At 38.5% G+C, this 72,089-nt stretch overlaps 3 protein-coding genes across 13 annotated transcripts; 1 reads left to right on the top strand and 2 right to left on the bottom strand.

The window, feature by feature from the left end:
- Window positions 1–16,253: 16,253 nt before the first annotated feature.
- On the top strand, window positions 16,254–38,274 carry SLC2A12 (solute carrier family 2 member 12). Of its 2 annotated transcripts, XM_083353170.1 has the most exons (6): window positions 16,254–16,505; window positions 27,142–28,470; window positions 31,911–32,033; window positions 33,443–33,575; window positions 36,001–36,041; window positions 36,570–38,274. In XM_083353170.1, exons 1-6 carry the CDS (start codon window positions 16,400–16,402, stop codon window positions 36,599–36,601), a joined length of 1,764 nt encoding a protein of 587 aa, XP_083209296.1. In that variant the 5' UTR covers window positions 16,254–16,399; the 3' UTR covers window positions 36,602–38,274. The 2 variants fall into 2 exon arrangements, with proteins under 2 accessions (XP_083209296.1, XP_083209295.1); XM_083353169.1 differs by lacking the exon at window positions 36,001–36,041.
- A 3,027-nt stretch (window positions 38,275–41,301) lies between these two features.
- TBPL1 (TATA-box binding protein like 1) lies at window positions 41,302–50,983 on the bottom strand. Of its 10 annotated transcripts, none has more exons than XM_083374653.1 (8): window positions 50,741–50,973; window positions 46,854–47,040; window positions 46,121–46,203; window positions 45,946–46,009; window positions 44,279–44,382; window positions 44,057–44,151; window positions 42,651–42,697; window positions 41,302–42,559 (listed from the first exon to the last, which is right to left on the bottom strand). In XM_083374653.1, exons 2-8 carry the CDS (start codon window positions 46,986–46,988, stop codon window positions 42,548–42,550), a joined length of 540 nt encoding a protein of 179 aa, XP_083230779.1. In that variant the 5' UTR covers window positions 46,989–47,040; window positions 50,741–50,973; the 3' UTR covers window positions 41,302–42,547. The 10 variants fall into 10 exon arrangements, with proteins under 10 accessions (XP_083230779.1, XP_083230771.1, XP_083230773.1 ...); XM_083374645.1 differs by having other exon boundaries at window positions 42,651–42,694; XM_083374647.1 differs by lacking the exon at window positions 42,651–42,697 and adding an exon at window positions 47,512–47,574 and having other exon boundaries at window positions 50,816–50,973.
- Window positions 50,984–64,124: 13,141 nt separating this feature from the next.
- TCF21 (transcription factor 21) lies at window positions 64,125–67,023 on the bottom strand (the record flags this gene model as incomplete). The annotated part of the gene is made up of 2 exons (XM_083348859.1): window positions 64,125–64,214; window positions 66,568–67,023. 2 exons carry the CDS (start codon window positions 67,021–67,023, stop codon window positions 64,125–64,127), a joined length of 546 nt encoding a protein of 181 aa, XP_083204985.1.
- Window positions 67,024–72,089: the final 5,066 nt, after the last annotated feature.

Raw genomic sequence — 72,089 nt, 5'->3', positions numbered from 1 at the left:
AGGGAATAGAAGGGGAACTCATCAAATTTGCAGATGACACTAATAGCCAACACCACAGAAGACAAGCTCAAGATTCAAAAAGATCTTGACAAACTGAAACAATGGGCCCTATCCAACAAAATGAGTTTTAATGTGGAGAAAAGCAAAGTTTTACATTTAGGCAGGAAAAATCAAAGTACAGATTAGGTGAGACCTGGCTCAAAAACAGTAACTGTGAGAGGAACCTTGGAGTCCTAGTGGACAATCACTTGACTATGAGCCAGCAGTGTGCAGCATCAGCCAAAAATGCTAATAGAATCCTGGATTGTATAAACAGAGGCATAGGATCAAGATCTTGCAAAGTATTAGTACTGCTTTATAAAACCCTAGTAAGACTACACCTGGAATACTGCAGCCAATTTTGGTCACCATACTACAAAAAGATGTTGAGACCTTGGAAAAAGTTCAGAGAAGAGCAACTAAGATGATCAAAGGCCTGGAGACTAAAACATATGAAGAACGGATATAGGACTTGGGTTTGGCTAGCTAGTCTAAAGAAAAGAAGAAACAGGGGCGACATGATAGCAGTATTCCAGTATTTGAGGGGCTGCCACAAAGAAGAGGGCATCAAACTATTCTACAAAGCACCAGAGGGCAGGACAAGAATCAATGGTTGGAAACTGATCAAAGAGAGAAGCAACCTGGAATTAAGGAGAAACTTCCTAACAGTGAGGACAATTAACCAGTGTAACAGCTTGACTTCAGAAATTGTGGGCATCATTGGAGATTTTTAAGAAGAGACTGGACAGTCACTTGTCTGAAATGGTATAGGTTCTCCTGCTTGAGCAGGGGGCTGGACTAGAAGACCTCCAAGGTTCCTTCCTATTCTATTCTATTCTATTCTATTCTATTCTATTCTATTCTATTCTATTCTATTCTATTCTATTCTATTCTATTCTACAGTATTCTATTCTATTCTATTCTATTCTATTCTATTCTATTCTATTCTATTCTATTCTATTCTATTCTATTCTATTCTATTCTATTCTTTCCAACATGGAAATATTATAAATAGTATATAATTAAATTTGTAATGTGCTTTACATGTTTAAAATATTAAAAATGATAAAAATTGTAGCAAATGGTTTTAACATGAGTCTTGGTTGAAATATATTGCCTACTAGAAATGTATTGCATGCAGACAAAAATATTGTTTTGTTGACCTCTAGTGGAAGAAACATGAATATATTTATATTGTTCATGTTCATCCCTAATGAAAAACGCTGCTCTTTCTGCAAAAATTGTTTGTTTGTGATGGCTATTTACCAGCAGATTGTGTCTTAGCTATTGACAACTACATTGTCTCTACAAAGGTGCTGAAAATAAATCTTATGCATTTAGACATTATTTATATAAACTCAAAATTACATCTGAAAAGTCATTTTATATACATATAAGGACTCTCTTGGACCTGGTTATGTTTGCTCATGGGACTGTATCATTGTTGCCACTGTAGTATACCCAAGAGTGATGATGGATTTGTTCCTCGTTGAAGGCATTGCTGCTGTTCATGAGTATCTATTCACTCGCCTGGGGAAGTTAATGGGTGCTGTCCCTAAACGTCTTTGGACATGAGAGCAGCTGTATTTCAATACATCACACAAACTCTTGTTTCTTCCATATTATCATTTGTGGGTGCCAGGGATGAGTACAGGAAGCGGTTCCCCAAGAATTCATAAACACTGTTGTGAAAAAGGACCAAATAAAATTTTGAAGAGATCCAAGAAGAAAATCCAACACTTTGCTGACAATGAGTTCTGATTGTGTAAAATAAAACCACAAACAACCCTATTGAGATACAGAACAGATATTTTTCAGCCTGGGGCAGTGTTCAGGCCATAAATACCACTCACAGGATATGCAGAGTTATTCTCTTTGGGGAGGAAAATGGCAATTTGCGGGCTCACTTGAAATATATGCAAGGAGGGGATAACTTCATCAATAAAGGCTACAGTTCTACATATCTCCAAATTAATCCGCCGTCCATCAAATTATGCAACTTGGCCATGCAAGTAGAAGATCATCTGAAGTGAATATGAAAATCCATTCGAATTTACACTTTATTATATGACTGATTGCTCAGCACACACAAGGAGCTATTTATAGAGAGGATCAATCTCAAGTGGCAACTAGGTTGATCTTTCTTTTATTTTTAACAAGCTTAGATCTCACACCATGTGAAAGGAAACACATGAAAAGGGGGAGAATTTGTTTTAATGGACAATGGTGGTTAATTATAGTTACACTTACTTATAGCTATTGTTCTTTATCTTCTGTTTGGAAGTGTCTATTGAAGCCAGGTTGCAATTTACTAAACCTTCAGCTGATGCCTTCAGCTGTTTTTCAATCTGACAAGTATAGACTAGATAGACAATAATGGTCATTTCCATTACAAAGTGCTATGAAGGACTCACACAGTAAACAACAAAAACCCAGCATGACTTCAAAGACTAAAATGTTCTCCTACATGAAAAGATTCTCATTGGCAAATAGGTCTTTCATCAACAAAGAAGTTTCTAGATTTTGTGTTTCCTAGTTTGTGAAATAAATTAGAAAAAAAGGGGGAAAAACTGATATCCTGGAATACATACAAATCATTCAGTTTTAATTTATAAACTATGAGGCATGATCAAATCCTAAAAGTTGTTGCAGGCAATCAGCTACCCAAAGTTACATGATAGTGATAAGGGCTGCATAAAAATTTAATAAATAATAATAACCAAAGATGCAACAATTGTTGATAAGATAGACAAAAAAGACATGGATGTGGTAGTACCTAGACACAGCAGAACATAAAAGAAAGAACTGGAGAAAAATCACAAAATAAAAAGACCTGCAAATAGAAGTAGAACAACCATGACAAAAGAAAGCAAAGATAATGCTTGAAGTGAGTATTAAAATCCACTTGAATTTACACTTCACTATATGGATTCTAACTGCTTAGCACACATGAGCAGCTATTTATAGGGAGGATCAATCTCAAGTGATAACTAAGTTGATCTTTCCTTTATTTTTAACAAGCTTACATGTCACACCATGTGAAAGGAAACACAGGAGAAGAGAGAGAATTTGTCTTGGTGCAAACCCAAAGCAATTAGAATACCACTTGAACACGATCAACATTGACAAAATCATTATCAGTCAATTGCAAAAGGCAACAATTACTTGGAACTGCTTATGTTCTATGATGATGATACCTTTAACACAATCAAACAATAATGTCTGCCTATCCCAGGTCCTTGGGAATGACTTGGTAGGTGGATAAAAATGCCATATCCAATCTAAACATCCGGCTGACCGTGCAACAAACCACACTCATATTCCTTGTAGCCTGGGTTTTGATCCTTGCAATATATTTCACGGGCAAATGTCTTTACTGTGTTTGGTTGTACTGTACTGTTCTTGTTATTCTTACAGTAGTTTGTGGCTGAATTTTGTGCTGAATGCATTTACAAAAGACAGCTCTATACTGTTTAGCGTACCGGCATCTCGGGATATTCAGGATATTCCACCCCTCTTTATGGGGGGTGAGTTATTACCCCCCCCCCCCGTAGATAGGGCTCGCAACTTGGGAGTCCTCCTAGATTCACAGCTTTCCCTAGAAGACCATATAGTAGCTGTGACTAGGGGGGCCTTCGCCCAGGTTCGCCTGGTGCGCCAGTTGCGGCCCTATCTAGACTGGGATGCCCTACGTACGGTCACTCACGCGCTCGTGACCTCTCGTCTTGACTACTGCAACGTTCTCTACATGGGGCTACCCTTGAAGACCACTCAGAGGCTCCAACTGGTACAGAATGCAGCCGCGAGAGTTGTGTTGGGAGTTTCCCGACACTCCCATGTCACATCTCTGCTCCGCGAGCTGCATTGGCTTCCAGTTGTCTTCCGGGTGAGATTCAGGGTGTTAGTAATGACCTACAAAGCCCTACATGGCATGGGTCCAGAATACCTTGGGGAGCACCTGCGGCCGGCGTCAACTTCCCTCCGCCCAGTACGCTCCCACAGAGAGGGCCTCCTCAGGGTGCCACCGGTCAAAGAATGCCGACTGGTGGCCCCCAGGGGGAGGGCGTTCTCTGTGGGCGCGCCAGATTTATGGAACCATCTTCCGGTCGAGCTCCGGATGGCGCCTGATCTTCGCTGCTTCCGGCGCGATTTTAAAACCTACCTTTTTGAACAAGCTGGCCTGGCCTGATGGGATGGAGTTGGGTTTTATAAATTGATCTTAACTTTTTAATCTGTACTAATTTATTACGGGCATTGCTGTTTAATTACTTTTTAATTTTTGTATCTTGTTTTTATTATGTATTGCCCTGTTCACCGCCCTGAGTCCTTCGGGAGAAGGGCGGTATACAAATTAAATAAATAAATAAATAATATCTGGAGATGCCACTATTACATTCCAACGAATCCTACGTATATACCTGGACCTCTTGGGGCTACACCTAATTACAGTGAACATTTTAAAAATAATATACTTTTGTCAATATTTGCTGTAAGGAAATTCAATATAACCAGGTTAGAAACTGGGAGACTAAAAGTTCTGGTCCTGCCTTAAGTACAAAGAAAACTGAGTGTACTTGTACAGTCAGTCCCTCTCAACACTAGGAAGAAGACAAGGGCAAGTCAATTCTGAAATCTTGGCAAGAAAACTGCAGGGGCTAGTCCAGGCAGCCACCAAGAGTCAACAATGACTCAAAAGCACCAAACAACAACAACACCCAACCATCAGCTGTAATAGGCATTTGACATTGGTTTGGTGAGTACAGTATGAAATATATCAGGGTTTGTTTAGGAAGGGCTTGTCTTCTCATTGGAAATATATTGCTCATTGAGTTATATGTTTGCTTATCCTGAATACGTGTAGCCACATCTTCCCTCAACTGCCATTTGGTTGACTGTACAGTAGTGGCCAAAACTGTGGAAACCTTTTGGGAAAAGTGTACATTTAAGGTTTGATGGCTAATTACACCACTTTTTTTGGAGTAGTACCATAAAATTATATATCAATAGAAAGATAATTTAATCAAGAATGTAATGCAATAACTTTTATGAAGGATTTTCTATTAATAAATTTTAAATAAATTTTAAAATAATATTAAATAAATTTTCTAGTAATAAAATAAAGAAAAGTAAAACACATAGGAAAAAATGAGATATACAATAATGATCACCATAGAAAAAAATGAGATATACAAAAATGATCACCATGTCAGTTAATACTCAGTTGGGGAAACTTTAACATGAATTATGGCCTTACAACAGCTTTCCATGGAGTGAACTGTTATGTATATAGGGTGATCATATTAGCAGTGGCCACTGACACCACCAGGTGGCGCTATACTGCGACAGGATTGACTGGCTTGCGGACGGCAGGAAATTCAGTTAAAGGGATTGGCCTGGGGTATACCTGGCCAGGTATATAAGGGATCAGACAGTCCTTTGTTCCAGCCCAGTCTGACCACAATAAAGAACTGATATGCTGCACTCATCTGCCTGGCATCTTTCCATGCGGTCCACGCAGTCCAAAACCCACTACACAATATGAACCAAGTCCTTTAGTTATGCAGTAGTTATAATGTGAAACCGAGATTGAATGATTGCTTCTATTAACTGGGTTTTAATGCTGGGTCGCCTCTGACTAACAAGTTTCTTTAGTCGGCTCCATAGATTTTCAATTGGGTTATGGTCTGGTCTATTCCCAGGCCATTCCAGCAGTGGAATATCATTATCTTGAAACCACTTTTTGCACACAGCAGCAACATGACATGGAGCTAAATCCTGTTGAAATATGAATGCTTCATTGTGTTGGAAAAGATCATGTGTGGAAGGAGTCAGTTTGGGATCAAGTATTTCATTAATGTATTTTTGGCCATTTATAGTCCCATTAATCACACAAATTCTGCCCACACTTTTTGATGTCATACAACCTCAGATCATAACATTGATTGGGTGTTTCACGGTGCTGTTCCCTCTGTCATGGATATTTACATCACACGTTGCATCTGTAAAGCCAGAAACATTGTGGCTGATTACACGCACCCCTCATACACATCCAGATTGTGTAACAGTTTCTTCTTACAAGCCATTAGAATTCTCAACACGAAGAAACTGGAACTATAAATACTTGTATTTGTAGTTTTTTTACGTTTTTAGTTTAGAGTTATGTGTAGTTTGTGTTCTGTTCTTTTTTTGGTTCGTGTCGTCTGATGTAGCACCTTGGTCCTGGGGAAACGTTGTTTCGTTTCACTGGGTACTGTACTGTATATTGTTGAAATGACAATAAAGTCTACTACTACTACTACTACTACTACTACTACTATTACTACTACATGTAATGCAATCAGGATGCAAATCTTCTCCGATTCTTCTCCTTACGTATTTTATGCCATCACTACCAAACAGGGAGATTTTGGTCTCATCACTCCAAATAACACTGTCCCATTGTTCCTCTGTCCAGGTAACATGGGTTTTAGCCCAGTTTAGTCTTTTCAGCCTTTGTTTGAGAAATAAAAGTGGCTTTTTTCGTGGAATTCTAGATTTTAAGCCAAATTCCTGCAGTCTGCACCAAACAGTCCTTGCACTCAACTTTTCATTGCATTGCGCCATTTCATCTTGTATACACCCAGATGATTTTCTTCTGTCATGTAGGCACAGTCTCTTAATTCTTCTATCATCACTTACTGTTGTGACCTTTTCCTGCCTTTACCAGTGTGGTTTTATAGTGACTGAGTCACTCTTCAAAAACTTAGAAATCCCACCTTTGGTTAAGTTTCCACCAAGTACGGGAGAATGAAAATTTAAGAGACAAAATGGAAAGGGAGTTAAGCCTTGCCCAATATTACCAGATGCAGTTTGCTGTTAGAATTAGAGGTTTAAAAGAGAACATTAAGGAAGATTTAAAGCAGCTGGTTTCTGAGGCTTTTGAAGTGGTATTGAATCAGCCAGCATCTGAAATAAGAGCAGCTATGGATAAAGTGTTCCGTGTAAACTCATGGATTGCCAGACAGAGAAAGTTGCCTAGAGATGTGGTGGTTTACTTCACAAAAAGAGAAATCAGAGATGAAGTTATACAAGCTGCCTACGATGCTAAAGTTGTGATTGCTGATCAAGAAGTTTTGGTTTTAAAAGAGATCCCTCCAAAGATTTTGAGGAGAAGGAAGGACTTTACATTTCTTGTGCAAGAGCTCAAGCAACGAGACGTAAGGTTCAGATTGGAGATTCCAGACGGGCTGATGGTGATGTACGAAGGCAAAAGGTACCGGTTGATTACTGTGAAGCAAGCGCGTGATTTCTACCATACTGTTTTAAAAGCAACCCCATTAACACTTCTGGAAGCTGCAAAGGGATCTGGAGAAGGAGAAGGAGAACATCAAGAGGATGAAACAGAGGAAAATGGTGCTGGAGGAGATCAAGCTACAACCTCTTTGGATGATCCTAGAGAGCAAAGGGTAACGCGTGCTGCTTTAAAAAGAGCAAAGAAAATAAAAGAACAAGACCAGCAAAAGTCTTCAGAATCTTCACAACGTACTCATAGCCAAGCAGTGGGAGGAGCACGGCCTAAAGAAGATAGTCCTATCAAAGCAGTGCTTCAAGAGCTTTGGGAGGATATGCATGGCAACTAAATTTTTGACTTGGAACGTTAATGGACTAAATTCACCACAGAAGAGAAAGAAGGTTTTTCAATATTTAAAACAATTTAAGATAGATGTTATATGTTTGCATGAAACGCATATTAGGGCTATGGACCAAAAGTTTTTATTGAATTCAAGACTGGGTACGCACTTTGTTGCCTCTGCAATGAATAAGAAAAATGGAGTGGTTGTTTATATTAAAAGTGCCATAACAGCGGATTTAATTGAAGCAGATAAGCATGGAAGATATGTACTGATAGACTTGTTGCTAGAAGGCAAAAAGACGCTTTTAGTTGGACTGTATGCCCCTAATCAACAACAACAGGCTGACTTTTTTAGTTTACTTCATACAAAGCTTACCCAGTTGGATTATAAATCTTTTATTTTTATGGGGGACTGGAATGGTGTTATGGATGTACAGATGGATAAGGCTGGAGCTTTTAAGCGCATTCCAAGTCATGCTAGACTGCCTAAATCTTTTTTTGAAATGAAGGATGACTTGGAACTGCGAGATATCTGGCGCGAGAGACACTTGCAGGAAAAGGATTATACTTTTTATTCTGATAGACATCAATCTTTTTCGAGGATTGATTTTATTTTGGTGACTAATGACTTTTTTTTGAGGACTAAAAAGGTGAAGATTTGTGCAAGAACTATCTCTGATCATAGTCCAGTGTGGTTAGAGATTGATAAGGAGAAAAGAGACAGGCGCTCGTGGCGCGTAAATGAGAATTTGTTTAGAAATCAGAGAAATGTGGAAGAATGCAAACAGCGGATGAAGGATTTTTTTGAGACTAATATGAACAAAGGTACTTCTATGGATATGGTGTGGGATGCTAGCAAGGCATACATGAGAGGGGTGTTGATATATATGAACAACAAACATAGACGTGCTGTGGAAGCTAGGAGGAAAGAACTGGAGAATGAAATAAAGGAAAAAGAAAAGGCTTTGATTTTGAACTGAGAGGATGTGAAGACTAAGGAGGCTATTAAATTGTTAAGAGGACAATTTGATAAATTAATGGCTGACCAAGTGGCAACCAATATGCGGTTTGCCAGGCATAATACTTTTTGTAACGCTAACAAACCAGGTAGATGGTTAGCTTATAGATTGAGGAAAAAACAAAGGGCTTCTAATATAGACAAGATTGAGCATAAAGGAAGGGTTGTGTTTCAACAGGACCTTATCAAGGACGCTTTTGTGGATTTTTATTCTAAATTATATGCTAAAGAGAAAATTAATGAAAAAGATATTGATATATATTTGGAAAATGCTAGCATCCCGGTTCTTACGCAAGAACAAAAAGAAGGGATTAATCAATTGATCACAGAAGAAGAAATTTTTACAGCAATTAAGGAATTGAAGGTGGATAAAGCACCAGGTACGGATGGCTTGACTGCGGCCTATTATAAAAATTTACAACTAGAAATGATAAAACCGTTAAAGGAACTGTTCCAGACAATCCAGAGGGGGGGAAAGGTGCCACCGTCTTGGAGAACAGCTTTTATCTCTTTGATTCCGAAGGAAGACCAAGATGCTACTCAAGTTAAAAATTATAGACCGATATCGCTTTTAAACACAGATTATAAGATATTTGCTAAGGTTTTGGCTAATAGACTGATGAGGGTTCTGCAACAGGTGATTCATGGGGATCAAACAGGGTTTATTAGTGGTAGGCAAATGAAAAATAATGTGAGGCATATAGTTGATGTGTTAGAGTTTTTGGAAAGGAACAACCAGATTGCTGCGGTGCTAATCTTTTTAGATGCTGAAAAAGCTTTTGATCAATTGAACTGGAAATTTTTGTTGAAAGTTTTAGATAAAATGGATTTTGGGGAAAATTTTTTACAACCGATTAGGGCATTATATCAAAAACAAACTGCCCGAATTATAGTTAATAATAGCTTGACAGAAGCATGTAATATTGAGAAGGGCACAAGGCAAGGGTGTCCGTTATCGCCCTTGTTATTTGTGTTAACATTAGAGATATTATTGGTTAAAATTCGGAATTCGGAAAAAATTAAGGGGATTCAAATTGGAGATCAGGACTACAGATTGAGAGCATTCGCAGACGATCTGGTTGTTACAGTGACCCAGCCAGAGAACTCTGTTGCGGACCTGATGGAGATAATAACACAATATGGGAAGGTTTCTGGATTTAAGGTTAATGTACAAAAAACAAAAATTTTGGCCAAAAATATGACAACACCGCAAAAGGCCCTTTTAGAAGGATTAACTGGATTTGAGATTGTTAAAAGGGTTAAATATTTGGGGGTGATTTTGTCGCCCTCTAATATAAAGCTATATAAAAATAATTATGAAAAATTATGGGGGAAAATTCAAAAAGAATTGGAGAGTTGGAAAAAATTGCAATTGTCTTTGTTGGGACGGATTGCAGCAGTAAAAATGAATGTCCTGCCTAAATTTTTATTTTTATTTCAAATGATACCGATTCTTAAGAAAGATTCTAATCTGGAGGAATGGCAGCGAGGTATCAATAAATTTGTGTGGGCAGGGAAAAAACCACGAGTTAAACTTAAGATTATGCAGGATACTCGTGAGAGAGGTGGCCTTAAATTGCCTAATTTTAAATTATATTATGAAGCTGCTGCATTAGTAGGAATAAGTGACTGGATTAATTTGACGCAAGGGAGGTTATTAAATCTTGAGGGCCATGATTTGTTGTTTGGCTGGCATGCATATTTGTTGTATGATAAGAAGGTAGACAACGTGTTTAGGGTGCATATTTTAAGACAGGCATTGCTGAGAGTTTGGAAGAAGTACAGACATAAGTTAAGTTGCAAGATACCATTGTGGGCAATTCCAAAACACGCAATAGAAAATATACATGCTGGCTTCAAACATGATCTGACTACGTACAAGGAGATTCTCAGTTTGGAAAGAAACGTTTGGTGTTTGAAATCATATAGCCTCTTGCGAGAAGAGAAGGTTGTTCAAAATTGGTTTCAATATACTCAGTTACGGGCCAGGTGGAAAGAAGACCAGAAAAATGGATTTACAATGACTGATGAAAATTTGATAAAGCAAATTAGGAATCAGGGACCAGCACATATCAAACGGATATATCTTGCATTGATAGAGATTGATTCAGAAACAGAGCTTGTTAAGGATTGTATGATAAAATGGGCCCAAAATATCCAGGAAGTCATCACAATGGACACGTGGGAAAAGATTTGGGTGAGGAACGTAAAATTTACACAAGCTCAAAATTTAAGAGAGAATTTTTACAAAATGTTTTATAGATGGCATTTAGATCCTAAAAAGCTTGCAAGTATGTGTCCGAATTATCAGCCTAAATGTTGGAGGTGTGGTGATGAAGACGCAACATATTTTCACATATGGTGGACTTGTAAAAAGGTTAAGGCTTTTTGGATAAAAGTCTGGTGGAACATGCAGAAGATTTTTAAACAGAGGTTAAAGTTTTGTCCGCAATTTTTTTTGTTGGGAATAATTACAGATGCCACAGTTGTGGACACCAAGTTGATGTTGAATTTAATTACGGCGGCAAGACTTTTGATAGGCCAATACTGGAAGAAAGAGGAATTGCCGACCATAGAGGAGTGGACTTTAAAGGTTTCCGACCTGGCAGAGATGGCGAAGATTTCGGCCTATTTGAAAGATCATTCGCAAGAACGCTATATTATGGAATGGAGAAAATGGAGTATAGGGTTAACAAGTATAGGGTTAACAAGTATAGGGTTAAGAAGTTTTATGTAGCATTTGAATAAGTCTTCTTTCGTTTTTTTTTCTTTTCTTATCTTAGTTTCTTTTTATACATATTTAATATTATTATTATTTGTTTTATCTTATATAAGCTAGAGAGTGATGGATTTTAGAGTTTATAATTGTTAGTATATGATTGCTTATGATTGCTTTTTATATATATACCTTGTATTTAGCTCTGGGAAGCGGGGGGGGGGGGGGAGGGGGGGAGGGGGGGAGGTAGGGAGGGGGGAGGAGGGAGGGGGAAGGGGGGATTCTTAAAGGAAAACTGTATTTTAAAACTTTTCAATAAAAAAAAACTTAGAAATCCCACCTTTGGTTAAGTTTCCACCAATTTTTCTTCTAATTTCTTTATAACTGTAGCCTTGTTCACTTAATAATACTATTTTACATCACTTTCTGGTCGACCAGTCAACTCTTTGCACCATTAATTTTATTACATTTTACAAGCTCACTAAATGAAAGAACATAAAAAACCCCAACCAACTTGATAGCGATCACATAACACACTGACAAATGTCGTCCTCTCAGCTTCAATACATTATATCAATAACTGAATCTTACTGTGATCTGATTGGCTCATTGCCAAAACAAGATGACACCTGATTGGCTCTCTAAACATTCATGCTCATTGGCTACAATCAGATGAAGGAAAGCTACCTGATATCAACCTAAGCAAGTTGTGCTTCCTTTTTCTGGTTATTTGGCTATAACGTTCATACAATACAGATAATTGAACAAACTTTGTTGCAATACATTCTTGATTAAATTATCTTTCCATTGTTTGGTACTACTCCAAACAAAAGTGGTGTTATTAGCCATCAAACCTCAAATGTACACTTTTCCCAAAAGGTTTCCACAATTTTGGCCACTACTGTAAGTACTTAATGAACGTTTGAAGTTCTATGACATCTTCTAAGAATTTCTCTGTTGAAAATTTCGAAGTTCCATATGTGTCCTCTCTTTATTGTCATTTATTTGTTGCAACTTGAATACCTTGAATACTTTCCAGTTACCTTAAAGCAGGGGTCTTCAAACTTGGCTCTTTTATGACTTCTGGACTTCAACTCCCAGAATTCCTCAGCCAGCATGCTTGGCTGAGAAATACTGGGAGTTGAAGTCCAGAAGTCATAAAAGGGCCAAGTTTGAAGACCCCTGCCTTAAAACCTTGACAACAAAGGGACAATACAGATAATATTTGACTTACAACCATTGTTTAACGACTGTCCGAAGTTACAACAGCACTGAAAAAAGTGACTTAGGACCAAGTGCTTATGAAAAAAGCAGTTATGACTGTTGCAGTATCCCCATGGTCATATGATCAATATTTGGGTGCTTAGCAACTGCCATGTATCTATGACAGTTGCAACATCTCAGGTTTATGTAATTACTATTTGCATCGCCCCAGCCAACTTCTGAAAAACAAAGTCAATGGGGGAAGCCAGATTCACTTAATAACTGCATTATTCCCTTAACAACTGCAGCAATTCACTTAACTGCTGAGTCAAGAAAGGTCATAAAATTGGGAACAATTCACTTAACAATTGATTTGCTTAGCAATGGAAATTCTGGTCTCAATTAGTTATAAATCAAGGATTACCTGTAATGATAACTTCCTTTTTTCATTCAGTGCAACATTAGCCCTTCAATAATGACTTTCTTTTTCTGTTTTTCTCTGCAGTACAGAAAGTATTGATTTGAAGAAAAAAAATATTACAGGCCCCACTGTTGTGATGGGGAAAATATTTCATCCAGAAAGTTGCAAAAAATGTTTGCTGAGGATAGAAGTTATAGATGAGCCTTTCCTTTGAATCACTCTTTAAAAGATAATAGAAAATGAGACCATATGGGAACATAGAATTAAAATTCTTTGTATCAAAAGCTTCTCATTTGTCTATAGAGGTTGTCATTCATCCTGGCCATGATTGTTCCAAAGGTGCTTTTATTTAAAGGCAACTGGAGTTTCTGTTTTTTTCTTTAAGATGGTTTCACTTCTCATCCAAGAAGCTTCTTCAGTTCTTACTATGTGACAGAACACAGATTATTAGCACCAAGGTACTTTCAACAACCATCAGACTGTTGACTGGCTGTTTGCAGAGAGTATAAATCCCTTCCATGCCCCACAAATTAGTTAGAACTGAAGAAGCTTCTTGGATGTCTTAAAGAAAAACCAGAAAGTACAGTTGCCTTCAAAATAAAAGCATCTTTGAAGCTTCTCATTTGCTTTGGGTTTTCCTCACTTGCCTATTGATTTTAGTACTCTTGCCATTCACCAGAAGATTATTATTATAAACTCCACTGCAGATGACACCAAATGGATCTGGGATTATAATCTCTCATGCTTAAACGTTAAACTAAATGAAGCCTAGTATATTCTTGACAGGAGCACTGGCGGGATGTTTATGTCAAAAAGTCAAGGCAGTGACAAGGAGTGGTGTGTTCAAATCCCCATCTCTTTTTATATGCATTGTGCATGTGGTGTGTGAAAAGTCACAGAGTTTCAACCACACAATCGTGGCCCTCATCTTGACTTTTTTCACATTTACAGACAACCCCACCTTGTGATTTCCACTATTCTCAAAGCTAGCAGAGTGCATGTATTGAAATTTAGACTAATTAAAAAAGCAACACGTAAAGCCATGATCAACATTCACAGTATTACCGCCAGAGAAATTTAATACTTAAATATTACTGGCGGGATGACGTGTTGCACTGAGGCAGTCTGGTTTTGCTTTGTGCAATGTAATCAACCACAGGGGCTTATAGTTTTATAGTTATGTCTGAACCCAAACAATTGTGGGTTGTTCAGGAAATAATGCTACTTATATTCACCTCACAATGTTTTATTTATTTATTAAATTTATTTTAAGGTAATGCTACATTTTGTATTTTCGGCAGGACAGCTGAATCTAAAATCATTATACACACCCACATCCTACTGTTGCCTCTGCAAAACATATTTGTAACGGATTTACATTTTTACGGAAATAATCCACTTTTGAGCTGGCTGTAAGCATCCCCATTTTCTTCTCAGATGTTGGGGGTTCTGCTTCCTCGTTTCTTTTTATTGAAAAAAGGGGGAGAAAAGCAGCCAGACCAACAGTCATTGGATTTGCCTTAGAATGATGACTCTTCCCCTCATTTCTTTCATTGCTCAGAATGGTTAAAAAAAAAAAAAAGTATAAAACTGATGGTCCTTTGCAAGGACGGTACCCTGTGTGCTCGTTTGGCTTGTTTGTGTAGGCCCTGCAAGTACTTCAGCTCTTAAAACACACAGAAAGACACCGGGGTGGGGGAGTAAAAGGGAGCGGAGGAGGGGGGGGATTGTAAAATACTCATCGTGGAGAAACAGCTTAGAACAGGGGTCTTCAAACTTGGCCCTTTTGTAACTTGTGGACTTCAACTCCCAGAATTCCTCAGCCAGACACGCTGGCTGAGGAATTCTGGGAGTTGAAGTCCACAAGTCACAAAAGGGCCAAGTTTGAAGACCCCGGCTTTAAAGGGATATTACACAGGATGTGTCTGGCTGAGGAATTGTGGGAGTTGAAGTCCACAAGTCATAAAAGGGCCAAGTTTGAAGACCCCGGCTTTAAAGGGATGTTACACAGGACAATGTGTCTGGCTGAGGAATTCTGGGAGTTGAAGTCCACAAGTCATAAAAGGGCCAAGTTTGAAGACCCCGGCTTTAAAGGGATGTTACACAGGACAATGTGTCTGGCTGAGGAATTGTGGGAGTTGAAGTCCACAAGTCATAAAAGGGCCAAGTTTGAAGACCCCGGCTTTAAAGGGATGTTACACAGGACAACGTGTCTGGCTGAGGAATTCTGGGAGTTGAAGTCCACAAGTCATAAAAGGGCCAAGTTTGAAGACCCCGGCTTTAAAGGGATGTTACACAGGACAACGTGTCTGGCTGAGGAATTCTGGGAGTTGAAGTCCACAAGTCATAAAAGGGCCAAGTTTGAAGACCCCGGCTTTAAAGGGATGTTACACAGGACAACGTGTCTGGCTGAGGAATTCTGGGAGTTGAAGTCCACAAGTCACAAAAGGGCCAAGTTTGAAGACCCCGGCTTTAAAGGGATGTTACACAGGACAACGTGTCTGGCTGAGGAATTCTGGGAGTTGAAGTCCACAAGTCATAAAAGGGCCAAGTTTGAAGACCCCGGCTTTAAAGGGATGTTACACAGGACAATGTGTCTGGCTGAGGAATTCTGGGAGTTGAAGTCCACAAGTCATAAAAGGGCCAAGTTTGAAGACCCCGGCTTTAAAGGGATGTTACACAGGACAACGTGTCTGGCTGAGGAATTGTGGGAGTTGAAGTCCACAAGTCATAAAAGGGCCAAGTTTGAAGACCCCGGCTTTAAAGGGATGTTACACAGGACAACGTGTCTGGCTGAGGAATTCTGGGAGTTGAAGTCCACAAGTCATAAAAGGGCCAAGTTTGAAGACCCCGGCTTTAAAGGGATGTTACACAGGACAACGTGTCTGGCTGAGGAATTCTGGGAGTTGAAGTCCACAAGTCATAAAAGGGCCAAGTTTGAAGACCCCGGCTTTAAAGGGATGTTACACAGGACAACGTGTCTGGCTGAGGAATTCTGGGAGTTGAAGTCCACAAGTCACAAAAGGGCCAAGTTTGAAGACCCCTGGCTTAGAACGACTAGCTCCAGAGCTTCGGCTGAGCTCCGCGTTCCTCCTCTTCGGTTCTCAGCTATTTGTTTAAAGTGAAAACAATACGTCTGGAAAAGGAAAAAAAAAATCCCTCCCTTTCGCGCCGCTGATAGGCTCCGCCAGAATAGCAACAGGCCGGGTCACCGAAAAGGGCAAAGCCAGCGGGTAGCGGAAAGAAAAGTTGCTCGCGGATCGCCTTAGTAACTTTCAGATTTCATCCTGCTGCCATGAGAAGAGCGGCGAGACTCAACGCCGATTTGGAGCGCCTGGGGAAGAAGGCGTTTAGTCTCGAAGGGTCCCTGGGCTTTCTCAGGCTCCAGCCATGTTACTCGGGCAGAACCAGGAGGACCTCAGTCCGAAAAGCCAGAGCGTCTCGGAAGAGGCTACCGCAGCCAGAAGCTTTCACGAGCCTCCAGCAGCTCAAACAGGTAAAACAGCCGAATCCCGATTGCGGCCATGCCTGCAGACTTGAGAGACGCAGCTAATGCACGTTTGTAACTTTCCAAGGTCAAGCAACAGAACAACACGAGAGGCAAAATGCATATTAAGAAACAAAATAGCTCGGAACTTTTGCAGTCGTTTTGTCACTCAGTTTTCTCATTCCTCTTCTTTCTTTAGGGCGGTATTGGAAATAACACTGCCAGTATGTACATAGATAGAGATCCTTTTGGCGCGTCAGAAGCCAAAGGAGGCAAAGGAGAAGAATTCTGCTTGGTCTATTTTAGCCCAGGAGCAATTCTGGGGTGATGTATAAAACTAAGCCACCGGAGGGGTGGGGTAATTTTAATTGGGGGCTTTTACTTGTTCAGGGACTGTTGTAATTTTTTAAATCGTTTTTAACTTTTGTATTTCTTGTTTTAATTACCCTGTAAACCGCCCTGAGTCCTTCGGGAAAGGGCGGTATACAAATCTAATAAAATAAAATAAAATAAATAAATAAATGTGCCTAGTCTTGATTTCTAGCGACTGCCTGGAAAATCCCTGCAGTTTTCTTGGTAATGTTTCAGAAGTGATTTACTATTGCCTCCTTCCCAGATTTGAAGGAGTGACTGGCTGAAGATCACCAGCTGGCTTTGGAGGCAGCACTAGAACTCAGGTCCCTCAGTTTCTAGCCTGAAGTCTTAATCACTACTTATATCAACTGGGGTCCCTCAGTTTCTAGCCCCTCATTTAAGCAATAGTAACTAAGTTTTAATACTGTTTTTCCTGGTCCAAGTAAGTCTCCATCTGCTAAGCACTTTGATCTTATCCTTGAACAATGAATGGCCTTTGCATCGTTTTTTTGCATGTGTGCTGTGGATTGTTTATCTTGCGCTTATTTTATTTCCTGCTTTAATTGGACAGACAAGGTGCCTGAACTTATTGTAAGATATAACCTAGAGTGACTGTTGTACACCATGAAAACAACATCTGCCCGCTTGAAGCTTCAATTCGTGGTTGTCTTTCCAAGTATTTGCTGACGATTTTGGCTCTGATTTCAGAACACAGCAAGACTGGCATTATATATGTTTTTAAAAACCCTTAAGATCGCAGTGTCATTATTGTTTCATTTTTGTTTATGCCTACTGGGTCTTTTGCAGATTTCCAAAAGTAACACAAAAGAGCTACATGGGGTGGTATATTCATTTACAATGTGCTGATCCTAAGGATTTAACTTTCACATGACAGCTGAGATACTTGGAATGGCTTTGTGCAGATGACTGTTTTCAATACATATACAAATCCTTTGATGAAGCACTTCTGTTCTAGCCAGTGAATTCATAAAATGCCCTCTTAAAAGCCGACAGCAAGAAAAGTGGGAGGTTGGAAGAGAGCTTGTGTTAGTATGATAAGGACTAATGGGTATGATTGATTAACCTTGAACACTTGCTGGATTAGTTAATTAAGTAAAGAACACAGGCAAGATCAGCTGGCTCCCTTAAGTAAGCAAAGAGCTTAGAATTTCATAGAAAATGGCGCAGGAGATTAACAGAAGAAGCAAGTACACAGGTAGTCCTCGACATACGATAGCAATTGAACCCAAAATTTCTATTGTTAAGCAAGACAGTTTTTAAGTGAATTTTGCCCCATTTTACAGCTCTTCTTGCCACAGTTGTTAAGTGAATACAGTAAAGTTAGTGGCACTGTTGTTAAATGAATCTGGCTTCCCCATTGACTGTGCTTGGCAGAAGGTCACAAAAGATGTTTACATGACCCCAGAACACTGTAACCATCTTAAATATGAGGCAGTTGCTAAGTGTCTGAATTTTGATCGCATGACCATGGAGATGCTGCAATAGTCATAAATGTGAAAAAATGGTCATTTTTTCAATGCCATTGTGACTTTGAACAGTCACTAAATGAATGGTTGTAAGTTGAGGACTAACTGTGATTAGCAAAAAGAAAAAAAAACCTTGGGATAGGGATCCCTACCTGAAAAGGTCTCATGTTTCCATTGCCTGCATCTCAACATCTCTTAACCTGACTTCCCATCTCATCGCAATCCCTGAAGCTGCCAAGGTCGCTTTCCTAGCAAGCAGCAGTGTTTTTGATGGGACCCATGTCAGTCCTTTGCTTTGTTCCATAACAGCATTCTGCTAATGGCAGGGAATGGTACCCATATATTGAATGGGTCAGGTTTGTTGTGGCTTATGGTATTCTTTTGTTAGACTAGTGTTTTTCAAGCAGCCTGACAGCCAGTTTGATCTAGTTGCGGGGGTCTTCATACTTGGCCCTTTTATGAATTGTGGACTTCAACTCCCAGAATTCTTCAACCAGCGTGCCTGGCTGAGGAATTCTGGGAGTTAAAGTCCACAAGTCATAAAAGGGCCAAGTTTGAAGACTCCTGGTCTAGTAGTTAAGGAGACTGTGAGTTCTAGACCTGCCTTAGGCATAAAAGCTGGCTGGAGGACTTTTGGCCAGTCACACCCTCTCAACTTATCTCACCACTGCAGGGTTGTTGTGGGGAAAATAGGTAGAGAAAGGAATATTAGGTATATTAGTTGCCTTGAGTTATTTGTAAAAAATAATAAAGGTGAGAAAAAGGTGAGCAAAGCTTGGTGGTCCCAAGCTGTGTGTACTTCAACTCCCAGAATTCCACAGCCAGCATGTTGTTGCTAAGGTTGAGAAACACTGTATTAGACAACTGGCAGATATCCGTTGCTCTCATTTAAAGAGACACCACACTACAGTATCCATCAATGCAATAGATATTGACCCTTTTGAATTTGAGGGCCCCAGCATCTATCCAAGAATGACATTACCAGATGGTAGGTATGGATAGAGATCAAAATTCCTTTGTTGATAACGGTCTGAATGTGGTTTAGGTTTAGATTATTTAATACTTTATATCCAATTACTCATAAAATACTAGGTCTCATCCCCCCAAAAACATTGATAATGTAATATAATGATGCTGTGATAAGGGCTTGTTTTGTAAATCTGCAACAATTGATTAGATTTTGGGTTGTTTCAAAGGCTTATAGCCACAGAAAGAAGCACTGTAGATGTTAATTTTGCAAGTAGTTGCATACACACACAGAAAGGTGAGTAGTATGTAAAATTCCTTTAAATGTGCTGCATCTACTATAAAGAACACTATTATGTTCATAGTTTATATTAGGAAAGAATGCATAGAAAGGATTTAAAATGTAATCGGATCAGGTTTTTTTAGACTTCTCATTAATGTCTTACATTCTGATTAAAACAATGTCAAGGTTTGTAGATCTTTAAAATGAAATTTTGGATTGGATTGGATTGCATTATATATATAATTTATTCCTAATACTTTTTTGGTGCTGTTTTCTACTTCCTTCTCGTTCACTTTGCTCTATTTCTGTTCTCTTCTTTTTGGATCATTAATTCAGATCAATGAGTCCAAATACACCCTACCTGTATATCGGATAAATCTGTCAATACTGCCTGCCTGAGACTGCTAATATTAGATGGATGTGAGAAGACATAATGTACACAGTATATCATTGATATATATAGGTGCTACACAGGTTCGCAAGTTAGAAGTTAATCCAGCGTTATATTTCAGTAAACTTCCTTTATTTGTTTATCATATTTAAGAACCACTCAGCTCTATTGCAGAGGGACTCTGGGTGGTGTACAGTAAAATATTAAAAGTATGAAATGGTTTATAAAATTTAAAAGAGGCGAGGAACGTTAAAAGTCAGGGAGGACTTTTGGGGAGCTAACCAGGCCCAGGGCTGCAGGTTCCTCTGCGCACCTGAAGCAAAAAACAGAGCCATGTTTTTAGGCCTTTAGGAAGGTCAAGAGGGTGGGGGCCTGCCTCACCTCTAGGGGGAGAGTGTTCCACAGGCCAGGGGCAACGGCAGAGAAGGCTGTCTTCCTGGGCCCCATCAGTTGGAATTCTTTGGTTGAGAAGGTGTGTAACATACTTTTGGTTGAAAAGGTCTGTAACATACTTTTCCTCCTTGACTGGGTGGGTCGGGCTGATGTAACAGGATGAAGATGGTTCCATAAGATAACCCTGCCACATACCATGTAGGGCTTTAAGGGTTATAATCCAAGACCTTGAATTGGACTTGGAAGCAGACTAGCACCCGGAGTATTCTCAGGCAGCAGAGGGGTTATATATACCACTCCTTGGGTGCTCAAGATTGCCTACAGCCACATTTTTTACCAGTTGAAGCTTCTGGATACTTTTCATGGTAGCCGTATAGTTTTCTTCTTCTGAAAGCCATTTGTGTAATGTAGTGAACAGGAGTAGGTAGGAAAGAAAGAAAGCGAAAAAGTAGCTGCCAGAGTTTATTGAGTTGTCCCTCTTCGTTGGAATGATGGAACATCAGTGGGGCTTAGGTGGAGCAACGGCATTCTAGCCTCACTGGGAAACAAAACAAGTTGTTATTTTAGGAGCATGATGTCCATCAATCTGAATTCATTGGCAATAATGCAGCTGGGTAATTTAAGGCTGACTTCTCTACAACCCCCTCTTTCTTCAAATGTTATATGCATTTCTTCACTATGAAGTATGCAAGAAATGCTTCTTCTCAGTGTCATTCCTGTAGCGGAGAAGATGCTGGACAAGACTACGAAAAAGACCCAGTCTTTGGTCAGCCATGAAAGCTCATTGACTGGCTAGTCAGTCTTTCTTAGCCCAACCAACCTCACAAGGATATGGGGGGAAACTGAATGTTCTGTGACCATTGCTTTTCACTACTGAAGTGCTTTTGTAGTTTTTATATAAAAATATATGGGTTTTTTTTAAAAAAAAACCAAACAAAAGATAACATACCTGCTCTGATTTGTTAAAAAAAACATGTTTAATTCTACATTTGAAACTTCCTTAAACTAAGGTACCATGGTGACTATGTACATCCATCCATCAGAATATTCCCTTTTGAGGTGAGAATGTTATGTAAAACAGAAAAAAAAAGTAGTGAGAAAGAGACACACAAGGGAAAAGAAACTTAATGAAATGTAGTTACACTTACACCACTACCATTTGCTATATATATCTTTATACCTATCTTTTGCAAACTCTTAGAGACGGTTGACTCTTCAGCATCTCATGGCTTACTGGGCAAGAGAGGGGAAGAACACATAGACAATGAAGGATGACATGTTTGTCCTCTTTTTGTTCATCACTCTGCCTAAGAGACGGCTAATCTGAAGTGCCTTTTTCTTCACATATATGGAGCACATATTCTTGACTCCTGGTAGAGTGTATTTTTTTTTATCCCATTTATATCCCGCCCTTCTCCGAAGACTCAGGGCGGCTTACAATCTAAGAAGCACAAATCAATGTGCTTAGCAATAGCCTTCATTCTATGTATATGCCTGCTTATTAGGGCTTTCGGGGGGCCCCAAGCGGCATTATTACAAAGTCAGCTTATTGCCCCCAACATTTTGCTAGGTGCTAGGTTTTGCCTCCTTGTATAATGTATATATGCGGTGGCTCAGTGGGTTAGGATGCTGAGCTTGTCAATTAGAAGGTCAGCAGTTTGGCGGGTCGAATCCCGAGTGCTGTGTAGCAGAGTGAGCGCCTGTTACTCGTCCCAGCTTCTGCCAACCTAGCAGTTCGAAAGCACGTAAAAAATGCAAGTAGAAAAATAGGGACCACTACGGTGGGAAGGTAACAGCGCTCCGTGTGCCTTTGGCGTCTAGTCATGCCGGCCACATGACCACGGAGACAACCTCAGACAAACGCTGGCTCTTTGGCTTTGAAACAGAGATGAGCACCGGCCCCTAGAGTCGGAAACGACTAGCACGCATGTGCGGGGGAACCGTTACCTTTTTATAATGTATATGCTATGCACCTTTCTGTTAAGTTATAACAACTGCCTCACTAAATTGTTGCACATATTCCATCTCTTAGAAAAGCCTGAAGATGTCTGCAGCATGCTTCAAGCAGGGTTATGGGCTCTAGCAACTTAATTAAGGTGGAAAGAGGTTCAGGAAAGGGTGAGTCCCATGAACAGCTGAAGGAAAGATTAGAAATCAAAGCCGACAGAAAAGGATTCAGAAAAGCTTTGTATAGAAGCTGGAAGGACCAGAATTCTGCCTCTAGTCCAGGGGTCTTCCAACTTGGCCCTTTTATGACTTGTGAACCTCAACTCCCAGAATTCCTCAGCCAGGAATTCTGGGAGTTGAAATCTACAAGTTGTAAAAGGGCCAAGTTTGAAGACCCCTGCTCTAGTCATTCAAGCTACAAATGCTCTTGAAATTACAGACAATCACCTGTGTCCTGGAGAAGGAGAGAACAGATAGGGGAGGAATAGTATAAACAGTGTTAAGCAACAGAGCAATTGGGACAGTTCTGTTGCTTTGCATTTTAGAAATTTAGTTTTAGATCATGTCCAGGAAAGCCTTTTCACACTTCGGTCTCTAAAGTGCATATTTTCAGAAAGCTGTGCAGTAAGTATGTGTGTGCTGGAGAAGGCCGAGTTCTAAATGTAAAATGTAAATCTAAATGTAAAATCCAAGCTATTGCAAGTCAGCATGGGCAACTAAACATGCTTATACAAGAACAAAGGCAAGTGCCTTCATTTTAAATTTATTGCTTAGATGTTAGTAAACTTCTAATAATAGAAATAAAAAAGCAGGCATTAATCTTATAATAAATCACAAGGCTTCATATAATTCTAAGAAGATGATGCTGTTTTCCATCAAGAATTTGCTTGGAAAGGAAAGAGGATGGCTCAGATCCTTTATTTATTTATTTATTTATTTATTTTATTACATTTATATACCGCCCTTTCCCGAAGGACTCAGGGCGGTTTACAGGGTGATTAAAAAACCAAGATACAAAAGTTAAAAACAAATTTAAAAAAATTATATTTGTCCTTGCATAAATAAAACCCCAGTTAAAATTAAAATTATAACTCAGCTGTCCTAAAAAAGGGCGACAAACAGTTCACGTAGTGTTAATTTGTATGCCGCTTAGAGCCTTTGTTGAATTTGGAAGAAATTTAAATGATAAATAATTTTCTTTGTACTTTATTAATTTCTAAGTGCTTAATTCTGTAGGACCCGATGTACTGTCATTGTCAATGGGTGAGGAGAGTCTTCTGGAATTGGCAGCTTTAATGCATTTAATGAAATAAGTAAATTGTGTAATGTGCAGATTTTAATAAAGTATGGGAAACTGGAGCCATGTCAGATTATGGTTTCTTATTTGCATAGTAGCATTTTAGACATCATCCCCTCCACTTTCTTCTCCCGCGTCTTTCCAAATGTTTGTCATTTGCCTACAATTCCCACTCCTAAATGTTGGAACCACCTGCAGAACAGTGTACTGTATGCCCTAATCTGGATGCTATTTATTGTTTCTTTTTTAGGCTACTTTGAAATATAAATTTAATTTTCTGTTCTTGATTATCTTGACTGAAATATTTGCTAGTTGTCCGCTGTTAATTTTTCATTTACCTGACTCCCCACCCCCCATCAAAAAAATAAAGTCTCTGGTGATCTCCATTTTCTCCATTAATTATTTACAGTATCATTAGATTGAGCAAGCAACTACAGTTTATCACCCTGTTTCCTTATTGCTGGCCTTTCTCATCCCTAGAGCATGATTCACCTAGGCAAATCATATGCTTTCCCATCTGTGATGAAATAGTTGGCAAAAGCAAGCAAAGAGATGAGAAAAGAGAATCCAGACAATACATTGCTACACCAGCAACTTTTTCTAACGCCATAGAACTTTTTAGAACTTTTAATAGAACTTCTATTTCTTTTTTTCTTTCTGGCATTTTTCAGCAGATTCAGGGTCTGTTTTTTTCTGGAGTGTTGATCCATTGGTTGCAACAAAAATCGACTAAACCAGCTTGTCACCTGAGCATGATGTCATGGGCTGAGAGAGAGGGACTGCCCCAAAGACTGCCCCTGCTGGCTTTCCTGCCTAAGATGGGGTCTAGAATTTACACTGCCTTGGTTTCTAGCCTGGGGCCTTAAGCTCTAGATCACAAGTGTCAAACTCGCTGCGTCACCTAACGCGTTGCGATGTATCATGATTTTTTTCGCATTGCTGGAACTATTCGGCATGATGCAACTGGCCCGTAGGCCGGCAGTTTGACACCCTTACTCTAGATCAAAGGAGAGCTCTGTTCCTAATAGAACTTCTAATGCCATAGATCGTTACTACACCAGCAACTTTTCAAATGTCATAGGTCTACTAAGCACCATCTATGAAAAAAGGTTCGTGCAGTGATGTTGGCAGTTTGGGGTCTTTCCAAATATGCTCATTAAAAACCCCAAGAACTGTGCTAGCTTCCAGCAAGTTTCTGAGTACAATTAAAGGTGTTGTCATCACTTGTATAGCCCTACATGTATTTGCTGGACCATTAGCCTCTCTGTCTGTCTTTGGTTTACCTAGTTCTTGTCTTTATTTGACTGGAAAGTGGGATGATTTTTAGATATTGGGCATGTGTTGTATCATTTTTGTAAACTGTATTTTTTAATCACTATGAGTCACTATGGTGACATGAACAGTATACCGCTTATTTAATAAATAAATAATCCATTTTAAAATACTGCCAAAAGGTGGGTAGTTCAATTAATAGCTGATAAAATATACGATTATAATAACAGGTAGCATAAGAAATAAAAGAGTAATTTGTTTTTAGTGTAATGTACACTGAAAAATGGTTCTGAATATTAAGTCAATAAATATGTTTTTTTTAAGTTACTGTTCATGTTTATGTATTGATTGTTAGTATTTTTATGATTAACAAAAGTAAACAAAGTGAAGTGTAGCAGGAGATAATTTAAAAAGGCCAAGTGAAAGGAAATCTAAAGGAATTAAACAGAATAGATTTTGGAAACAACGTATAACACATCTTAGGCAGAATGCCTAGCAAAGAGTACTCAGTGATGCATGGAAAAGTAATCAACCTTTCTTCTGTTAACTGTTTTCAGCCATTATTGTTGTACTTGAGCATCTCGGTCTCTCCCTCCTCTTAATGATGAATATGGTGACGTGTAACTGTTCCTGGGCCCATTGTTTAACAACAGTGCAATTAATGGAACACACATTCTAACTCTTATAAAGACCAACTTAAAGTGGATATTAAAATGTGTCTCAACCTATGTCCAACGAGCATAGTTAAATAGCATTTTAATTTTTTTATTCAGAGTTTTACCTTTAAAATCAGAAATTAAAGTAGCTTCTAATATTTAAGGTAGTGTGGACAATCAGCAAACGTAGGATTTTTTTTTTAAAAAATCATAAACAGTACAGATTAAAGGCCAAATGATTAAGCAAGTGCATAAGACAAAACAGTCTGGTTAAGCTAAATTTTACACAGAGAGAGAGAGAGAAACACACAGAGAAAAACAAAATTAAATTGCGAGATTTGGCAGATTCTAGGTTTAGGTAGAATATGGAAAATCATCTGCAATCTCTCATTTGGATAGTTTTTAGGCCAGGGTGTCTCTATGCCTCTCCTATGAGGTCTTTTCTGGGATGTGTTGTGATTTGTTAGAAAAACACAATCCAGTGCAAATAAATGGTACCAGAGTTATTATCTGAACAGTTTCACATTGCATACATTCCTTCAATGGGAACTTCATGTTAATTCATGTTTGCAATTTAGCAGTTTTAATATAATTAACCTAGGTCCTTTCCTAAATCTTAAATCTAAAGGATGAAAAAAAGCTTGTGGAAAATTATTTAAAAATAAGAAACGTAAAAGAAAACAATTACTTTCATAATAAAATGGTATCTTGAAATTAGCTCCATTTCTCAGGTTTCCAGTTGTCCATTATTCTGGCATCCCAAACAATCCCATGTTTTGGTAAAAAAATAATAATTGTGGAGATCAAAAATGTTTGTTGTGAATACTCCTTCTAGATCAGTGGTGGTGAACCTATAGCACGTGTGCCAGAAGCGGCACTCAGAGCCCTCTCTGTGGGCACATGCACCCTCACCCCAGCCCTGCCTCCTCCGCGGCCCCCTCATCAGCAGCCCCCCCAGAGGAGAGTGGCCCCTGAGCGGAGAGCAGCGCAGCCAACCACATGGCAGCTGGGCAGCAGGGAAAAGACTCTGCCCTCGCGCCCCATCGCGCACAGATGATGCAGGGCGCGGGTAGAGGGTGTGGTCACCATGGCGCTGCAGGGCCACCTGAGCGATCGGCGGGCCGTGGAGGTGGTGGGTGGCCTGGCAGGGGGGGTGGGGGCAGGACAGGGGTGGAACAGGCAAGGCGGAGTGATGGGGGCAGGGGTGGGGCGGTTTTGGGGCACTCAGTCTCTAAAAGGTTCACCCTCACTGTTCTAGATGTACCATTTCAACCGTAACCAGCATATTCTATTGACTTTTTGTTTATGACCAAGAATCTTGGGTGGGACTCCACTCATTAGCAGACCCAACTTCTAGTTTGGGTCCAGAAAACTCTGCCACAACTTAATCATGACTATTTCCTCAGCTCAGTTCTTAATTCTCTGGGCTCATACAGCAGCATGCTGATTTTTGAAATAAGAAAGGTTAATCTATTTAAAACTCTTTTTATAGAATTCTCCATTGTAACTGCTACACCATCTTAGAAAAGTATGGTTTCTAAGGTATGTTTACTGCTGCTACAAAACTAAATGGATTCTTCTCATATCCTTTAATTCCAGGTTGTGGGATGTTCACTCTCCTGTCTTCTGTCATTGCTGCCATCAGTGGATTTTTGATGGGTTATGAGCTTGCAGTTATCTCTGGAGCTCTTCTTCAGCTAACCAGCATCCTAACACTTTCGTGCCGACAACAAGAAATAATTGTAAGCACAATTCTTGTTGGTGCCTTGTTAGCTTCAGTAACTGGTGGAATCCTGATAGACAAATATGGGAGGCGATTTACCATTATGTTGTCATCTGCTTTACTAGTTGCGGGCAGTCTGATTCTGATCATTTTTGCCTCCTATGAACTACTTATAGTGGGACGGATTGTGATAGGGGTTTCCATTTCCCTTTCTTCAACTGCAACCTGTGTGTATATCGCAGAGATTGCCCCGCAGCACAGAAGAGGCTTGCTTGTGTCTTTAAATGAACTCATGATAGTTACGGGCATTCTCTTTGCCTACATTTCTAATTATGCCTTTGCTAATGTATCCCATGGTTGGAAGTACATGTTCGGCCTTGTTATTCCACTGGGGGTTTTACAAATAGCTGCTTTATATTTTCTTCTGCCCAGTCCTCGTTTTTTGCTTATGAAAGGTTTCGATGAAGCTGCTAGTAAAGTACTTGGAAAACTCAGGGCAACTTCAGACACTACTGAAGAACTCACCATGATCAAATCTTCCTTGAAAGATGAACACCAATACCATTTTCTGGATTTGTTCCAATCCAAAGACAACATGAGAACACGGATCATGATAGGGATTTCTCTTGTTTTTTTTGTACAAATAACTGGACAACCCAACATCTTGTTCTACACATCCACTGTTTTGAAATCAGTTGGATTCCAGAGCAATGCAGCAGCTACTCTGGCCTCAACCGGGGTTGGAGTGGTTAAAGTGATCAGTACGATACCAGCCATTCTTTTTGTGGACCACGTAGGAAGCAAGACATTTCTCTGTATTGGCTCAGCCCTCATGTCAGTGTCATTGATCACCTTAGGATTAGTGATGCATAATATACATGTGAATGTCACCAATGTCTGTAAAAACCAGTCTTTGGAAGAGATCCTGTTTCAGGGAGCAGGAGCAGTGACCTTCACCAATGAAACTTTTAAGGAACGTTTTGCTGGCACGACTTTATCTGTTAAAAGTTCACAGTGGAAGGGTGAAATTGCTGACCCAGAGTATCAGAACAGAACAATATTGGCAGGAGACAAACTGTTCGCCAGAATGCATTCAGAATCCCAGGTTGCAGTTGAACCTGCAAAGGTGCAACCCTTTCTGAAATGGCTCTCTTTGGCTAGCTTGCTGGTTTATGTTGCAGCTTTCTCCATAGGACTTGGACCAAGTAAGTGTTACATATATTGCTTTGCATATTGTTCTCTCATATTTTGATGTAGTGTTAAGATGCTTGGATTGATATTACTGAATAGGGAAGTTTTGCAACAAAAATTGTAAAGCAAAAGCTTTGCTGATATGCCAAGACAGTATGACGTGCCACATCTTCTAGGACAGTGGTTTTCAACCTGTGATCCACAGACTCCTGGGGGGGGGGCGGAATGTCCCAGGGGGTCTGCGAAGGCTTGAAGAAATGTTATGTTTTATGTCTTTGAATTAAGTCTTGGTAGTCCTTTGCCACAAAAGATATTTAAAGGGGATCTGTGGTGAAGAAAAGATTGAAAACCACTGTTCTAGGAAATAGATTTGTTTGCAAGCAGTTGGATCACCCAGATCAGTGTTTCACAGCCTTGCAGGCTGGGGAGTTCTGGGAGATGAAGTCACACATCTTAAGAGTTGCCAAGGTTGGGAAACACTGACCCAGGTGAAAAATAAATGTAATTTGGCCCTCAGAAAGGGTCTGTGACAACTTTCCATAGCCAACTCACTCATGGCCATGGCAAGTTGGCTGCGGTGAGTTGGCCATGGGAAGTTGGTCACAGTGAGTTGGCTGTGGCAAGTTGTCTTATTCCCCTCAGAAGCTTCTGTTTATCGCACTAGTAAAAAATACTTTTAAGTTGGAGGATACATTTTATGGTTTAAGAATATGTTTTGGGTGGTTTCCGTAGATCAGTTCAGAGAATGGTTGCCATTATGAACATGGCCAGTCACAAAACATCCTTTATTTGAAAACAGGCTGGTGATATCATATGCCATTATTTCCTCTAGCTCCTGGAGGATATGTACCATTGCTTTTTCTCAGGATAAGAAAATGGATAAGCTTCTAATCAAAGATTGGGCTGCAGCCATTTACTTTTTATTGGCTTAGGATAGGCTATGTTGTGCGAAAGGCATTTTTGAAATAAAGACATTAAATTAATTGATGCTATGCTTTATATAGCATCATTATATTTTTCATTGAAAACATCTTAACCAAAATAAATAGAATCTAGATAGGACAGGGAATGGCTGACTTCAAGGAAGATTTCCTCAGGAATATTAATACTTCAGGGCATGTTGCTATCTCCTAATCAAACCCACACCTCCTACCTTTGCACCACTGTGGACACAAAGTGAAATAATACCGGTGGCTGGTGCCCACATCACAGTAAGTCATTATGTGATCTATTTGAAAATAATACGACACTAAGATATTGTGGTTTGTAGTTTATGGTTTATGATTCAGGTTTACAGTATGTGTGAAGCCAACTAGATTTTTAAAAAGTCATTGATTGGTTTCTAACAGAAAGGTCTTTTTGCCTTGTAAAAACCATGATAAACAAATGGGCGGCTGATCAGTGTTGTTCTTGTTTGTGTTACATAGTAATAAAAGAAATAAAGAGGATTTAAAAAATCGGTTTTACATTCTTAAATGTGATTAAATCTAATCCAGCAACTCCTTTTTGCTTTCTGTTTTAGCCTAAGTTATTCTAAATTATTAGCAGCTAGTGAATTCAGGCATCGGTACTCTCAAAAATGAAGAATGTTCTTTTGTTCGTATTTGTTAGTAATTTCTTTGGCCATCTCCTAAAATCTCAAGAAACCTTTTCTCTTCATTATCTTGATTCCACTGTAGTATTTCAGAGCATCAAGTGGAAATGAAAACTTTAAAATGTCTGTCTCTTTAGCATCTTTAGCAAATTAGATGTAATGAATAGTATGGTAGCTTGACTATCCAACATTGATTAAACCCTTCCTTTCACTTTTTAGATAAATTCTACTTTGAGTAATGTCTGAATCACAATTATTAATACTTCTATTAATGTGAAACAGTCTGCATCTCCAAGGAAGGCTGCTGAAAACCAAACAAAAACAGGCCTCACCTGTTCTGAATAATAGATGTGAAAAGATACTAGCATAAATTTTGTTGCCTTATATGTTATGTTGGTAGGATTACTTGGCTTCAAATGCTCAGTGACAATAAATCAAAGCCACAGACTAGAATGGGGCACTGTTATATTCTAGTTTCTATTCTATAATTGCCTCATTCCAAACTAAAGTCATACTTGAATTTCTAGAGACCTGGACTCAGTGGTCGGTTCAAATATGTGAACAACCGGTTCTCTGAGTGGATGCCACTTCCGAAAGTCCTTTCTGTGCCTGGGCCAGAACTCAACAAAAAATTAGCTACCGCTTCTGCCAAACTGGTGCAAACCAGTTGAATCCCACCACTGCCTGAACTGTGCTTAAGACTAATGTATGGGCCTCTCACTATTTTCATATCCCCTCTTTCTGCACAGAGCAGAGCAAGGAGGAGAAGCCCCCAAAGTGAGGAAACAATATGGAAGCAACAATGATTTGAACTGCTTTTGCTTCCTTCTTAAGACCGAGATCTGTATTTAGAAATTACCTGTGTCATTTAGGAGCTTAAGTTTAAAGGTAGCTAATTTTGAGATGTTACTGTTCCTCAATAAAGGAAAATTAGATAATAATGATTTCTAAAACATCCGGAGTACTACTTCAACACCATTGGCATTGACAAAATCATTAATTGCAGAAGGCAGCTTTACGTGGAACAGCTTGTTTCCTAATTTTAATATTAATAAACAACAACCTCTGCCTATCTGGGCCCTTGGGAAGGACTTGATAGGTGGAAGAAAATGTCACATTCAGTCTAAATATCTGGCTGACTATGTGGCCAACCATAATTTTTCAATTTGTATGGCCATCCATCTCATCTAAGTGAACTTGGGTGGCTCAGAACAGGTAAAAACAATGGAAATGGGGAGGAGGGTAGTCGTTTGTTTAGATTGCAACTAAGCAACCAAGCATTATGGTGGCAATGTTTAACATCCAAAATAAAATTAAATGGGTGTCCCAGATACATGTTTAGAAAAGAATTATTCTCCCTGATCAGCAAATATACCTAATCCAGTTAAGTCAATGGAGACAATAAATCAAAAGACTTTCATTTGGTCTCCATGCCTACTTGGGAAGTCCTTCAAGGTCATAGAGGGGCACCTTTTATATAAGTCAGCTTAGAATGTAGTTTCAAAGCACAAAAGTCAGGTGGTTGTTTATGACCTGGAACAAAAAAAACCATTGTTTACTAGAGACTACAGTATAAGCTGCTTTATTTTTATATTTTAATCACAATATCCAAGCATTTCCTGCTTGGATAACCTGCTGGGTTTTTTTTTAAATGTAGCTGTATCATTTATGTGACTTTTTTTTTTAAAAAGTAACTCCTAAAATAAAAATTCCAGTTTTATTATCTGTGGGTATCTTCATTCTGCTGCTTCTTGAACCTCTGCTATAGTTGACAATCTAGAATTTAATGGAACTATGAATTATAAGATCAGGGTAGAAGAGTGTGAAACTTGACTAGCTAATGATTTTATTTTATTTCAGTGTCGTGGTTGGTGTTAAGTGAAATATTTCCTGGAGGGATCAGAGGAAGAGCAATTGCTTTCACATCAAGCATCAACTGGGGGGTTAATCTCCTCATTTCATCAACGTTTTTGACTATAACAAGTAAGTCTGCTGTGGCTGGGGAATTAGCATAGTCAGCCTTTTTCTCTGCTTGGTATCCTTTTAAAAAGGCAGAAATATGATGAATTGTGGCAACTTTGAGCAGAATTCCAGGAAACTGGGAAAGTCCAAAGAATTGTGCATGCGTCATTGCTGGAGGTTTTAACCATTTGTCTGAGATAGTAGGAGGATTCCTTGCTCTAGACAGGGAGTTGGAGAACAGGTCCTCTGTAGCCAGAAGGATATGTTTAATATTATATGACAAAAATCACTCTCAGAATAAAAGTAACGTAAAACAGAGAAAATAGTCATTACCCCCATTTCCAAGGTAACTTGCAGTATGTTTTCAAAACAAAGAATTGGCTTTCACAGGACCAATCCAGGATCTACCTTAGTCATTGGGGGATTGGATAGAGAGCCCAGTGCTGTTTTGCACACAGGTGTTTGTAAAGATGGCAACTATTGATGGGTGACTTAAGGCTTGTCTACCAACCGGGAAGCTTCTGTCATCTTAACAAGAATGGCTTTGTCATTTTAGAAATATATCCTAGGTCCTTTTTACAATCAGAGCATCCACCAAATGTTTTGTGTGATCAATGGATCCACAACTGGGTTTCCGAACACCTGGGTTCTTCAGTAGGCTCTGGAGGCAGGAATGATGTGAGCTCGTAAAACTTTATGTATCCCTGTGGCTCTTTTGTACAATCTTGTTGCTTGTATAGTTTTAGACTTGTTTTTGTAAATCGGGATGTAAGTTGTCTAGTGACGTTTTTGACTGGAGTGCCATATAAATCCTGTGAATCAGTTGATCAGTCAACCCAAAAGATATTTTGAAAAAAATACCAAAACAGCCTTTTCAGTGCATTAGGGCCAGTTCCTCAAATTATATTTTTAGCATAAAAGTGTTTACAACTCAAGAGTTCAGCTGCTCAAATATGCAGGCTCATTAAAAAATAGAGAACAGGTAGAACTTGCTTACTAATTGCATCATGCAGCGACCATTCAAAGTTACAACAGGACTAAAAATACAATTTTGCAACCGTGGCCCAAGGAAATGTCTTATTTGTTTTAGAAAAGGAATATTTTCAACCCATCAGAAAATAAAGCAATGTGTTCTTCAATACAGATTTATGACATTTTATAACAAGAGTAGTACTTTTAAATATTTCATAATATCCTTTCTAGTATCTGCTATAAAGTTTTGTTTTGTAAGCTAGTAATTTCTATATGTTGAAAATAAAACACATAGAATGTTTGTTGAGTGTTTTTCAATGTCGAATTGGTTTTGCTGTTGCTGTTATTCTATGTACTAATACTCGTATGTTATAGCAAATCTTGGGTATACTCAGCTTATTTGTCTAAGAATTTATGTACCTAAGGTATCTGAGTCAAACAATATTTATTCTTTTTAGACGTACTTGGCTTACCCTGGATATGTTTCATTTATGCGTTAATGAGCCTAGCTTCATTAGCTTTTGTCATTATCTGTATACCAGAGACAAAAGGATGTTCTTTAGAGCAAATATCCATGGAACTGGCAAAACAGTAAGTACAAAGCAATATGCACATATATTGTATTTGTTTACATACAAGTGTATTACAGGTAGTGCTTGACTTACATCCACAATTGACCCCCAAATTTCATTTGTTAAGTGAGTTTGCCCTTTCTTGCCACAGTTGTTAAGTCAATCACTACAGTTGTTAAATTAGTCAAAGTGTTGCTAAGTGGATCTAGCTTCCCCATTTTCTTTGCTTGTCAGAAGGTCACCAAAGGGGATCACGTGATCCCAGGACACTGCAACTGTCATAAATCGTCAAGCGTCTGAATTTTGATCACGTGACCATGGGGATGCTACAATGGTCCTACGTGTGAAAAAAGTCACTTTTTCCAGTGCCGTTGTAACTTTGAACAGTCACTAAACGAACTGTTGCATGTCAAGGACTACTTGTGCTATAATTAAAGATTCATTCATCTCTGGCGAAAAAGTCATAACACATCTCTCTGGATTTATAACAAAGTTACAGATGGTGATGGATGTAGGCTTGAACACAGCTATGCCACAGTTTTATGCTTTGATGATTCTCTGAAATGGAGAACATCTGACGTCTAGTGGACAAGTGGTAACATATTTTACAGTACTACAAAATAATGTCAGACTAAGAGTGAATGAAATTGCCAGCTACCCACACAAGTTATGCAAGCATTCCATCGCTGCCCCAAATTTCAAACCTGAGAGTTGTGTTCCTAACTTTTCTGTCCACATTTGGCTTTTTAAAACAATTTAAGAGAAGGTGCCATTCAAATAGGCCTCTTTGAAAACCTCTTTTGAAACTGACAATGTCTTAGCAGCAGCGCTGATGCAAAGATGTTATTATTATTAAAGTATAGCTGGTATTTTTGATTGATTGTTTTTAACTTTGCAGTGTTAATATTTATAAAAATTATAATTTTTATAATTTTGTTCAACTGGGCAGGTTATATTGTGGAGGCAACATATTTGGCCTCCTGAGGTAGCATAGGTCACTTTGTCTGCAAGAAGCCTCTCAACACTTAGAGAAAGGTTTTGCACAGCTGATCTTGAGTTTGAAGATTATGTGTGCAGAAACCTTGGTTGGGCATGTCAGAAAAGACACTTAGATCAGCATGTCACAGAACAATGTGAGATTCAAGGTACTGGTAACGGTGTTCAAAGCCCTCCATGGCATGGGGCCGGAGTACCTTAGGGAACATCTGCTGCCGGCATCAAGCTCCCTGCGTCCTGTGTGTTCCCACAGAGAGGGCCTCCTCAGGGTGCCACCGATCAGAGAATGTCGATTGGTGGCCCCCAGGGGGAGATCCTTCTCTGTGGGCGCTCCGGAGCTGTGGAATCAGCTACCGGTAGAGCTCCGGATGGCGCCCGATCTTCGCTCCTTTCGTCGCGATCTCAAGACGTTTCTGTTTGTACAAGCCGGCCTAGCCTGATGGGGATTGGTGGGGTTTTTTATTGTCTTAATTTTTAACTTGGATGTTTTAGAATTTTATTTCAACTGTTTTAACATGGGCAATTATTTAATCTCTTTTTAACGTTTGTATTTAGTATTTTATTCTGCCCTGTGAACCGCCCTGAGTCCTCAGGGAGAAGGGCGGTATATAAATATTATTAAATTAAATTAAATTAAATGTGGTAGCTTTAATTTGAACTGGGAAACTAGGGAAATAACTGCTGCAGTGGTGGGAATAGCCCTGCTTTAAGCAAGAAATATAAGCACTGAACTTCAAGAATTTGACGCCCTTCATCAGCCTATGTATGCAGTGTCGTGGCAGTGTGTCCCTTGCAAAAACCTAAATACAAATTCTTCAAGAGTTTAAAAGGGAGTAGAGAGCAGACGGTTTTATGGTAGTCAAGCAAAGCACGTGAATATGCATATTAGCTATTTTAGAATTTACTTGCATAGATAATTTTTTTAGAACTTCTCTTTAAAATCTTAAATGTATCACGAAGTATTCTGTACACAGATGGAGCTGGCTAGATATTTGGGAAATTGAAATACCCAATATCTAGAGTGTACCACCTTGAGGAAAGCTGCTACGTATACCGTATGTCAATATTCTTTTGAAAATGAATTGCATGTGATGATTATCATGACAGAAATATTCCATTCCATTTAATAACTTCTAAGCTGCTGACACAGCATGGATAAGGACAAAAAGCAACACTAATCCCAACTGCCACCCAACATTTTTGGACCAATGCACACTTCTGGAATTTTGAAAGCCTGTTTGCACATTTACAAAATAGTTGGACACACCCACCATGGCCCATACACCAGAAAGCAAGCAAAACTGTAGCCACCCATCATTCTATTTTCTAGGAATCCTTCTGGGATATATGGGGGTTCAGAAACTTTAATAGAAATAAAAGTATTGCTGGAAATTGATTCCTGATGCTTTGCTCCACTCTAATTCCCATTCATTTTTTTTTAAATATAGAAGAGTCTTAAATAAAATCAAGGACAGAGAGTTTGGTAAAGGTACGTTTTTCCTTCCAAGTTGGAACCCAGGATCTCAAGGCAAAGCTTCCCAAACTGGGGGTTGCAAGTGGGCTTTGTGTATGTCCACTCCCACTCTGGCTGGACCAGGACATACATGGGAGCTCAGTGCTGGGTTCCCCTTCTTTGTGCTCATACCAGCAGCTCTTGCAAGACCTGAACCAGCTGTTGACCACTGCCTTAAGGCAACCTGGCAGAGTCTTCATCTCTCCCCTCTTCCAGGGATGGCTTTTCCTGGATTTGATGCTGGACCCTGGTAGTGCATGTGCATATTCACTCCAGGAAACCTGGTCATTGAACCTCTTGCAGAAAACAGTTTTGCAATGGGGAGCCAGTTTGACATCCCCCAGGAAAAATCTGCTTTGGAACAGAGGGAAGGTAAGATTGTAGAGTGTCACACAAATTCAGTATTAAGTATTTTGGAAGGTCACGGTACCCCAAAGTTTGAGGATCTGTGTGTTTTGAGAACCTTACGTTAAAGATCGTGCTGAAATGTTTCCTCTTTTTCAGAAAGCACGCCAAGAATCCTTTTTGTTGGATGAGCCAGCGGCAAGACCAGTTGATTGGCTCAACCATAGAACTTTCTAATAAAGATGTCAATGAACAGTTCTTCTAGGCAGAAGCAGAGGCAGATGGCTGAGTCACTACGACCAGAAGAGCTAGCTTTCCTAATGGACAAGATGGTAGAATTCGTAGAAATCCTGCCACTACATCTGAACGCTTAGTGTCTTAATCTAAATTAGCTTTCTCTGATTTTATTTTAGAGGACTTTTTTGGTCAGTCAACATTATAAAATAATGAATTTGCACATTTTAAACACAGAGTTGTCAACCTGTAATGATATCTCTATGGAACATAATATAGTCAATAATACAAAATGAGATATTTGTGCAAACTTACCTTTTAGGGAGTAAAATCTTTTGGTCATGCTCAGCACCCTTGTGCAACTGTACTTATGCTTTTTAGGCCTAATGGTATTAGCCAAGCTATTTAAAAGGAAGGACACCGACTATTGCTTCATGCTACGTCACGAACACACAAAGTGTATCACAGGCAGTGCTCAGATTATAACCAGTTGTTCAGCAACCATTCAAAGTTACGATGGCACTGAACGAGGGGGACTAACGACTGATCCTTGAAGTTGCGGCTGTTGCAGCATCGCCGTGGTCACGTGATCATGATTTGGGCACTTGGCAGCCGGCTTGCAATTAAATCAGTTGCAGCATCCTGCAGTCTCACGATTGCCATTTGTAACTTTTTCTGTCTGCTTCCTACAAGCAGTCAATGGGGAAGGCTGGTAGGGAAAATCACAAGTTGCTCTCACAGCCGTGCTCTGTAACACCTGCCCGTGGCATCTGCCTAGCCTCCTGTGCTTTATTGAACCTGCCCATGACATCCACCTGCCAGTGCTCAATAGTGTATGCCTATGGTACCTATCCACCTGTAGCTGCTGGCCTGCTGGCAGTCCTGTTCCCATGTTGCAATCATGCAACATCCTTGTTTAATGACCTGTGTCATTCTGGGGTTAAGGCAGCAGTTGGGACTTCGGGGATTGCCATTACTTAGCAATGCAGTCACATGACTTCACACTTTGACCACATTACTAGTGACAGAAATTCCATTCCCAACTGAGTTATCATACCTGCTTGGCAATCTATAATGGCTGCCTAGGTAGAGAATCTACCCTCAGGTCATTAAATCTGGGCAAACGGCAAGATCTGGATGTAGGAAGCTATAGTTAAATTTGAATCTAGTATTGAATTGTGGCTTAGAGTTACTTGCACAAGTATCTTATTTGAAAGCTTCCCTTTCTTCCTGGAGCTGAAAAAAATTTGATTTGTGGTTTAAATTAAACATTTTCTTTTATGTTTCAAGTGGTATTGACCTTGTTATATTTTTTTAAAGCAAACTAGTAATCAAAACCAGATGGTTTAAATCATGTTTTGTTGTGATTTGTCTATTGTAGAACTCAAAAGATTGCCGCCCAGGTGAACCAAAATGAGAAAGGGTCTTAAGCAATTCCCCTTAGAGAAAATGGGAGCTTCTTATTGTATCTTAGAATAAAGGCAAGTAAGGATAAAAATCATGATGGATGTTTAGAAAATGTTTGCCTAAACTATGGTATTCGAAATCAAAGTTGTCCAATGGAGCTGAATGGTGGGAAGGTTTGCACTCGCTACTGTGGCTGGCCTTTCCACAGGCATTTGTTGGCTATTGTGCAGGAACACTGGCCTTGCAGTGCCATTGAACTGAGTCAATGCAATATGCGTTGTTTTGGCCTAGCAATATGCTGGGCTAGTTTAAGCCAAGAAATAAAGGCTTCCAGTTTCTTACTAATGTTCACACCACAGAATGAGCAGTTAAGAACTTGAGGCTTTTCAAGACATATTCTGGTACTATTGAACTACGGTTTGCTTTTAGGCTTGAAAACAACTTCTCTGTTTTAAATCGTACAAACTGTACAGGTTACATCAGCCTTAAATAATGACCAAAACCTCTCTGGGTTACCAGCTCAGAATTTTAAGCAGATTAGGAAATTCAAAGAAAAAGGATACTGTCTTGTTTTAATGGATGCTTAAATGTGGAGTGGGTAATCTTAGCAGGCTAGAAGCCCAGATGTGACATAAGGCAACTAGAGGTTTTATCCAGTGATAAGTACCCTCACACGTGAAAAAATCCGCATGTTTTTGCCAGCTGCACTACAACCACCAAGGAGGAAAATCTGAAAACCTCTATTATCTCATCCTTCTTTGGAAATGATCCTCTTCCTGAATAGCCCAGAAATTCTCTGGGTGAAAGCATTTCTAGATATGGCAGGTGGTAATATGATAGAAGATGGGGGTTCAAGCCTTACATCAGACTACATCAAAGTATCTGCAGGTGAGTTGCCCACTTTTGTGTTGAGTCCATGAAGACTGAATCTTTTTTTCTATTAGATTTCAGATTAAGAAATGAAATTATTGTTATAGTAGTCTTGAAGTGTCTGATCTTTTAATTTTGGATGAGAAAAGACAGTGATGTTTTAACATTAATAAGTAGACACTATGAATCAGCTACTTGTAATCTAAAGTAGCTTACTGCTGCTCATTATTTTTGTCCCCTACCAAACAAGCATTTTCAAATCACTGGCTGCATTCACATTTTGTACTGTAAAATTATAATCTAGTCCATCTTAATTTTTGCTCAGTATATAACGTGAACTGAACAACTGTGGTCTGTAAACCATGGTTTGTGCCTAGAGTTGTATAAATCAGGCTACTGTAATTTCTTTAAAAATAAGGTCTAAAATCATGGCTTAGCATAATGAGGTCCAATCAACTGAAAAATGTTCCTAGTCTTCTGTTACTGTGAGCCAAAAACAATTCCTATCTCATTTTACAAGCCTCTAAGTATTCTCTTCAAACTGCTGGTTGCCAAATATCAGCTATATTGATCTGAGCTTTATGGGAATGTTTCTTCTGCTTTTCTGAGTTTCTTTCCACATACTTATGATGCCCACATATAGCAGCTTTTCTGCTTAGCAAAATGCATCATTGACAGGTTCTTCAATTTTGAACAGCAGTCACTACTGTATTGAAGTCACTTTTGTGCAAATGAATCCATGTGAGAAACAATACTAATTATAATTTCATTTTAAGGAATTTTCTACATGTATGTAAAACCATGTTTCCTAATTGGAATAAAAACTTTAAAGGTAGAGTAAAATTTCAGAAAGCTACATTTTGAGATAGCAGATTAGGTGTTGTTGCTAGATTAATATGAAAATATTTAGGTACACCTCTCTCCTGCACTTTATTCCTGTGTCCTCTAGGCCATGATTATCAATCTTGGCAACTTTAAGATGTGTAAACTTCAACTCCCAGAATTCCTGAAGTTCACATTTCTTAAAGTTGCTCTAGGCCAGGGGTAGGCAACTTTGGCTCTTTTACGACTCGTGGACTTCAACTCCCAGAATTCCTGAGCCAGCATGGCTCAGCTTGGAAACCTCTCCCTTTCCCCTCAGTGTGGCTGGCTTAAGAATTCTGGGAGTTGAAGTCCACGAGTCATAAAAGAGCCACGGTTGCCTACCCCTGCTCTAGGCAATATAACCTCTTTCTTCTCAAATCAGGTCGACAATATCTAGTTTATACAATATAACTATTTCAACAGTTGCTGCTGTTCTTTAATGGGGCAGAAAAACCTCAGAAAATTTTGACACCACATAAGTGAGTTATTTGATTAAAGTGCACCAATAGTTTACATCCAACATGTCTGAATACAAAGGATAAATTTGTAAATATTGCTTTTTAACTTGCTGTACTCATTGCAACTTCTAGCAGATCAACTTGAAATTTGGCACAATTGCACTCTTAACTCATCAGTCTAGGAAGTGTCACTTTTATAAGTGACACCCTTTTGAAATGTAAATTATGACTAATTAATGAATGTAGAAAGTGTAACTGTTTTCCCTATCATTCTTACACTACAGTATTTATCTTCCCACTTGTTCATACACATATGCAGTTATCTTCCATAAGCTTCCAAAGAAGCAATTAACAAATTATGAATACTAGATGATTAGGGGTGAGAACTTGGTGTAGTGGTTAGGAGACTGTGATCTCTAATTCTGCCTTAGGCACCAAAGCAGCTGGGTAACTTTGGATGAGTCATACCCTATTAGCCCTAGGAAGCAGGCAATGGCAAACCATTTCCAAAATCTTGCCAAGGGAACTGCAGAAACCTGTCCAGGTAGTCACCATGAGTCACCCATGACTTGATGGCACGCACATAACAAAAAGATGATAATCAACAGTAGCTTGTAGTTATGGAGGTGCTTGCCCTAGTTCCCTCATAATTATTATTAGGTATACGCATAATCATTGCTTCGTATTTTAATCTGTGTGAGTAGATGTCTCTCAAAAGGTGAGCTTGCTTCCTTGATGAAAATGCTTTAGGAAGGTATATTTAGCACACTTTCTGGTTGGAATAACACAATGTCTATTTATATCCAGTCCATTTGTATCCTCTCCCAAAGCACAATTTATATATCATTTTCCCAGCAGACCTCTGAAGTTCTCTCATGACATTTGAGCAGTATTTTAAAAATAGTTTGAAAAATATACCAATGGGATTTTTATCTGTAGAACTCTGCTGAATTTATTTCAGTCTGAACTGGAAGCTGAGAGCTGAATACATGGTATTTGCAATATACATATCAACATTTATTCATTTTTGAGGCTTAGATATGAAAAAGAGACATCTGCATTTTTACATATTTATTGTATATGGTAAGAGTAGCATCTTCATTCCAATTAAAATTTAGTAATACCACTCATCTGTACCAATGCACATGTACTGAGAGACTCAACATTGGCTTTTAAAGTCCCAAGATTACATGTCAAAACCAAGCTTTCTTACATGTTAGAATAAAAAACAAAAACAAAAATGAAGTACTATAGCAGTATTTGGCAAGTGTGGACAATTCTTTAAAAGTAGCTAAAGGTCTACATCAATTAACTTTTTTCCTGAAAAATAACACTAGTCAATGGAAGTAATTCACAGCAGGTTTTTTTAAAAAAAAAACCAACCAAAACTGTATCTGGATTATGGACACAGTAAGCTGATTTTACTAACATCAAGTGCTATAATGGTACTTATACTAACCCTATCTTTACTGAATACAATGTTCATTAAAATCTGTTATGATCCAGAATGTGCCCTTACTGAGCAAAGCAGAAAAAGATCAGCCAACCTCTGCATTTACTTACAAATACATTGCAGAAAACACAGAGTTTGTCCTTTGTACACCTATATATCTGTCATTCACTTGAACCTAGTCTGCTATTGACCACTTTACACACACACACACACAAAAACTGGAAGAAAAAAAATGAACAAAAGATTACACTAATAATGCTCTAGTTACTTTGCCAATATACAATTGTCAATTGTCAAGGGAAAAGGAATGTAACAGAACAGGTATGAAGGAAGGTTTTGCAGACTTTTATTTTGTGCATGTTTGTCAGATGAAAAAGGTAATGTCTACAGCGTCTTTGGTGCCCATCAGCATACAAAAATGTAAAAGACTATTAACAAATAAAAACAAGCTCAACCTAAAGAAGTATTTCCAAGGTTAGTGCATATCATGACAATTCTGCTTATGAACACAGAAATCACTGCAGAAATAAATAGAATGTCTTGTAAAAAGCAGCAATTTCATATTTTTTTTGTAAACTTTTGTTTTTACAATACAGCACTGTTCAAAATAAAATCCAAAAAGGACTGGAGTTTATCATTGTGGCCAAGAGTTTTTGTACCTCCTCAGCTGTCTTGGTCCAGTTAATCCTTTTTTCTTTACCCCCTTTTTTTTCGCTTCAAGTCCAATATGCAGCAGTCTTATAAAAGGTGCTTGGTTAGTTCATCTAACTGTGAAGTGGCAAATTATAAAATTTCTTTCCTGCTCTCAAACACATATGGGTAGATCTGTTCCACTGCAGTGGCAACAGCCTTTACATTTGGCCCTACAAATAAACAGGGGAAAAAAGGATCAGAAGAGACACAGAAACAAACCTTTGAAACCCCTAAACTTTATTAGTGGAACTTAATACTTACAACAATTTTGCTCTCCAATATTCTAAAGGCGAACAATTCCAACACTACTGAAGCAGAAAATAAAACTAGCCTGAAAACATTAAATTATACATCACACACATCCACCTGCATCCTAGATGGATCTTCACTCTTCTCACACTGAAGACTAGCTGTACCATAGACTCAGAAGAAAAAAGTGCAAATTCAGCAACTGATTTCCCAAAATTTGCTACTTGCGCTTTATATTGTTACCAATTACCTGTTATCATCAACGGCCACCCAACACTCCAACTCAAATTAGACCTTAATATAACTATTTATCTTATTTTTCTTCAATTATAAGTCCAGAAAATCTTCACTGGGATCCCAACATGTAAGAATCAAAGTCTTATTTCTTCTCTCCTCAGCAAGACTGAACAAAATTGTTATTTCCCCAAGAGTTGCTAAAATATAAAAAGAAGAATGTTCCCATTGATAGAATGGGATATTTATTCTTAAAGTGTATAAGTCACAAGCAGAAAGAAAGGGAGATGTAAGCCTTCTTCCATCATATGCTACATTCCTGATTTAAAAAAAAATAATTCTCCACATGCTTGTAATTAAGTTGGATTTGTAACTAAACTACTTCCTATGAAATAAGAAGCCAGTTCTTTGTCAAATTAATTTATGGATGGACTACTGAATTTATTACAATTTACAAAAATGACCATACAGAATCTACACATAAACACAAATTGTTTAAAAACAAGAATATGGCCATTCATGTATTCTTTTCTAGTACTGCCTTCTATGGACTTTCTTATAGTCCTTCAGGCTACAATGGCTATTTCTGCATCTATTAATGATTCATGAGGTATTGAGGAGTCTACCATCATAGTATTGTTGTATTCTACCAAATAAACAGTTACTCCATATTTTTATAGCCTATTCTCAGGATACTTGAAAGTGTAACTCTCTAGTTTTGTTTTTGCCAACCACAGAGTCCATAAATAATCTACAGTTTTGCTTATATAAAGTCCCTTTACTTTCTCTCTTTTTTTAAATGTTCTCTACCTAGGCATAAGCAAGAGATCTGAATTTTAGTTAAGACTGTATTGTCCGAGAAGTGAGAAAGAAGTAATTGGGGATTAATCCAATCTACAAACTTCTGCCTTGGAATTAGAGCTAGCGTTTATAAAAACACTGGACCTGTTTTTAGCTGGTATTCCCAACCATTCCACTCCAACACTAGATATGTTTAACATCTTGCCGAGCAAAGAATTCTATTAAACTCAGAATTTTGCAAATTCTTTGTACCACATTATTTGGTCTTTATAAAGGTAGCATCCACTAAAAACTTTTGTTATTGTTTTCATGGTTATACAGCTATCTTTAATTACCTGAGGTCCCATTGTTAAGATATTTATTCACAAAAATGAATTAAGTACCTGTAACTGTGATACTTCCTGTTGAAAAAATCTGTAAAGTAGCTCTAAGTGTTTTTATTCTGTAGCACACTGCAGGATGAAGCTCTGGTTCATAACTAGGAAATAAATAGATGAAATATATTTCAAAAATAAATCCCAATAGAAAAACATAAATAATTTTAATTTGTTCTATTCAAATTAAAACAATTTCAATTTGTATAGTACAATTATACTGGACTATACCTGGCATGGGGTCGGTTGTTTTTTGTAAATTCTGGCAATCTGACTTCAAACGGCATGTTGCATACTGCTAAAACATTGACAACTTTAAAATCTGTAAAAATCACCTTTTTGAAGGAGAAAGAACACATGGAGATAGAAGTATTAGAAAACTTTTAAAACTTAATAAAGGGATTTTATACATTTTTGTCTCATTTCAAAGAAGCCACCAGTTGTTTCCTATAACTATGGCTAGAATGTACTTTTCAGCATAAGACCTTTTTGGAAAATGAAGTTAACATATTTTAGTCCACAGAAAATTATTTCAGTAGTCAAGTTCATATAATTCAATTACGTTGCTGCAATGGCAATCAAGAATTACTAATGTTCCTGAAAACTGAGAAATATTCTGTAATTGTCCTTTTAATCATATTCCTGTTTCACAGCAAACAAATCTTCACTGAAATTGCCATTGCTATCTTTTAAAAAACATTCTATTTTCCCATTTTGCTTTTAGAAGTATTTAATTTACCTTGGCTAAAAAGAATTAAGAAACCAAGCTATTCAAAAGATAGCTGAATCACTTGAAAGCAGTTTTTGCCAGGAGCCATATGGAGTAAAGTGGCATTAACCAAGTCCCTAAAATTCACGTGTATCAGTTATTCTAATTATTAGTAGAAAGGACCATTCCAGAATACTGTAAACACAAAATATAACTCCTATCCATTTATTCCTATATATGAGGGTGGGGGAATGTCACATGTATGAGATACTGCATCTGCAGAGTATCATTTACATCAGTGTTTCTCAATCTCACCAACTTTAAGTTATGTGGACTTCCACTCCCAAAATTCCCTCAGCTAGCATGGGAGTTGAAGTCCACACATCTTAAAGTTGCTGTGATTGAGAAACATTTATTTAGATTATTTTTTAAGACAAGCTACATTGTCAGAAGTACCCCCACGTTCTACTGCACTGTTTGGGAAAGAATTCATTTTGCTTCTTAAAACATATACACATGCACAATCCTGTACCCACACATACCGTGCAACTGAAGTCTGAATACTATGATTAAGTTCTATTAACGAGGCTTTCACCTTCTTTGAATTATATGTCAAATTGAACACATTATTTTACTGCAAAATACCTCTTTCCCTTTAATAAACTACTTATTTATATTTGGATTTATAATTGGCAAAGTCAGTATTGGTAGCTGACAAAACACTGTATTATGGATGTGTTAGCAAAGTAATAATATACAAACCAGCAAAGACACAGGGAACATAAGAGGTGGGAGAAGACTTGCTCTTAGTATTGGGTTTTTGCAGGAAATGCATGTAGAGCTGTGTTCCTTCAATTCGTTTTGTATTCTGTTCCTTACAAAAGAACCTGTTTTGTAGTAAAGGGTCTAAGCATTTTTTGCAATGACTCAGCTGATGAGAGAAACTCTCCTTTACAAAGAAATTGATGAAAAGAAAAACAGTTTTTGACTCCATTCTGTTTTGTGATGTTTTGCCTGGAACACACAGGATTCATCAGCGAGGGAAAGGTTATAATTGCTAGTAGTGAGTATAGTCAGCTGACTTTCTAGAAACCAATCCAATAAGAAAATCTTTGAATGAGAACAAAAAGATAGACGTCACAACTGACTAATAAATCAAAATATATTTATTTCAATAAAAAAAAATTACCTGAAAACCTAGTTTCTGCAGACTACGGGCTAGTCGTCTGGCACCAAATTTTGCTTCTTCTTCACTAGAGTTCAAAACAAACATACAAACAACTAGTTAAGGGATTGTGCAATTAAGCATTACTAACACATAAACGATTTCATTAAAAAGCAATAAAAATATAGATTAAGTATACCTTGTAGCTCCTGTGCAAATTACTTTCCCTGAGGACCAAATTGTTGCTGTAATCCTGGGTTTCCTAAGCTTCATTAATACTTTCTGAAATCAATCAGGGGAAAAAATAAATTGGAAAAACCTAAAAAAAAATCTAAATCCTATCATTTAGAAAGATTCAACATAAAGTTTCACTTCTGAAGTACTCTACACTGGAGGGAAAACTAAAATTCTTACTAGCACATAGTTCTGTTGTTTTTTAAACATATTATGATAAAACTAACTCAAACTAAAAAGGGCTAGCTGCAGAAGAAAAATATAATTTCTTCAAAAGGTTTAGGAGTTTGGGCATTGTCCCTGAAGATGCCCTGGATCGACCCAAGGAAGAGGAGGAGCAGTAGCTTTAATACTAGGAACTGGTTAACAGTTTAATTACTGCAAGTTTAATTGAACTTGTAAATGTACTAATAAAAAGTACACCTCAGACATCATTTATTCCAACTACCCTTTGATATTTTAATTTCCATATTCTACAGAAAGTTTAAACCATCTTTAAAATAAACCTTAGTACATTCAAGCTATATTAGCATTTCATGCTACTTTCTCAGTTGCTGAATCAATAATACAATTTATGTCTTTACTACTGACACATTGTAAAATTATTTTCCATCATCAAAATAAACTATCTAAAATGTTTTGTTGTGTTTTGAGTTTTCAATAATACATGAGAACTCTAAAATTAAAATGTTACTTACCCCAACGTCACGCTTGTATATCACATTTGCTCCCTCCAAAGCAATCTTTCTCAAATTTAAATGACATCTTGTTCGGAAGACACAGACTACATTTGTGATTAAAATATCCAATGCAACATCACTGTCTGCATCCATTGGGATGATTTAAAACACAGATTCCCAGCACCATACCATGAAAGATCACATCCTGAGGGTAAGAGACATTAGTTAAACTGATATCTATCAAAAAGTATATCCAAAAAGTATATCAGTATGTTTTCACTCCCAAAAAGATACACACACACAGGTTTGATCTAAGGACATTGATATCCATGCAAAGATATTAAAGTGATTGATTATTTTTAGCCAACCAAAGTTGTTAAACATACCATCTGCAAAATGCACTACATAGAATACTTTCAAACAAGTTAGCTCTGAAATTGTTTTATTTATAATTTCCCAGAGCTTTTTCAATCTTTTTATTACAATTGTTTGAAATTAATATTACTTCACTGATATTTTCCTTTCATTAATTTAATACATTTTTGAAAAAGTGTAATTTATTCCTAGTAATACCTTGCTAAACATAATGTTCATAACCAAATTGTTTTCTGTATTAATTAACCGTAAACCTATTTTCAAAATTCTGGAAAAGAGGTTTTGTTTGCTTCAGATTCACCTTTTATTTATACTCATACAAATTTTTTCAGGATGTATCATCACCAGTCTTAAAACACTTTTCCTGCATAAGACAAACACGATCCTTAGTTATTTAGACTAAGGGAATTACAATCCTGAATTTGTACTATTTCCAAGTCATAAGAATCTAAGAAACAGAAACCTAGCTGAATTGTGAGAAACACATTGTGACATTCAGCACTTCTATGCAACATGAAATATATTCAATCAAAGTGTAAAATGTACATTTTTGCTCTTTTATGCAGAAGAAATTGTGCCACTTCATTTGGACTTAATTGGAGCTTCATACGGGATGGCATCATGCCCAAAGTTACTGCATAGAAATGGATGAGATCTACTAATCAAGTTATCATTGAAAAATCTAAAAGCATTCCAAAATGAACACATTCTTTAAAGTTATCCTACTTCAATTTAATTTCTAACTATTATTTTCAGCCATCTGTCTAAACATAAGTCTGAAGTATCTGAATTAGGGATATCTTCAACCCATTCCTTAACTAGCTCACCTTAAATTATGAACAAGAGTGAAAAATGAATATTATATGAATTTTTGAAATCCAATACCTATCACCCTTAGCCAATGCTAAGGAACAACAGGATTTGCAATTCAGTAACAACTGATAGTTCTCACACTATTCACACCTTTTTTTTAGCTCAAAAATTTTATTTCAGACTAAGAAAGAGACCATCTGGTAGTTCAAGATAGCAGCTGGGAAACTGAGAGGAAAAAAAAATAATATAAATCTTTTACTGGAGGAAAGGATAATACAGGAAACCTATACAAGTTCTGGATACCATTTCCTGAAAGTGCTTTCTGCAAGTTAGCTAGCAGCTGTCCACTAAAAATAATTCATTTCCCACCAAATAGTGATTTCTTTATTCCTCTGTTCAGATATGTGTGTACATATACACAACTTGTTTCTTAATTATACACTCACTGATTCATAAAAAATACTTCTGCATTTTTTCCTCTAGGATGCTATCATAAATTTCAGAATTGCAGGTAGAAAAAGAGGCATGTAATAAGATCTAGTAAGATTCAAAGGGCTGGATGTTCTGTAATATACTCAAAGTTCATCTACAATATTACCCCATCCTCCAATTAAGAATATTCATCCCAGTTACTTTTTAATCATTTTTAAGACTTGCATATTAGTTATATATTCTAAAGGAACCAATTCCTTCTTTTGATGATTGGCATGCATTTCAGCTTAAGAACTAACTGATTATATGAATTTCACTCCATTGGAGTGTTTTAAATTTGCCACTATTTTGATAGTGGCAAAATAGAATTCACTTGTTTTGTCCTATTGTTATCACTGCAAGGTCCAATATTCAAGGAGTAGTACAGGACAAAAGAAGTTGTATAAACTCCTCTCCACATAGTATCTCAAGGCCAGCAAGGCCAGCAAGATTTGTTGTATATTCGCCTCATCTAGCTCTAAATTTTAATATTGCTGTACAGAGATGATAACAAGAGTTCAAGACATGGTTAACAAAATGCAAGCCATCCAATGAGAGGCATTTATTTCAATTTTACAATGTTATTTGAGGGAGAAGTTATTTGAAAGATATAAATTTGACTGTACACATCCCAATTCCAGAATACCTCAAGCCTTGCCTATTTGAATAGAAAGCATGTAGCGGAAGATGACTGATATTGGACAGAAAGTTTCTTTCATTCTAAGAGAGACCCAATAATAATTAAAGTAGAGCTCCTAAAAATGGGGATCCTACATTTGTGAATTTACATATTTGTAAATATGTGTTTTCACAGAGCACCTTTACTGCTTTACCTGACTGTCTTCTAGAATATGACAACTTTTATTAACCTGAAACTAATTTAAATTCATTCTATTTTTCTCATCCTGTTCTATGGACTTCAGATTCAGTTGTTGGTGGATTTTCTAAGATGGGGGGTGGCAGTAGAGAAGATATTCGTTTGCATTTTAACTTCAATTATGCTTTTTTGAGGGGTTATTTTTTTGAGTATTATTTTAATACAATTAATAATCTGCTTTTCAATATACTTTGTTAGAAACAAAGGAGTTAAAAACAAGTTAACAATAACAGTGGGCAGACAGATAGTTGCAGTGGCCTAATAAACATGACTAAAGTATAAAACAGGAATCAAAATTCACTATTCAGACTTCTAAAATGCTACAGCAAACAGAAAAAATAATCCCAAATGCAACAAATATCTGGTTTTGCAATCAAAAAGCCTGTCTCAGATGGCAATGGAACTCAAAAGTCAACTGAGGAAAGTTATGGGATGCAAGAAACTCTACCTATTGAACAATGTGTTGGTACAGAACAAATGTAGTTACTTAAGTGATGAGTTGGTTTCTATCAATCCAGGGAACCTAACAGCTGTATTTTCTATAAACTGGAATTTCTTTAGAAGAGGTCCCACGTATAACATATTATAATAGAGCAGTCTCAAGTTACTGCAATGTGGATAGCTATATCCAGGCTCTATTTAAGGATTTCACTTAGAAAAAAGCCTGTCTGATTCACAGTATTATGAAGCCATTCGCCCCAGTGACAAAATATAAATCTGGGCCTCTGTAGAGGCAATCATAATGAGGAACAAAACTGGATCTCTGCACGGATCCATTTCACTTTCTGACTCCGGGAGAGGTCACAGAGCGTAGCACTGGATTATGAGAAAGAACAGCAAGGGTGAAAAGGTAGGGCCTTCAGCTTATTTACTTTTTGTATTAACGTGAGTCACTGAGGTTGCCAGGAAACAGAGAAGTGCCTGCGGAGGACGCCGTTTCCTCCTCCTCCTCCTGCTGCTGCTGCTGGCTGTTTCCCAGGGAGGACGAATAAGGCAGCCATTCCCAACCCGTTACCGTCCAGATTTCTTGGGCTACAATGCTCATTCTCGCCCTTGCGAGCCTGGCCGTTACCCAAGGACACACACTGCGTTGGGGAAGGCTGGCTTATGGCGTTGCATTCCCGCTCGGGTTAATGCGGGGAGCCGAAACGGGAAGAAAGATGGAGAAAGCCGGAGCAGATGCGGAGGGAAGGGGAGGAGGGAGAACAAGAAACGTAGCAACCCCCTTTGCACCCAACCAACTCTTCGGTCCTTTCTGGGCGCGGAAGCCTTCCTTCTTTCCTTCCTTCCTTCCTTCCTTCCTTCTCCCACCTCTTTAGCTCTTCCTCCATCTCAAGATGCCAGACGGAAAGGGGGAAAAAAGACCCACCCCAGCACTTCTTCCCCCGCTTCCCCGTAGGCTCGCGTGCAACGGTTCGCGGCACGAAGACCGTTAGTGACGTACAGCCCGACGGTCTTTTCGCCTCCTCTTGCCCAACGGCTTCCCACAAGAACCGGGCCGCTAAGCGACCCACAGTCGTTCGGCCGCCGCCGCCGCCGCCGCTTCTCCTGACGGTTCCGGGTTTCCAGGCCGCCGAATCTCCGCGACACAATAAAACATCACAAAGCGCGCGAACACCATAGACAGCACGCCCATCTCCGCTGCCTAGAGCGGCAGCCGGATACAATCGGTTCTTCCGGTTAAGGTCACTGTTGTAATTCCATGTTTCTTCGAGAGCCCGAAGGTTCCAATGCAAATCAAGAAGGGGCGTGGTCAGGGGGAGCAATCACGTTCCTCCCGCCCTCGGGGCTTTCCCGACTGATTTCTTAAGCAAGCGGACGTAGCTGAAGGCTAATAATAATTTAACAAGTGGCTGTCGCTAGATGACAGTAGAATTCAAGCGTTTTAGATATGCTGTCTGCCATTTAGTACTTATCCCAAGTATTTAATATAGCTCTCCTGGAATTAGGGAGCAATATTTTCCTTCCTTCCTTCCTTCCTTCCTTCCTTCCTTCCTTCCTTCCTTCCTTCCTTCCTTCCTTCCTTCCTTCCTTCCCTTACTTTTTTATATATAACTTAACAATGCCTCCTATTTTCCCCACAACAACCCTGTGAGGAGGGATAGACTGCGAGAGTGACGCCCAAATTACCGACCTGGATCTCTAAGTACTTTCCAAATTGAGTAAATCACCCAAAATTGGGGAAAAAAGTATTCTTTTTCTTTTGGGTAATGACATACAAACCCATTACCCAATCAACAGAGACATTCTTGATATTGAAAACACTTTCTGATAGTTCTGAGTAATGAAAATGTTTGGGAAGCACTGCCTAAGAGGTGCAGTGTGTAGCTGAGCTTGGCTGAGCTTGAAAAAGCTACACAGATAAAACCTGAATGAGAAAACCCCAAGCTATCCTAATAAAGGTAAAGGGTAAAGGTTCCCCTGCACATGCCTACTAGTCGTTTCCAACTCTAGGGGCCGGTGCTCATCTCCGTTTCAAAGCTGAAGAGCCAGCACTTGTCCGAGGACGTCTCCGTGGTCATGTGGCCGGCATGACTAGGCGCCAAAGGCGCATGGAACACTGTTACCTTCCCACCATAGTGGTCCCTATTTTTCTACTTGCATTTTTACATGCTTTCGAACTGCTAGGTTGGCAGAACCTGGGACGAGTAACAGGCGCTCACTCTGTTATGCGGCACTTGGGATTCAACCCGCCAACTGCCGACCTTCTGATCGACAAGCTCAGTGTCCTAACCCACTAAGCCACCGCGTCCCTTTTAGATATCCTAATACTGTAATCCAAATTTGAAACTTGAAAAAACACCTGGAGATCAGGAGGTAGGACTGAACCCATACTTTGGTTAACTTGTCACTGAAGGTCTGTTTTAATTCTTTTGTAGTTTTATGTTTATTGTGGGGTTTCTTGCTTTGATTTTCTGTTTTTTTTAGGTTTTATATTATTTTTTTGATAATGTTAGCCACCTGTTGTCATGAATTTGAGATAGGTGGACAGAATGAATGAATGAATGCATGCATGAAGCAGGAAAGGAAGCAAGCTGTAGTAGCCACTTCCATGTTAGTATGATGAAAAGTAGATGGATATAAAAGGAAATGACTTCATCTCAAGGAAGGGATGCTTCCCCCCCCCTTTGGCACTGGCTGTATGTTATTCAAATCATGTAGTTTTTATTGGCCTGGTTTCTTCAGCATAGTCCATCTGCAAGAACTTAATGTTGGCTGAGGGTGACCAGGCCCATTCTGGGCAATGCAAATTTGGAAAAGCTGAGAGCTTAAGAACTACTGTATAGCTGTTTGGATGGGGATTTGAGGCCATCGAAAATCTGAAATTTACCTTGTACTAAGTTCAAGAGAGTCTGTGTTAAATTTTATTATCCCCTATTAAAGGGCTTCAAGCAAAGTTATCAATGCCTTCCTCAAAAGCTACAACTCTTAAAACTTCAGAGGTCCTATGTACATAGTTCATGGAAACCAGTAATCCATGACTGAATGTCATCTGGGAATCTAGTGGGCTTCCTTGTGCAGTTGCTTGGCCAGTGAGACCAAACTGCTGAACTAGATGGGGCAGGGGTCCGATCCAGCAGGGCAATACTTCCTTTCTTCTAGTTCAAGATAATATATTTTCTACTAAAGATTAACCTGTTTTGCATTTTTCCCTGAGTGTAGCAGAAATTGAATGTTCCCTCCATGCAAGGCAATTGGAAGCAAGCTAAATTTCCAAAAGGATCATAGATCAAAATTGAAAGTATGTGAAAATGGAGACCCATTCCTAAAAATACTTATGGTTTTTTCCACGTACTCTTCTCCAGCTTTTTTTTTTTTATTTGAAACCCTGGAAACATTGCTACTAATCAGAATAGGGAATACATAAATCAGATGGCTCTATCAAAAAACAGTATCAATCAGAAAGCACCAGCTGTTTCCATATGGCACCATGAACTTAAAAGTAGCAAGCACAATTTACCTTAGAATGTTATTATTAATTTGTAGTTCTGGAAATCTAAAAAAAATTGGATTAGATGGATAAAACCTAGTTCAGTTAACTATAGTTTGCCATGTAATCATAGCCGTTGCGTAGGCCTTATATTTTTCTGTCTTTCTCAGATTTTAGGAACTTCCAGAGAGGACATTTATTCTACAATCACTGTGCCAAACATAGAGTTTTACAGGAGATTTGGACTCATTGCCCCATTTCAGTAATAATCATGATAATATTATCAATAACTTAAACTGGACTCTCAGCATTAAGAGTTATCCATGAAACATGATTTGCAAGCAGCAGATATTGTCATTTCCAAATGTCTTTGGGTGAAAAACTATAACTGCATAACAAATGCCTCATCTAGAAACATTATAAAGCAACTTTCTAAGAATATGGATACAGGTACTTAGAGTTTTCAAAAAGTGAATTTTTTACATTTGTTGGTCATAATTTTGATCCAACAACCAAGCCAAAACCAGGAACTTAATGCTAGGTGCGAGGTCAGTTGTCCCTCATGTATTTTAATTATGACAAAGAGATTCTTGCGGAAAACAAATGCATTTATTAAAGTTTATTATGGATTGCATTGTACTAAATACAGTATCTGGAGACTAGTTTTTCATTCTTAAAAAACAAATATTTTCTACCTAATGTGATTGCAGATCTGATTGAAAACATTTTGTATATATATAAATTTAGAGAATACTGTACAATGTTAGAGGAAGGTAATTTTAATTTCCCTACATAGGATTGTTTGTTTGTTTATGTGGTAGAAAAGCATACCAACCATGAGTGCCAACTTGTAGCATATAAAAAGAAAACAATGGGAAAATGTTTATCTTTGTAAATTTTTGGGTATATGACACCCTATGCTATAGATCCTAAAGTTGGTACAATTTACTTTTGATTTTTTTCCCAAGCAAGTTAGAATATTTTTCTGCGTTTTTCATTATAATACCTCTGTTAGATTTTGATATCATATATTGAAATACTAACATAAAAGGAAATGGAATGGCAAAACATATTAAAAGTGATAAAAATATATACATTAAATAAATTTAACAAAGATGACCTCTGGCTTCCTTTTAACACAGAGATTAATTAGCAATACAATCACCTCTCTGTAAGTTTTGTCCTTTCTTTTTCATAAAAGAAAATTGCTTTTAGATGTTCTGTTAAACATTTTAGTAAATATTCAGTTATAGCAATGAGTATAAAAAGAAACCTATATTCAATTCATATGAAAAAAAAATACGTAGTTGCATTGTTTGCTGGATTTTCCGTAGATAAAATTGTATCTCTTAAGTGTCTGTGGAAAAAGTATAATTAGTAATAATGTTTGCATGGTGCTTATTCATTTTTAATTTGGCAGTTGTTTAGACAAACAAGCCTTTGAAGGGTTGACTGGCTTCCTGCTTCAGCTGTGAAATTTACAAGGATTTCTGCAGATCAGCCCGAAATTTGAAAAGGCTTCCATGCCCTTTAGAACTTGCATGTTTGTTTTTTTTCTTGTGGCCTACTGTATCCTGATCCTAAAGCAGAGAGGGAAAATTATTTTTCTGTTGAACGTGTATTCTCTGTGAGGGGATGATAAAGCCTGTACCAAAATTAGATAAGATGTCCTTAGTTCTTTCTTTTTTTCTATTTTTTCCTCTGTGTAAGCAGACTTTGGGGGAAAGTATAAATTATTCTTGCCAAAGGTTTGAAACAAACACTACCAGACAATTTTCCCATCTCATCCATCACTCTGCCTCTTTTAAGTCCCCCCCTCCTCTGTTTCCATCTCTCCGCCCAACCCCCAGTAAACTGAAAGTCAGTTTCCTACTCCATTTCAGCTATAACTGTAAAGATTGTAATACTGTGACTTTTCTTTCTAGCTTATTGAATTTTGACTATAAAAATCATAGCCATTGAACATGGAGAGACAATGCATGCGCTTCAGGTATTATTAGGTCGCAACTCTTAGTAGCCCTCATTACTAACGGTTAGATAGGACTGATTGGGGCTTGGAAGGAAACTCGATAAGGATCTTTATTCATTTAAAACATTTATATAGCCATCCATCCTATAACAAATTCTGGGCAGCTCCCAATTAAAAATTAAAACAACACAAAAAAACACATTAAAACTGTTAAAATCAAGTGCATAAAAATAAAAGCCTGGTGGGAGCTGTGCAATCACCTCATCTTATCAGAACGCCTGTGGGGAAAAGTCACGGAGGTTGCCAGGAAACAGTACTTTATGGAACTTGAGGGAGGGGATAGGCCTGCCGAACTTTAGAGGGGTGTTTAGAAGGGTGTTCCATGGGGCAGGGGCTGCCATGGAAAAGGCATACCTAGTTCCCATACGAATACAAGGTTGAAAGGAAGTTTAAAATGTTTTGGCAGAGGTCTGTTCACCGAGCTTGCTGTTTAACTCCTGAATGTTTTACTACCAGTCTAGGTAACATCTTCAGTGGGTTTTTTGGGGTGAAGTATCTCTATATAAATGAACAAGACATTTCACTCCAAAACCCCACTAAAGTTTGGTAATGAAGCGTCCGGGAGCTAAACAGCAAGCTGGGAGAACAGACCCCTGGCAAAATCTACAACCTGAACTACGAATATTCTCAACAATTTCTAATGTTTAAAATGTGTTTAGAAAGCCATATTTATAGGGTTCTTTTCATGTATAAAGACAAATATATAAAGACAAAGCGGTTTGCTTAACCAACATAAATTTCTATAAACTGACACTGGCTACCTTTATGGTAGTAAACTTGAACTATTAAATTAAATACTGTGGCATATAATATCAGACACTATGTTCCTGCAGTATGTTAAGCTAGAACCAAGGAAAGATCATAATTTAGTGCCATGCATGAATGTGGTGTTTGGGAATTTGTGTGCAGATAGATGGGAACTTCTTTGGGATCAGTTATAAAGCCCAAATCCAGATAAAAGGAGGTGCAAAGAGTAATAGAATGCTAGAGGCACTTTTTGACATATTGGGTATAAGTATTGATCCCCAATACTCTGTTCACAAAATGGAGTCTAAATTCTCCTAATCATAATGAGATGCAGTGAAAGAAGGGAAAGCGCAGTTGGTTGCAAATGCAAGCTATGGGTTGATGGTTTTTTATTATTATTTTTATTTCATGATCTGTGCTTTGGTGTTGGTAGCATCCAAAGAGTAATTTCCTCATCGCGGCTGTTGGATCCATTCTGCCAGCTGTTGCAGTGCTTATTGGGTACAAAGAAAATTAGGACATCTTAGTTGTACTAATACAGAAGGTGACATTCCTATTAGTCTTTTATTAATGAATTTTCAGATAATAGAATGCACAACATTCCATTTCATCAGATTCAGAGGTTCTTTATTTTTTAAAAAAAAACTTTGAGTCAGTATCCCTTAAAATATATACCATATAAAGAATAATAATTCCAGGAAATAAAAATATCTCTGCCTAGCTAGCACTAAAAAGATAATAAACTAGGTACTAAGCATGCTTTAATTCGGGAGGGCTTTCCAGAAAGGCACTTGGAGAGGGCTCACTGCCAAGTGGCCATTCAGTCAGAGATTTTATTCCACTGCTCTGACCCAATTCATGAGAAATGTTTCTTAAATATTCACATGCTAGAGCTCAAGCCAAACTCCCCTTTTCCTACTCTGACAAGTCAGGTTGCTCTAATTTAGTATTTTTCAAACTTGGCAACTTTTAAGATGTGTGGACTTAAACTCCAATACACCTTAAAGTTTCCAAGTTTGAAAAACACTGTTCTCCTTACACAGAAAATACAGTGAAACCTCTTTATGTTACGTTCATGTTGTATTATCCCTTTTAGTAACACTCGATGAAACTACTCACAAAGAGAGTTGGTAGAGAGACAAGCTGGTAACATGCTGGATGCCCTTTATTTTCTCTTTCTGTGACTGTACCACAAAGAATGGCCATGTATTCAGGTCCCTTAAGCTTCAGGTACCTTAGACCTGGCTAGAGTCATGATACTTTAAGAATAGATGAGAATAGAATAGATGAGACACTAACAGGAAAGAAAATAAAAGAAAGTTTTGGTTTCAGCAGAATTCCATATTTATGGCATGGAAGATGGGGAAGAATGTAGATTCAGGAACTTTTTTATTTAGGTTTGTTTGATTTACTTCAGGTGGAATACTGGCTATGGATAAATTTCTGTTATTCTCAGAGAATATAGAACAGAAAATATTCCAATTAAAAATAATATAACTCAGAGTAAGTAATCCTGAAGAGGAAACATATGAGTACTTTGCTAACAGAATTCTAGTTCTCCAGGGACAGCCCTATTTTTAAGAAGGATGACAGGCAACAGAAGGTTGGACATCATGAAAAGGCAGCAAAAGGATAATTATTGATTCATTGTTATGATCTTGTATTGTCAGACTGTAGGAGAGAGATCAGTGGTTTTTCTGCCCTTAAATTAGGAAATTCTAATACTGTATACTGTTTGCTTCTCAGCCTCAGGAATGACATGATTTGAACCAAACCTGTGGATGACTTTTAGGTCAATAAAATCACACACACCCCATACGCATCTGAACTGTGTTGAAGAAGTATTCCTAAATTCACTCAACAATAAGGCTCTGAATATTATTTCATTGTAAAGGTAAAGGTAAAGGTTCCCCCCGCACATGCGTGCTAGTCATTTCCAACTCTAGGGGCCGGTGCTCATCTCCGTTTCAAAGCTGAAGAGCCAGCACTTGTCCGAGGATGTCTCTGTGGTCATGTGGCCGGCATGACTAGATGCCAAAGGTGCATGGAACGCTGTTACCTTCCCACCATAGTGGTCCCTATTTTTCTACTTGCATTTTTACGTGCTTTCGAACTGCTAGGTTGGCAGAAGCTGGGATGAGTAACAGGTGCTCACTCTGCTACGCAGCACTCGGGATTTGACCCACCAAACTGCCGACCATTTGATCGACAATCTCAGCGTCCTAACCCATTGAGCCACTGCATCCCTATTATTTCATTTTAGGTCAGGGTTTTTCCAAACTTGGCAACTGTGGATTTCTACTATAATTCCCCAACTGTCTGGGAGAATTCTTAAAGTTGATATCCGCATATCTTAAAAGTCACCACATTTGAAAAACACTGTTTTAATGAACGCTGAGCACAATGTTAGATGGGTTCAAACCTAACCAATTTTTTCTTCATTTGATATATATATATATATATTCCTTGATATATACACATACATATATACATCATATACATCATATATACATATATACATATATACATATATGTTTTCTGAGGTTTTTGCGGGTGTCTGTATGTGGACCTTTGGTCATTCGGGTTTTTTCCCGCGTAGAAATGAAGGTGTAGGCGCAACGTTTCGACGGAATCCCATCTGTCATCATCAGGCTGGTGGCTTCTGCAGCAGAAGCCACCAGCCTGATGATGACGGATGGGATTCCGTCGAAATGTTGCGCCTACACCTTCATTTCTACGCGGGAAAAAACCCGAATGACCAAAGGTCCATATATATATATATATATATATATATATATATATATATATATATATATATATATATATATATATATATATTTCATTCCAATGATTCAATTCAATCATAGTTCTTGTCTGCACATGTGTGCTTATTTCAATGTTGCTTTCTTAATTCATTTCCTAATCAAACAAAAAACCATATGCAGCACTTTTTGTTTAAAGTGGCAAAACTAGAAAGAGTGTTAGATTTATTACATTGCATTGTATATTCATTATATTGCAGGCAGCAGCCAATCAGTATTAAAAAGTCAGAACTGTTGTTTTTTTTTTTGCTACAAATTAGTTATCTCTTGTCTTGCCTTCAGCATATTCAGACAACATCGTATAAACGTAACTGAGATACAAACATTTCTCAGGCCCGAATTCGAAGAACGAAATTACATATGTTGTTAAAAAACAGTTTCCTTCCTGACACAAAAAGTTTGGGTAATACGAAGGATTCTTCGGGTTAATCCTCTTCCATATGGCTTGGTCCCAATTCTACTAAGGTCCAGGGTTACTATTATTTACGACATGATAGATTAAAAATGGCATTTATCGAGTAATTAGGCCCTAAGACTGCAGAGAGACCACTCAGTACAATGTTTTTTTTATTTAAGAATAAATATCTTCATGTTGCAGATTTTATACAGCTTAAATGTCATTTACCTTATATAAAAGAATGTGGGGCCTGTGCAATTCTTTGTTTAAATTTTATTGAAGATGGCAAGGGGGAAAGAATGACACTGCGTCTTTAGCATACATCTTGCACATACTTCAGATAAGTTAATTACCTCTTGGCGCCCTCTTTTATAGTTATAAAATATGGGGGTGGGGAACCGAGGCCTTAGGGCCCATATGACTCCCCCAGAGCCCTGTACATGGGCCTCAGGGATTCTCCAAAAGCGGCTGCTGAGCTGTAGTTTTTAACAAAATTCTAGAAGAAACATAGTAAACACGGGAAGACTTATATCTACTGCATTTAATTAATTTGGTTTAAATGCAGTTTAACTGAAATGCTGAATTATTTTTTTACCAAGCTGGAAGGAGAATTATTAAATACATAAAAAGTGAGATATATTCTAGTTAAAATTCAGTTAAAATTCTGCTGAATATTGGTAACATGACAGACAAAGTACAAAATACGTGGAGAGTTATTGACACTGCATCTAATTATTTGGTGCACACTTCAATTTGATTATCCTGGATCTTCCCACTTTACTGATTTGATTCTGTCCGTATTTTAGAGTCTGGTGCTAGCACGCCATAAAAACCTAATGGCAGCTCTCTCCTGAAAAGGCTATTTACTCATGAAGGTGAAGTAAGTATCCTTAATTATTTCAATATGAAAAGATGATACTATAGTTATTCCAGGTTAATTAAAACCAAGTATATATTAATGTTGTATTAAACTTGTTTCTTGTATCACATTTTACAGTCATAATCTATGTAAGAATAACAGATAATTATCTTGATACACACAGCCATAATATCCCTTATAATTCTAAAGCATGGATGCACGGGATATTAGAGCCTAACTAATTCTGATGTGATGATATCACAGAGAAATTAATGATCAAATCTTTCTCTGTGAAATGTGGTTGCAGAAAAATCCTGGGGATTTCTAGCTTATTGCAAAAGAGTATTGGCTGTCTTTAGATGTGTATTTTTTTTTACTGAGCCTGCTACTCAGAAGTTAGCATTGGCATGGGTCACACACAATAGGAAAAATGTTTATTTTCTTGTGCCTATATGGGAGGTTTGTGTAATTTGCACAATATCCCAATAGATGTATTATGTGTTGCCTGGAGTTTTGTAAGGAAAAATCTGGAAAATTTGTCAACTTCCGTCTGTCTTAAGCTACCGGTATCTTTGTATCACGCCATTAAGAAAACTATTTCATGCATGTGATAAGATGGTCCATTAAAACTTCTACAATAAACACGATTTTTAAGCTTACGCAAGACAGTTACATCTTGGATAAGGAATCTTAATCACATCTTCCAAAAGTGCCGTGTTCCTTCTACTTGTTTATATACCTTTTAGTTAGTTTTTTTTACATATTTCCAAGTCAGGCTTAACTTTAGTGAACCTTTTTCCCCATGGGAATGTTACTGTTCCCAATAGGAATCCAGGTATCAAATTAAACAGAATATTAAACACACACACACACACACACACACACACACATATGAACAAACGAAACTGTGGAAATTTAAAGCCCCTCTGCTGGGAATAACAGTATAAATAACTGAAGACATTTTGTAAACAGTGCGGTCATAACCTTGAAACGTTAAACAGTTCTCTGGGATCTGGCGCATCAGCTGCCTCTGGACTGAGCTGCCTCAGAGGAAAGAGCCCAGCACTTTCTGTTTATCTCTTCGCTTAATCTCTCACAGAGTAACAGATCAGATCAATAGAAAGAATGATGTTTAAATTAAAGCCAGGGCACCAGGAGAGTGTACAAGGCAAGAATATCTTCCCATCTAAATTATCCCATCAGTATTTTTTTAATATTCCTTAAGATACTGCCCTGGTTCCACCATCTTACCTGTAGGGAGGCTCTGGGCTTTGATGAAAAGGGGAATTATTTTTGCAACAAGGCTGTACTGCTAATGGACCCCACCTGGAGGAACTTAGTTCTAAATCTGTTTTCAAAGTTGTGTACCCTAAAGAAAGGAACATTTGAAAATATCCTTTTATCTTCCAATAATTTAAATTATTCTTTGAGGATTAATAACAAATTCCAGGTGACTTGTTATCCAAATAGGGATGAGCAGTTAAAGACTATCCTTTTCTAAGCGAAACTGTATCATGTATGACAAGTTGCTTCCATAATACTTTCTAAAACGCATGTATTTAGCATATATGTAGCCTTGCATCATCCAATTGTTAAAACATTTGGAAATATGCCATACCTTATAATTTTATTCAGTGTTCCAGCAGATGACAAGTTGAGACACCAATGTGACTGAATGCAAAGGCACCACATGTTCTCCTTATATAGACTTCAGCAATCCACAAATTGAAGAGATAAGGGTTTGTAGTGGGAGCCTGCTTTGTAATGTCCCATGGTTTGTATAGATGCATGCACATGTGCATGTGGAGATTGTCAATATAGCCCAGCCAGCCCAAATCAGATGGTTAACGAAGACAAGAAATATGTCCATTTTAGTGTAACAGAAGTGTTGGGCTTCCCTTTCCTTCAGTTTAAAGGATGTAGACCTGTAAAGAGGTAAAGCTTGAATTTGTGGTCCTACAAAGAAATCATCTTGCCTTGACTGTTTGGTTAAACCAAATAAACAGAAAGGTGGTTTCATCTAAAGAGTATTCTGATTTACCAAGAAATCATTTCTGGATCCATAAAGTTTAATTGAGATTGAAGATAGAGGTGGTATCATTTAAAGAGTATTCCGAATTACCAAGAAATCATTTCCGGGTTTCTTAATAAGCATAGGATATTGAAGATAAACTGTTACCTATTTTTATGAAAGCATTAATTAATTAATTTTATATATTTATTCAATTTCTATAGCCGCCCAACTCAACCAAGTAATTGCCCCCAACACTGCTGCTGATAGCTTGGGTCTGCCTATATCTCTAATACTATGTTACTATATTAGAGTGGTTGACAAAAAAAGAATGAAAAAAAACCTTAAAGCAAAATATTTCAGCTTTTGCTTTGTTTGGATATTTTGAAAGGATATGGATGACACACTATCTGAATGGCAGAATAAAGCAAAAGTTCAAATGTTTTAGTGTAAAAATATTATTTGCATTTTTGCTCTAATCTCTGATTCATATGTAATTTAAATTATTAATTGCATCCTTGCGAGATTCAGAAAAAAATGTTTGACCTGCTTGATACTTTTCAAATAATTCATTTCTACATAATTTTTAATTTTACAAAAAAGCAATCCGAACTATATACAAAAGATCTTCAAGCCGCTTAGCTAAAAACAAATATGCTGGGATGTAATCTGGACATATTTTTTCTCATTTTGTGTCTGTTATTTAGAAATGTATAATTTAGAACTGATACAAATTTCCAAAAAGTTACTTAGGATCATCATATAAATTCCTTGGAAATAAATGAAGTTAACAGGAAAACCCTCTGAACTTACCTGGGATTTATTTCCAAGTATAAATCAAATCACTTTAATCCTTCAAACACCCTGCTTCAAATTTATTGTATTGAAAGAAATTGTACCTACCTTCATTCAGCATTTTTCTGTTTTCAGCCTTCCATTGACAATGTTTAGAAAAGACATATTCCATGCTAACAGTTACTTTGTATAACTTGTAAAAAATTCTATAAAACTTAGATTGTCTGGTATGCAAAGACTGTCTGCCTTCCATCCTTATTGCCTTTTTAAACAACCCATTCTAAATTAAGACATGAATAATAATGTCAATGCAAAATGTATAGATTGAGCTACAAATTTTGCATTAATTTCACAATCTCCCTAATTCTTAATTAAATTATTGGAAATGTGACAAACAGGTTGCTTCCTTCCTTCTAGAGTGAAGCAGCCATCACATGCTGTTTTTCTAGCCATCTAAACCTCCCCCCAAAGGATATGGTCTACCTCTTCTTAATTAGGAAAATAAACATTTCATAATCTGAGGTCAAATGGTTTTTGCATTGTGTCACTTTAAGATTTGTAAAATCTGCTCACCAAAATAAAATAAATAGTAATCCTCTCTCTTTCTCTCTCTTTTGAAAACAAATGAAAAAAAAAACCTTCACACCATAGTGTGCTATTTTTGTTTTCCTGTTGAGGACTTTTTTTTTAAAGAATTATACAAATTATAGCAAAATTTGTTTGAAGAAAATATATTCATAGAATATCTTTAATGTGTATTCTTTTAGAGAGATGTGATTTCAGAATAATTGATTCTAGGAATCGCCGTCTTTCACAAAGTGGAGTACACAAAGATAGAAAGTTGCAAATTCTGGTTGGATCCAGAGAACAGCAGCACTTGGACCAGCAAGGCATTGCTGCAGGATATTAAAAATATATATGTATATATATATATATATATATATACAAGTTAATAAAGTTAAATATATGTTCTTTGTGATTGTTTCAGTTTCCTTTGGCATAGTACATTTGGTCGTCTTTTCAGTTTTAGGATTTGCTTATTCCATGAGAAAGCAGTTTGTCGCCTCCTTGAAATGCTTCCCCCTCCCCCATTTGTATACACAATGCACAAATGCATTCATCCACAGAGAAGGTTGCTTTTCTCATGCTTGAAAATCCTGGGTCAGGAGGCAGTCGGGCCACACAACCGAGTTGTGTTCACTGCTTCTTTCAGCTCGTTCTCTGGTTTGCCAGCAATCATAAAAGGCCATGTCTGTAGCCAAAGAAGAAAAGGGGGTGGGGATGGGGGCAAAAGAGAGGAGGAAAAAGAAAGGACGAGGAAAGGAAGAGAGAAAGAAAGAAAGAGAGATCAGTGTATTTCAAATGACGCAGTTCTTGAACCGTAATAAACAAAGCCATAGATAACCCAGGTGTTCTTTCTAAACAATAGGAAGAAGTGGTTAGACTCACTAGACAAGTCTCAGCTACTGAGCGTAACCAGGTTCTTAAGATGGCTCCACCATATTGCCCCATGCAGCTGCGCAGTCATAATATGTTTTGCGCCATAAAGATGATTTTTTTCCTCTCTTTATGTTCCTCATAATTCTCTGTAATCTTTGGGGGTGATAGGTCATATTTTATTGATCCTAGATACCAGCGTGGGTTACATCTGATAGAAAATGGTATTTCTCTCGAATAGATAGAATGAATGCAACCTAAAAAGGCATATTGTGGCAGACATCTTTTTTTTTTAAAAGCCCCTGTCTATTCTTGACTGGGTAATGTCAAAGCATGGCTCCCCCTTCACTTTTGCTTTGTTTTGAAAAAGATAAGAGTACTATCTCCTCTAAAAGCATTTTGGAATTGGAGATGGGGGTTTCTTCTTGACTATGGTTCTGCTGAGGTCAGAAGCCTCACAAGGAAAGTAAATTCCACTTCTATCCATTTCTTATGGGCAACAAAGACAATAACCACAAATCACCTTGTATTTTTTCTAATGTCATGAATGCATACTTGCTAGCAAAATAAAATCTGTGTAGATTTTGGTGGTGAGAATTATTCATCATTGTCATGCTATTGTAGTAACTAATCTCAATGTCTTTTAAAATTAAGTAAGCATATACATGCAGTAATGATAAATAGCAAAACCAACAACAAGGTCAACCATATATCACCCCTTCTCCCAAATCCATCAGTCAAAACAGTTTGGGTTTTCTGAGTTTGTTTTGCTTTCAGTAGCTTTTTTAGATGTTTACTGGGTATCACTTTGCTAATCACAGAGTAATAAATAGAGCCTCAGCCCTTTGTTACTAATTAACCATCAATACAAATATGAAAACAATTGTTTTACATACAGGACCACACTAAAAGTAAACTATCAGATAAATTAGAAAAGATAGGGAAGGAATGTAATCTCCCCGTCAGATTTCTTTCCAATAAGAAAGGTTCAACCGCTAAAATTATGAATGGAAGTTGGTGTTTTTTTTAATCCGAATTCCCTCCCTCTAGAAACGTTTGCGTTCGTTTCAGCCATAAACTGGGTCTAACCATTTCCCTCTTTACGATCAACTCCTTTGCTAGAAATAACGGGATCTTCAAATATCCACTTCCTAACACCACCACCCCCGTCTTTTTTTCTTCTTCCTTCGAGACCTACAAACGGATTATGGCCCTTTTCGTGATGGAAGTCGAGAAGGTGGGTTGTAAATCTGAAGGTGTGCGGTCGACACCAACCCCCACCCCACCCCCACTCCCGAAAAAGCCATAATTTACGGGAAGGGGGGGGAAAGATCCTGACGACGAGGCGTGCGAAAAGAGACAGGAAAAAAAAAGAGGTTTCTCTTTTCATTTGAAATCCATTGTTGTTCTTAAGTTGTTTTTTTTTTTAAAAAAAAAAAAGCGGCGTCGATTGCGATTTAATAGCGTAACAGTCGTAATTGTTGCAACAGTACTAATGGCAGTAATCTCCAACACTTGGCGGATAAACCCGCCGAAATCAGATCCCGCCGACTGACGCCGTTAAGTCAATAAATCGGGCTATTTTTTCCCCCCCTCCTGATCTGATCAATGAGCGGACTTGGTGAGCGGACGGCTCCCTTCAGTTATTACTAAGCGGCCGGGATGGGGGAAGAAGACGGCTGAAAAGAGTTCTGTGGCGCAATTCCGATTAAGAGGACGGTAAAAAAGAAAAAGAAGAAAAGGGCTGGGGGAGGAGGGCTTCCTTTAAAGAGTTATTATCGATTTTGTACTATTTATCTGTTTATTATTCTGCCCCACCGCTCCTGCGCCTTTTCGTCAGCGTTCGGGACAAACCGAGCGCCAAAGTCGTCGGCGCGCGGGGAAGAGCCGAGCGCGCCAGGCGGGCGAGCCTTTTCACCCCGGCGTCCAAAGCTCTCGGTTGCCTCAGACGACTTCGCAGACCGACTTCCGACAGGGGCGGCCAGACACCGGCCACGGTTTCTTGGCTTTGCCGGCCGGAGGGACTTGGGGCGGGGGGGGGGAGGGAAGGGGGACGCGAAGGGTTGCTGAGGGCGCCGGGAAGGCGCGGAGCCAGGTGCGAGCGTCGCGGCGCGCGTCCTTCAGGCCCCCCGTCGGCGCGTTTCCCGCCTCCCGAGCGCCTCACTCACCAGATTGACCGGGTGAAGGTAGCCGTTCTCGTACTTGTCGCTGGCCAGGATCTGTCTCAGGTGGGCGATGTAGCTGGAGGCCAGGCGGAGCGTGTCGAGCTTGGAGAGCTTGGTGTCCGGCGGCACCCAGGGCAGGGTGGTCTTAAGGCGGGAGAAGGCTTTGCTCAGCACTCGCATGCGAGCCCGCTCGCGGGCGTTGGCCGCGTTCCGCTGGACCTGCTTGCCCTCCTGGCCCGCCGCTCCCAGAGGGCTCTTCTTGCCCGCCGCTTTCTTCCGCGCCTTGCCCGCCGCGCCCCGGCTTTTGACGGGAGAGCCCCGCTCGCCGGCCGAGCCTTCGGCGGGGCTCTGGCGGGGAGCGGGCGACGAGCGGCAGCGGTCCATTTTCAGGCTGCCGGAGCAGCCCAGTATCTCCGCCTCGGGAAGGTCTTCGGCATCGCTCAGCGAGCCCGTAGACATGGCCTCGGGCCGGGGGCAGGGAAGGGGAAGCCGCCGCCTGGGCACCCCCGCTCAGCCTTCTTCGCCTGACTCGGCGAGGGCGAGAGGGAAGGAGAAGCGCAAGTTGATGTGGAGCGCCCGGGAGGCATTTATCGGGAGGGGGGGGGGGGGTGATGAATAGGCGGTCCGGGGCAGCCCGTGGGAGGGGCTTTTCTCAGAAGGGTCGCCGAAGCGCGTCTGGGTCTGCCACGGTCACCCCAGGGCTTTTCTTGAAACGGGGAGACCGCCTTCTTGACTCTCTTTTTCTCTCCTCCGTCCAGATGTCCGTGCTCCCCTTTTTGCTGCTGAGCCCTCTAGTCTAGGATGTCTCCAGAGAGATGCCTCCTTCCCTGGGTTGGTCCCAGAGCTTGCCTGGGCTTAGAAACCTCTGGGATATCCCTGCTCAGATGACACAGTGGCGTTTGCTTTTCCTAGTTGTTTCCTTCCTCCCTCCCTCCCCTTCCCCTTTTTTCTTTCTCTCCCCAACCACCCAGTTTTGTAGCTCCTTCCTTCCTTCCTTCCTTCCTTCCTTCCTTCCTTCCTTCCTTCCTTCCTTCCTTCCTCCCTCTCTTCTTTCCTTCCGACTGTTGATATTTCTCCGGTGAAATCTTAAATGCTGTCTCGTTTTCCCCCGCCAAGAATTATACAAATCTAGGCATTTAGTCCCAAATTCCTGGAATATGAATGGGCTGGCCAGTGACGTCTGTGTCTGAGACCTCTAAATTCTTGATGGAGCTGACTAGCTTAAACCTGTCAGAGTTTGCATAAACTTCACCCCACCAGGCTGGACCAGCTTTCCTGTTAGGCAGAGAAGGGCAGCCATCTCAGCAGTTGATTTTGGGTGTTACAAAAATAGCAAGCTGCTATTTAATTTGTGGTTTATTGTGTCTTTTACTGCCAAGGTTGGGAAGGTGCTTATGGGATTTTCTGCCACATGTGAGAATAATCTGTTTTAGGATGTAGTATTTTTTGCTTTTGATGCCTTTGAGTCGGTATTAACACCTGGTGACTGTCTGGCAAAATCCCTGCAATTGTCTTGGAAAGGTTTTGGAAGTGGTTTGCCATTTCCTGCTTCATGTGGGAATGCTATAGATATATCTTGATTCCAGCAAACACTCAACATTCAGTTTAGCATTACAGTTGAGTAGGGGTTGAATGGCATGACAATTAAGTGGATATCGAATAGGGCTGAAACATTATATTCAGAGCACTCATCAATGGTTAAATGTCTATGGAATTCTCAGTCATCAGGGTCATGGTTGTCATGACAAAGCAGCTTCAGGAGAAAAAACACAGTCCAGTTGCCTTTTGAAAAAGCATCTTTGGGACACTCATCAATGGTTCCTTATCAACCTGAAGCAAGATATCCCCTCTCCTCACAACATTTGTAACATCACAGTAATGTACATTTCTTTGTCATTGCATCAAATTACTAAAATATTCTTGGAAAAAGTGGCTGTGAGTTTTGGCTTTGTTTTGATACTTTCCTGACAGTTAGAACAATTAATGGAACAGAAGTTCCATTGCTTCCAGAAGTTGTGAATGCTCCAACACTGAAGTTTTTAAGAAGAGATTGGACAGCCATTTGTTTGAAATGGTATAGGGTTTCCTGCCTAAGCACAGGGTTGGACTAGGAGACCTCCAAGGTCCCTTCCAACTCTATTACTCTGAAACTACCTCTTACAGAGTCATGCTTTATTTCTAGCTTGTTCAATCACTCTTTATTCCTATATCTCTTCTTGGTAGATATCTTAGACTGGACCTTAGAGGATCTAGCCTGTTTCATCAATGGACCAGCTGCATCTGTAGAACTGTTTTATTTCCCAATGAGCATCTTGATTCACTCTAAGAGGAAATCAAATGGCAAGGTGGTGCTCCAATAAGCCATATCATGAATTTCAAAGCCTTCTCAATCTTAGTATAAACTTCAGTTGTACATCCTCTCCAATGATTAAAGAGTGCAAAGTACATATTTAGAAATATTAAGATTTCTACCTCTTGATAAAATGTTTGTAATTGGCAGTTTTCCTGTATAGCCAACTCTTTAAATAGCAAATATGCAGTATAATACAGTATAATAGGAAATATCACATTTACATGTGTTTTGCAAGCTTTTATCTAAAACTCATGTCCCAAAGCTCAGTGGGACCTGGTTCAGGGTTAATCTATGTAGGACTGAATTCTTCTACTGTTAAATACTTGATTCTATACATCCTCTGTTGTAACTGTCCCCAACCTAGTACCCACAGATGAATTTAACTACAAACTTTATAATTTCCAGTCACTTTGGTTTCGGCTAAGGTACCTATAATTAAGTTTAACACATTTGGAAGGTATCAGGTTGGGGAAAGTAATTCTAAAATTTTATAACATGTAAATACAGAATTCTCCTTTAGAGGCCTAACAATTCAAAAAATATTGAGGTATTTTAGAATGTGGTAGACTTTTTAGAACAGTATTGTCTAGCCTGAGATTGCAGGATTACATATGACTCCCAAAGTAGCATTGAAAGTCCATCCAAAATTGATAGAAATTTATTAAGTTACTTGTAAAGAGTTATCTGATTCAAACAATGTGTGATTTTTTTAATATAATAGAAGTGGAAATATATTAAACATACAAAAATGACATTAATTACATTTAGTTTAACCTGCATATAAAATTATATTTGATCTAGTTTATTTTTTGTCGTAACTCTACCTACTTCTTTGTGCTGGCATAAACCTGAATTAGAATCTATTCTTTCACACACCAACCAAAAGACATGTGGAACACCCATGCTTTAGACAAATTTTAAGGCAACGATACCTGTATAGGCTTTGTTAGCTCATGTCTGTTGGGCAGTGTTGAGTTTCAGGGTTTAGTGACCATGGTCTAAACAACAGATTTCCTGATGTTTCACCAGCAATCTTCAGAAGCACGGTGGTCTTCTGCGCAGCTCAGGAAACTAAGCAAGGACTGACTGGGTTCCTTTCCTTATAGCCAGGTGACCTGACTTCTGGTTGTTTGCAGGGATGATAAATTTGGGTTCCAACACTGAGCTGGAATTCTAACAATTTCCTCTTGAGTCACACAACCTGAATTTGGACTGTTCCAAATAAATTGTGATTTACCCCTGGGTTTCACTTTTTCTTCTGCCTGCTCTTCAGTGGAGGCAATGCACAAGTTGGGAGGCACCTAAGAAGTGACACAATGCCAGACTCTGGACCATCCCAGAAGCTCTTGTTTTTCAGGAAGAGAATGAACTAACCCCAAAGGAATGATCCAGGATGAAGCCAAACTTCATTGGAGACAATGGCCTGTTTGGAGCTCTCCAAGGTTCTGCAACTCCAGCATCTTGAATCTGGCTCAGTAAACTACCAGTTGGTGTCCATTATGCTCAGTGGCCTGGAGGAACGTTGTCCATGGGGTCGTGATGGGTTGGACACGACTTCGCAGCTAACAACAACAACAACAACAACAAATGCTCAGTGGACTCTTGTTTTTAGATTTTCTTTAATCCTGCCTTTATTATTTTTATAAGTATTTCAAGGCAGAAAACAAACCTAATACCCATTCCTCTTTCTATTTTCTCCACAACAATAACCTTATGAGATGAGTTGGGCTGAGAGAGAACAATTGACTGGCCCAAAGTCACCGAGCTGATTTCATGCCCAACGCAGGGCTAGATTGTCTAATTAAAAAGCCTGTGTCAAATAAGCTTTTGTTGATTTAAATAGGTCAGTTATGAGAACCGCAAGAAACAATATTGAGAGTGAATATTGAGATGTTTGTAGGTAATATAGCATTTCACTAAACTTTACATGGACTCATTGTTTTCATTTATCTGGAGTTGGCTACTTTACAGACTGTTCCCCCAATCCAATATCCATCAGATATGCTGAATTCAGATCCCATGTTGAAGAGCTGATGAGGCCTTTGGGAGGGCTGCAGGTAAATTCTACCTCAACAGCTCCAAAGAAGCTTGGAATGGCCTCTTTGCCTTTCCACACTCCAAAATGGCTTTCCATTTTATTAAGGGTGTTTAGAGCAACTTTCCCCAAGTTATAAATGGGCAGTATGAGAGTTACATTTCCACCGCTACTGGAAGTCGGCAGGTTTCCACATTTTTCAAATCAAAGGTACACTTGGATAAGCTTCTTGTATTGTGTTGCAACATTCCCCTTAATATGTCTCAGAAAAGAAAGAGATCATTCTCTGAGTGATTCCTGCAGAGAGTCCTATGAAGAAACTTGAAACTATGCAGAACTTAAATCAACAGTATGTTATGAATGACCAAATGATCCAATCAAATCCACCGCAGATATTTCTTCAAATAATATTAATTGGAATAAGCCAAACCAAGAGCAACTAATTTACAAAGAGACAAATAGGGTGATGACCCTTTTATGAGAATGGTCATGCCGGGTTTAAACTTCTATATATTTATATGTAAACAGATTTATATTTGTCTTTTGCTCCAAGGCAGGTAATAAAGTCCTCATTAGAAGGGCTAACACTACTATTTGGAATTTTCACATGTGGCTGCCATTGAATGAGGTTGTTGCTTGCTGTATGAACCTATCATGCTCATTTGGGTGTAAAATGAAGCCTCGTAACCTGCTCTTGGGGGGGAAAAGCCATAGCCTGGCAACTGAGTTTGGATGGTGTCAATATTCAGTTCCATTTAACTTATAATAGAGTGGTTCAACCCTAATTTAATCCTGGAAAGGGATCACTGCATGATGATCCTACTCTATAACTAATAAAAAACAAAAACCATCTTAATCTTAAAATATATGTATTTACTCAAACATGAAAATGCAAGGAATTAAATAGAACTATCTATTGCTGTTTATATGCAAACAAATAGATACACCCATGGTGCAGAATAGGAGAATCGTAATAATAGCATATCAATTTAACACTCTGCTTCATCTGGGAATTCAGAACCCTTACTTTCATGTTAAACTAACACTGGGTTGGTATTGTTTTCAATGAACTATTAACTAAACACATTGTCAGCTTAATTGATTATTGTAGCCAGTTGTTTTAGACATGCATTCTTA

Source organism: Vipera ursinii (assembly GCF_947247035.1).
Source record: "Vipera ursinii genome assembly, chromosome: 1".
Lineage (NCBI taxonomy): Eukaryota > Metazoa > Chordata > Lepidosauria > Squamata > Viperidae > Vipera > Vipera ursinii.
Note: the sequence above shows the minus strand (reverse complement) of the source record. Positions and strands in the feature narration are given on the sequence as shown.

Excerpts from the sequence above, each read along its gene's own strand:
- SLC2A12 (XM_083353169.1), top strand. The coding sequence starts at position 16,400 with ATGTTACTCGGGCAGAACCAGGAGGACCTCAGTCCGAAAAGCCAGAGC. Across the intron at positions 16,506-27,141 it reads GCCTCCAGCAGCTCAAACAG|GTTGTGGGATGTTCACTCTC; the intron begins GTAAAACAGCCG and ends CTTTAATTCCAG. Across the intron at positions 32,034-33,442 it reads AACGTTTTTGACTATAACAA|ACGTACTTGGCTTACCCTGG; the intron begins GTAAGTCTGCTG and ends TATTCTTTTTAG.
- TBPL1 (XM_083374646.1), bottom strand. The coding sequence starts at position 46,988 with ATGGATGCAGACAGTGATGTTGCATTGGATATTTTAATCACAAATGTA. Across the intron at positions 46,204-46,853 it reads TATACAAGCGTGACGTTGGG|AAAGTATTAATGAAGCTTAG; the intron begins GTAAGTAACATT and ends GATTGATTTCAG. Across the intron at positions 46,010-46,120 it reads ATTTGCACAGGAGCTACAAG|TGAAGAAGAAGCAAAATTTG; the intron begins GTATACTTAATC and ends TTTGAACTCTAG.